At 42.7% G+C, this 71,125-nt stretch overlaps 3 protein-coding genes and 1 long non-coding RNA gene across 5 annotated transcripts in view; 2 read left to right on the forward strand and 2 right to left on the reverse strand.

The window, feature by feature from the left end:
• FBP1 (fructose-bisphosphatase 1) overlaps window positions 1-8,683 on the forward strand; it is a 9,850-nt gene extending 1,167 nt beyond the window's left edge. Inside the window, exons 2-7 of the mRNA XM_083816001.1 lie at window positions 1,416-1,578; window positions 3,149-3,241; window positions 4,297-4,440; window positions 5,652-5,789; window positions 7,132-7,251; window positions 8,265-8,683. Coding sequence (XP_083672127.1) covers window positions 1,416-1,578; window positions 3,149-3,241; window positions 4,297-4,440; window positions 5,652-5,789; window positions 7,132-7,251; window positions 8,265-8,456 — 850 coding nt within the window. The 3' untranslated portion in view covers window positions 8,457-8,683. The remainder of the gene's footprint in view (window positions 1-1,415; window positions 1,579-3,148; window positions 3,242-4,296; window positions 4,441-5,651; window positions 5,790-7,131; window positions 7,252-8,264) is intronic.
• A 5,075-nt stretch (window positions 8,684-13,758) lies between these two features.
• Window positions 13,759-36,247, forward strand: LOC310889612 (fructose-1,6-bisphosphatase isozyme 2). The gene is made up of 7 exons (XM_083817311.1): window positions 13,759-14,158; window positions 16,956-17,118; window positions 18,038-18,130; window positions 23,914-24,054; window positions 25,251-25,388; window positions 32,028-32,147; window positions 34,594-36,247. The coding sequence occupies exons 1-7, from the start codon at window positions 13,986-13,988 to the stop codon at window positions 34,786-34,788; spliced, it is 1,023 nt and encodes a 340-aa protein (XP_083673437.1). The 5' UTR covers window positions 13,759-13,985; the 3' UTR covers window positions 34,789-36,247.
• Window positions 30,221-43,756, reverse strand: LOC310889613. Of its 2 annotated transcripts, none has more exons than XR_014576638.1 (4): window positions 39,403-43,756; window positions 33,370-33,488; window positions 33,119-33,252; window positions 30,221-32,136 (listed from the first exon to the last, which is right to left on the reverse strand). It is a non-coding gene; the product is annotated as an uncharacterized lncRNA (long non-coding RNA). The 2 variants fall into 2 exon arrangements; XR_014576639.1 differs by having other exon boundaries at window positions 33,370-33,569.
• A 1,685-nt stretch (window positions 43,757-45,441) lies between these two features.
• On the reverse strand, window positions 45,442-50,879 carry CTSL (cathepsin L). The gene is made up of 8 exons (XM_083817312.1): window positions 50,742-50,879; window positions 50,123-50,258; window positions 49,637-49,759; window positions 49,400-49,555; window positions 48,833-49,057; window positions 47,105-47,273; window positions 46,665-46,782; window positions 45,442-45,854 (listed from the first exon to the last, which is right to left on the reverse strand). The coding sequence occupies exons 2-8, from the start codon at window positions 50,246-50,248 to the stop codon at window positions 45,755-45,757; spliced, it is 1,017 nt and encodes a 338-aa protein (XP_083673438.1). The 5' UTR covers window positions 50,249-50,258; window positions 50,742-50,879; the 3' UTR covers window positions 45,442-45,754.
• Between the last annotated feature and the right edge of the window lie 20,246 nt (window positions 50,880-71,125).

The following is a 71,125-nucleotide window of genomic DNA, read 5'->3' on the forward strand; positions in this document are numbered from 1 at the left end:
ACGTGAGCTGCCTCATTACCTAATGAAAAATGTGGTAGAGAGAAAATGAATTTGCATCTACGTACCATGTAGTGGAAAATATATGAAGCAAAAGGCCCCTAGCAATACAAAGCAATTTTTATTGTAAAATGTGTTATTAGCATCAGAGCTGAAAAATTTGAAGTTAATAAAATAGAAGCAACTGCAGGAGACAGTGAAAAAGTCCTGCTTTTTGTATATTTGAACTATTTTTCTCTGTTTTAACTTCAGATTTTAAACGGCTGGGATAGTTTTTTAATTGCTGTGTGCTAGCCCTTTCCCATGCCTCTTATGTCTATCAGAAGAGACCAGGTTTTCCCATCAGTGACCTGATTTGTCACACTCAAAGGTCCTGTTCCTGCTGCTTTGCTGAGCTGCACACATGTTCGATATCTGTGCCCATACCCTTGCCTTATGATCCCCCCAGGTGCAGGAAAGCATTTGAGCTGCTGTGGCAGAGATGGAGACAGACAGAGAGAGAATTATTCTGTGTCTTTTTCTTTGTCTCTTGCATCAAATCGAAGAAATGCAGTACATTGTTGTATTCCTAAGTGCAGCATTATTGCAGACGACCAGAAATATCAGTATTCAGAGTAACCGGTGCACTACAGCTGAAGTACATAAGAGTCGTCTGAATGTGTGCGGGGCCGGGTCTCGTTTTGCTCTTCTTAGAGCTACACTTCCCGTTCTCTGTTTTGTATGCTTTCAAAAGTGCCTATCGCGAAGTCTCCCAGTACTTCCTGATGCCAGATGGCTAGATTCTGATTAGCTGGCAGGACTGTATTTGTGTTTCGTGTTTGTGTTTCTCAGTTTTATTCCCAAAGAAATGCTTACTACGTAAAATCAAAACTGAAAACACTGAATCGTGAAAATGTTGATTTATGCGTGAGCGCAATATTTGTTCTGGAATCTGTATGTGATATGGCTCACCAAAAGCAAGTTACAGAGAAAAGTTATAGTGTAACTAGTGTAGTCAGGTCCATTGTTACTTTTTAAGTATAAATTTTCTAGCAAATCTTAGTTTTTGTGGTAAACTGCTGTGATTTTGGAGGCTAGGATTGAGGGACAATATTTAGGTTTTATAGTTAATATAAAGTAACATAATTATTGTAACTCAGCCTTCACAGCCTGCTCTGGCTATGTCTGCCTATATACAGTTCAGGGACTGTATAAAAATGATCCCCTTTTTTGTGTTCCTCACATTTGATGTCTTCTAGATTTGCCACAACAGACATAATGTTAGCAGGTCTCAGCAAGAATCCAATGGACAATAAATAAAACACAGTTTTAAAAAAATGAGATATCATCCAGGCTTGTTTTACCTTGCCAGAAATGGGATGCTTAGGAAGGCATAGCGCCCTGCTCTGACTAAATGCTCTCTCCTTCCTTCACTTTAGCTATGGAATTGCTGGTTCTACCAATGTGACAGGAGATCAAGTAAAGAAGCTGGATATCCTTTCCAATGATCTGGTGATTAATATGCTCAAGTCATCCTTCAGCACATGTGTCATCGTGTCAGAGGAAAACAAAGATGCTGTAATAGTGGAAGCTGACAAAAGGGTTGGTAGCTTTAAAAGTTATCTGTGCTTCATTCCAAATAAGCCTTTACAATTGTATTTCTTCAAATGTAAGAAATTGAAACTGAGCTGAAAATTTCGGAGAACATGTACTTTTCTGGAAATGCAAATATGAGCAGTTTCTTGGAATTTTATTTTATTTTGTTTTATTATAATTTACTGGTGTGTTTCTCTGCCTGAGCATTTGTTCTCTCTGTTATTTCTGTTCCCAAGATACATTTTTAAAAATTTGTTTTCTTTGTGGTTCTTCTCCACATTCTTTCTTACCCCACTTTTTCCTACTTGTGGAGGAAACTTCACGGTTATTCCTCCTGATCTCTAGAGCTATGCTCTGAGTCAATCCAGCACTTCTGTAAAGTAGAATTGTCAGTAAAAGACTGAATATCTGTTCAGTGCAGATCAGATCTTGGGTTGTTTAATTTAAGCAAATTCTCACAGAAGTCCATGAAAATAGGACTTAACAACAGTGAAACAAGAAATAATTTTGACTTTTTGGCCTAGGCATTACTTATGTGCACAAGTCCGCATACACTTGTTGAATGATCATAATTCATTTTTCCTGGCTAATATTCTGCTGTGTAAAAAATCTGATTAAAAATAAAAATAGAGAAAACAAAAATCTTAATCTAATTTAGAAGGTATAACACTTGTTTTGTCAAAACAGTTCTCGCTTTTGCTCCTTGTTGAGAAATCCTGAAAATTGATTCCATGGGCATTGGATGAGCAAAGTCTGCTTGAGATCTGAACAAATATGATTCCTTCACTGCTCTTTGAGGATCTGTAGGCTTAATTTTAATGCTTTTTTAAACTAAATGCGAGCTAATGTGTTTTTATCAGAATTTCTACGCTTATGATAGCAGAGGAAAGTAATTCTGTGCTTAAAAGGTTTTTGGTATTCAGGGTTAAATCAAATGAAGAGCAAATAGTCAAACACTGTTAATACACATGATTATTAAAATGACTGTGGGCAAGATAAGGGGAAAACAAGCTATTTAATAGGTAGAGTGGAATGAGCTATTTTCCCCGTATTGGCAATTTCCTGTACTTGCAGGAATCCATAATACAGCAATGGGCAGAGACAGTTCTTTTTTTTCTTTTCCTTTTTTTTCCTTTTTTTTTTTTGGGGGGGGGGGGGTGGTTGGGCAAGGGATGGGAAGGAAAAAACAATATAGGATAAGACCACAAACTGGCTAAGATAAGTTCTGAGCATAGGGTTTTAAAGTGGAACATGCATTAAAATGAAGTGTATAGTTTATGAATGTCAATTGTTAAAGTCATTTTTTGATATCTCTAATTTTAGCTCTTAACAGACTGATCTTCTTAAATCGTCCTTTTTTTCCTTATAATTCAGAAAGCAGTTTTACTAAGGTGAGAAAATGTAGCCTGAATAGTAAATATTACTGGAATTCCAGTCCTTCATAATCTATAACAGCATTTTAGTTAATATCAATTTGAAATTGTGTGAGAATATTTACATACTAAAGTTCTTGTATTCGGGGGAGGGAGGCAAATAATGTCACTAATCTTATTGCTCTCTATTTTGTATTTTCTAGGGTAAATACATAGTTTGCATAGACCCCCTGGATGGCTCATCTAATATTGACTGTCTTGTTTCCATTGGGACCATCTTTGGCATCTATAGAAAGGTAAAATGCTTTCATGTAAGGTAGGAAAAAATATTATTGTGCACCTTTTGATAATACATAATTGCATATGAAGACTCAATAAAATCTAACTAAACTTGTTTGTGAAAAAGGCTTTCAGGACTGGCTTTAAGTTAAATAAATCTGTTGTTTCAGACACTTGTATAAAACACATTTGTGAGGGATTTTAGATGTTAGAAGATGAGAGGTACTTCCATGTACATGGGAGCCTGGCTGATGCTTAATTAGCCAGCTAGAGGAATTAGCCCTTACAAACAAAGCAGGTATTAGATTTCATGAATACCTTTATAGAGACAAAATACCACGTGTTTGACATCTACCTGGGGAATGTGCTTTCCGGTTTTCCTGTTCTCTGTACTAATAGTCCTGCTAGCCTGAGGATAGGCTTCAAATACAAACCAGAGCTGAAACATGGCGTGTGCATTTCAAGTGTCTAATTCAGTGTGAAAGGCAGAAATCTTGTCTGAAGGAGCTTGAAATACCGGACTTACATGTCACAAGAAGGGGGAAACAGTAAGTCAGATAAAACACACCCAACTGTCCGTTTTAATCATCTTTTGTATGTTGTCACGCACCTCAAAGTATCTATTTTCCATTTCATTTTTATATGTAGCAAAGGAAAACAAAACAACCCTAGCTGCTTTTGATCAGCTGTAAACTCCATGAGTCATGTCTTGTTGCTTGCTTTTCAACTGTGCTCCGGAGTTTTGCTTCTAGCTGTGTTCATCATGACCCACGGGGAGGCACACAGCTCTATAATATCTCCTTAATCCTTTCCTGTTTCCTGCATTCCAACCAGGCTTATACAAGAGCATTTCTAGATCAATGTGTTTGTCTCCTCCATGTAATTTGTGCATTATATATAATGCATCCAGTAATATAACGCATCCAGTAGGAATCCTAGTTGTAGTTCATGGAAGCATTTGTGACACCTGTTGCATGGGTACAAAGCAGAAGGCCATCCCTATCTCAAAGAGTCCAGTTATATACCAGCTAGAAAAATGAAGTAAAGTTTGCTATGCTCCTTCTTATTCTAGGTGACTCCTGAGGAACCTTCTGGGAAAGATGCTTTACAACCAGGGCGTAATCTCGTGGCAGCTGGTTATGCTCTCTATGGGAGTGCCACGATGCTGGTACTAGCCACTTCTGCTGGAGGTGTCAACTGCTTTATGCTGGATCCGGTGAGGAAGTCTTCTGTTTGCTTGTTTGTTTGTTTGTTTGTTAGGGATAACAAGGTACTCCGTAAGAATGCCTTGTCCATCAAAAAATCAAAGAGCAATTTTCAAATTAAAGCTGACGTGGAAAAATGAAGTCAACAACCTGTCAAAAATAATGTCGAGAGATTTTTATATTCTCTCTGCCTACCAAGGTGGGTGGTTCAACAATGGGAAGACAGGGCAGTGAAGCGAGTATGTGGCATGTGTCAGATAATGTGATATTTAAAATAAGCTGTTTTCAACAATGCAGAATGCATTTGTGGATTTTTCTGTCTTTTCTGTGATGCTAGGACCTTAGTAAACCTGAAGAACCAGAAATATTTAACCTTCTTTTACATTTTCAGGGCTCACCATGATGAGTAAAAGAGTAAGTGACGTGTGTGGATGCATTAGACATTCTAGAATGCATTGACCGTAGGAATTTTAAAATCAAAGGCATATTGACCGCAGCCATGGTGAACCATCTTAGTGTCATCAGTTAATCAGCATGTGCCACCTGCGTGTATTAAATTTTTAGAAACTGCAGTGGTCAAGCAGCAGGATATAATGTGGTGCTCCCTGCTAAGTAACAGCTTAAGTAGCTGCATGTGTTTTTGTCTATATTCAGATAGCAGATATCGCTTTGTGCATGTGTGCATGTTATTTTGTTTGCTTTTAGCACTAACATCGAAAGTTACATCAGTGAAAACGAAAGAGCCCAGCTGTTGGTTACAGAGATTAGTTCTCTTCACTCCAGGCTTCTAGTTAGTGAAAGCTAAGGCAAACTGGAGTTTATTAATGTCTATAGCTATCTGAACATAACTGCACATTGCTCCAGCTGGCACTGTCAGTTTCTGAACTCCTCAGAGCCGCACTTTGATTATAAGTCTAGCAAAAGTGCAGAGAGCTAAACAAATTTGCAGGCAACAGCATTTTTTGGCATAGAAAAATGAAAGAGAGCTGGGAATGGTAGCATGAAGAACTTTGCATGACCCTGGGATTCCCGCTCTGTGTTTTATGGATAAGCAAAACACTTTGCCTCTGAACTGCAATCATCACTTTTTCATAGGTACTGAATTGTTACTGAAGACGGAAGCTGTAGTGAATTTTTCCTTAGTTGTATGTATGATTGGTTTTCGCTTTGTAAATAAATGATCAGCTAATATTAACAATTTGATTTTCTTTCTTATTGTTAGGCAATTGGAGAATTCATCTTGGTCGACAGGGATGTAAAAATCAAAAAGAAGGGAAATATCTACAGCCTCAATGAGGGCTATGCTAAATACTTTGATCCTGCAGTTACAGAGTATCTCAAGAAGAAGAAATTCCCTGAGGTAAGAGATTCAGTTTCTGGATGACAAGTTACACTTCTAATTTCCTACTTTACAATTAATGACTGTTATGAAGTACTGTTCCACAACTTCTTATTCTTTATCTATTTAAAATATATCTGCATTTATGTAGGGCTGCTGGTTAGAGCTGCAGTTGATCACAGAATCATAGAATCATGAAGGTTGGAAAAGACCTCCAATATCACCTGATCCAACCATTCCCCTACCACCAGTATGACTGATGTGACCAGATATTTCACCATTCTTCAGTATTGCACTTCACACCCCACCCCACGCCCTTTTTTTTTCTTTTCTATTTATCTATTTTGTTTGTTTATTTATTTATTTACTTATCTTCCATCCTTGCTGGGGACCCGAGTAATGGTGCTGGAGGCAAAACTGGGCATTTAGTGATAGACTGGATAGGAAGGCTCATCTGTTGTTGAAAGCATGTTTTCTACAGGTGTCAGATTGCTGCTGCATCACTGCAGTGGCTGATTAGGTGGAGAAGCTGGGCAGGGGTGGGCAATGTGCTCAGTGATAACACAAGCAGTGTTCCCAAGGGCCTCCCACCTGAAAGCCTCGTGTAGTTTCAAAGTCTGCTTAGTGGTCATGCAGTTTCCTAGTATCAGGAGGCCTGAAGCTCTCAGGAGTGCCCATAAAAATCATGTTTGTTCTCATGCCTTCCTTCTGTCATCACTGCAGTTATTATCTGGATAGCAAAGTGTAAACATTTACTATTGCTAAATGTTGATGGCCGCTCATGAGTTCCTGGCTTTGAAGGCAGAGTGGCATTTTCTTCTGGCATCTTGCCAGGCTTAAGGTGCTGTTTAAGATATTAAAATGTACTACGTGAGCTATATTGAAGAACTAATTTTAGTAGTGAACTATGAACGTTTTGTTAGCAGAAGTGTTGTAAAATCAGGAGAAAATGGGTAAAAGAAGTACTAAAGATTGCTTCCTTTCTTGTTTATATTTTATTTATTTATTTATTTATTTATTTTATTGCACTACAATAGAAAAAACTCCAATATCAGTTACTACCACTTGGTCTTTTTGCTACTAGAAATGCAGTATTTTCTAAGGGTTAGAGCACTGATGGAGAGCTGGGAAACATCTTCTGTTGTTGGCATCACCACTCATCTATCATGAAATCTTCTGTCTGTCCTTTTCCTTGGATTTTCCCATTTAGAAAATGAGGAAGAAATTGAATTTTTCTCCAAAGCTCCTTGGAATACTATGAATTACAATATGGAGGAATTAGATGTTAGGACCACACCTAGCGGGGAAAAAAGACTAACCCGATGTTCTCAAAAACTATGCTTATTTAAATGTCTTTCTGTAGGACGGCAGTTCACCATATGGTGGAAGGTATATAGGATCTATGGTGGCTGATGTGCATCGCACGCTGGTGTATGGAGGAATCTTTCTGTATCCTGCTAACTCCAAAAGTCCTAAAGGAAAGGTAAACCCACATAAAGGCAATTACAGAAGACGCCACATTAGATTGATATTTTACTGTCATGGATCAGTATTTTGATTTCAGAATGTAATTTTTTTATCTTGGTAGCTTACATCTCTGGTGTGCAGGTATGGCCACCCATTGCACGCTGTCACAAGTGAGAGCAGCCTGTTGTATAAAACACACCTATGTTAGGGTTGCTGCTAACACGTGTCATCTGTACTGATTTCTCTTTATAACCAAACACATTCACATTATGGAACATTGGCAGGAATGTACCAGGGGATGTGCTGTTTAAGCAGGCTTCTCTGTACCGTTTCATCCCAAGCCATGCCATACCCAAACAGGTGAAAAGTTACAAAGCAAAATAAACATCCCACACTGCACTGAGATTCCTGTTACAAACCGGTATATCAGAAGCCTATGTGTATTGTTCTCCATAAGACAAGCTCTGCTAAACAGAAAAACATCTGCATCTTGTACTTGGTGACACTGACTCATCTGGACAAACCATGCCTGGCTGCCTCTGCAGGACATCAGACAGTCCCTTATGGAAAAGCACACTCTTACAGGCTGACAAGGCGACTGTTTATTCAGCAAAGACCTTTAATCTGTTTTGTAATTGTCCGTAAATTATTGCTTCAGATTGCAGATAAGATGCAGTTACTCATTACAGAAACCTAATGGCACACTCAGGGGCAGTGTTTTCTTTCACACAGGCTTACATGATCTGCTGCCTTGTTAAAGATTGTGTCTTACACATGAGCTTTGTCTCTGTGTAAAGTGCACTATGCAAATATGAGATATGGAGAAAGTGCTTGAATTGAGCAAATCCAGCATTCACTGTTTTATTTAAAAGAAAAGTCTATACAATTTAACTCTGGAGTCAAGTTTATATTAAATATGGAGTACTTGGATTGTTGACTGGTTTTTAACCAAATGCCAAATATAGTTAGATTTCATGATTGTCACTATTGCCTGGACTGACCATTGCCATTTTGATTTTTATCCTACAGCTGAGACTGCTCTATGAATGCAATCCTATGGCTTTTGTTATTGAGAAAGCTGGGGGAATAGCAACAACAGGTCATCAAGCAATACTGGATATAGTGCCCGAGGATATTCACCAAAGAGTGCCTGTTGTCTTGGGATCTCCTGATGATGTGAAGGAGTACCTTGAGATTGTCAAAAAGCATTCATCTAAGTAAAGAAGGCTTACTGCAGTCATTGTGCAGATGGAAAGAAATGCCTTACAGCTGAACCAAAGAACACACTGCAGGACTGCATGACTGAACTGTAAGACCTCTGTAGCAAGAGAGCAAATGAGCCACATTTTCATAATTTTTAAAGTGAAATCTTGTGCAATTGTACTGTGCAACGAAAGGCATTAAAAGGTTGCATTAAAGGAAACATTAAGAGAAAAGCAAGTGAAAAATATGTTTACTTTTTCATTTATCATTTGTAATTAAACAAAACCAACTGTGCTACAAGAAAATACTGTACTGCATTCAGTAACTAGGAGAAGACCGAACTTTCTCACACAAACTACAGACTATCACCGGAATATCTGATTTTGTCCTCTTTTAAAACTCTTGAGGGGGAAGGCTCAGCAGCCTCATACACTGAGTGGCTGTTCCTTGACCAGTCTGTAGCTCTTTGACAATAAATGTAAAGGCTAACATGAACATCTTCACACATTCTTTCTGGGCCCCAGATGTTACTCTATGTACTTTAGTCTGGGCTTATTCTGACCAAGAGTTAACATTCGTGAAATATATACATTAGTGTATGTTAATTCTGACACATTCAATTATTATTGCCAGTTGACACTCTATCAGGTCTGGTTACACAAGGATGGAAAATATGACATATTGGAGAGGGATTTTGAATTGCACAAAGGCCACATGTAGGCAGCTTGCTACCATTCTGCTGTGTTGATATGACCATCTTTACCAGAAATTAATCTGCTGGCTTGGTGAGGAGATGAACTTACGCATTGCTAGCAACTGTCACCAGATGTTCTTTGTGTTATTTTGAGAGCATCATTTTTTACCAGTCATTTTTTTGTGTCACTTTTTACCACAGAAAATGATTGTGCTGCACCAGCTGAAGTAAGTTGCAAAGATTCCCAGAAAGCACACTGACATTTAATGCGCTGATTCAGAGCATACTGCTGGGAACACAACATTGGTGCTTGGGAGCTAGATGGGCCATCCACCTGTCTGCGTATAGTGCATGGCCACGATTCACAAGCTTTCTGGATCAGTCCAGACATGCAAATGCCTTATTGTGTCTGGAAAATCCTGAATATCTCCACTCAGATCTTGCTCTGCTCACACTCCATCTTCCAAAGCCGTGAAGGCCCAAGTCAGGCCCTGTGCAGCACCAGGCTCCTCCACAGGCCAAGCTGTGGTCTGGAAACGAGCAGGCCATTGTGTGGGAGAGGTCTTGGGGTCCGTGGGCCAGACGAGTGGGACAGCTGGGATTCCTGTGCCCTGGGCTTTTCTTCACAGGCCACTCTTGCTTGTGCTAGGACCAGAGCTGCTCCCTCTGCCTGGTCAAGTGAGACACCAGACACTGGGGTATAGCCATGCTCTCACTTTTGTAAAAGAAAAAACAAAACAAAACAAACAAAAAAAACCAATCTCCGTCCTTGCATCTATTTTATCTTCTCATTGTGATTTCAAAAGTAAAAGCAAGTCTCTGTCCATTTCTGACAATGAGTGAAGGTGCTAGGAGCAGCTGGAGGTGCCTACGTCCCATGCTGAGACACTTCCCATGAAAAAGGTGTGGCCCTGTCCCCAGCATTTCCCACTTGGCTTGCTCTAGCACATGGCCAGTAGCACTTTAAAAGGCTCCAAGATCACCACATCAGCCGCAGCAGGCATGGTGCCAGGAAGGACTCTAAACCCCTTGGGGTTCTGCATGCTACCTGTAGAGCAAAGCATGTGACTTTTTTTGAAGTTCAGAACTTCTTTATATCCTTAAGTTTCTAATTTGATCTGTCCTCAAAGCCATATCTGGACAGCTTTTTATTAATACACTAATTAGAGGAGAGTTAGAAGCCCTTTCAGTTTTCTGGCTTTCCATATCCCAGTTTGGACTGCTGTGTCTCTTCAGTCTGCAGGCCCAACTTAACAGACAGGCAGCATCTAACAGCAGACACTTTAATCTAGCTATAGTAATTCCTCAGCTGTACTCTACCCTCAGCCTCTTCAGGAATCTTTGGGCTGCATACATCTATTTTTAAGACAACATACTGGCATCACGGAAAGGTTATAGAAAGAAAGGCAATACTGCCTGCATTTGCTAGGTCGGTTACCAGTGTTTTGGTTTTGCCTGTGGGTTGACATTTCATAGATAGTGTTTTTCATGTTATGAGGGTTTTTTGTTGCTGTTGGTTTTCTTTATTTTTCTTCCTTTCTGTCTGTAATACATACACCCATGTTTAAAAGGGCTCCCTGTACAGCCACTTAGAGAGAGAACCCCTCCATCAGCTCACCTTGTAGTTCCTTTCCAGAGCTAGCCGGGATTATCACAGTTGGGCAAAAAAGTTCGCCTTGACACGGTATCCATCTTCAGCTCACGTGCTACATCTTGCCCTGCTCAGATGCTGAACTGTGGCATTTGGTGAAAGGTCACTGGCTCTAATTTCAGCCAGTGCCATCCAAGCGACTAACATTTAGAAGCAGTTAGAAGAGGTGTCACCTTTACAGCACAGGGCTAGCCTATACGCCAATGGCAACATGAATCAGCCTTGAGAGCTCGTGTAATCATTGTATTGGAGGAGAAATTTGCAGATCTGTCAAATTATTATTACTATTTTTTTTTATCCTTTCTACCATATCCCTGATATGGCTATCACTGAGGCTTATAGCCATCACACATTTTTAAAACAAACTTATTTATCCTTATTTATCTCCCTCCCACCTATAGAATAATAATATATTGAGTTTAATTGTGAGGTTTTACCACTCAATGAAACCTCCATGGTATTTATCAAATGTTTATCTTGACTGAGATCAGACAGAATAAGGAATGTTTCTGGAAAGCCTGTCTGTAGAGTCTGTTCTTTACATACTTGTGTGAGTTCATTTCTTACTGAAGGATTGTGGCTGAGAAGTAGCTTAAGGTATTGTGCTTTATACCTACTAAAAACTGTCCACTATCTGTAGAAAGCATTTGGGAGTTTTTCAGTGAAAGAAAGGAGAGAAAGAAAAGAGAGAGAGAGGGAGAGAGAGGAGGCAAATAATGGCCTTATTAGTTCTGAGAACACCCTTTGAACCACTAGCTCCAAAACAAACTTTGTGTTAGAAGTGGTTCTGAACTTTGTCATTTTGACCAGTGTAAAAGATCACTTGGAATCAATAGTAAAGAAGGTCTGCACGTGATGTTTTTGACAAATGTTAGAAACCATAGTACATCCACCCCCTCCTATTCCCCCCAATTCTTATTTGCTAAGTTGATTGGGTATTCCAACAGTATTCTAGCTACACAGCAGAGAGATTTTGAATTAAAAGCATTTTAGTACTATTCAGGCTGAGAACTACTACAATGATGAAATAATATACAGAATGTAATGTCTGTATTTTAAGCCAGCAGATCTGTTTGCATGTATAATATGGATGCTATTCCCTTCTTTTATTAATAGCTTTACCATGAGCTATCCCACAGCTCACTAAATATGTTATATTTTGGTTTGGGACAAAGTCTCTTGAAAGAAGAAAAGGCTCTTATCATGGCAAAAAGTGCTCTGGAATATTTTACCATGATAGGAATGGCATCATAGACATTTAACTAGATCACAAGAATGAGAAAAAGAAATATTAGCATGTGTTTGTTTGTTTGTTTTTCTTTCTCTGCCTTTGAGGATGGAGTAGAAAGTCTGTCTGTTAGTCCACCTGGGGAACTCTGCTCACAAGTCCTTCTCCTTACAGTGAGAGCTGAAAAACATCCTCAAAGCTAAGCACACAGGATATGAGCAGCACTGAACTGTGTCCTTCCACTTTTTGCTAGTATTCAGTGCTGTCAGCCCCTGACAGTTTTACTTGAGGCTGATTTCAAAGCAGAAAACCTTTGCGCTCAAATCTCTTTACAAATCTCCAAGTAACATCTCTTACATAGGGGAAGAGATACTTTTAGGAAAATCCAGATAAATGATAAATTACTTAAAAAAGTAATGCAAAGGGACATCAGAACTCTGCTTATAGCTGCAGTTAATACTAACAAAAAGAAAGCTCGGTGTATGTTTTGTTGCTGAATTTAGCTTTCTTTCTCCCTGGCATGATTTTAGCCCAGTTTTTGAGTTCAATGAATGATAATGATGAAACTCAGTGAAACTTTTCTGCTTTAACTCCAGATTTTCTCATTTTACTTGTGGGCTTTCCAGATCTTTATCTTAAAAACAAGAGAGTGCTGCTGATGAGTAAAATGAAGACTACAACATATGATTGTTCTTTTTGCCTCCTCTGAGTGGGAGGGTAGTGCTGCAATTTAAATCTGCAATTTCTATATTCCAGCTGATAAGATGTACTTAGTTCACTGGTATTTCTATTTGCCTTCATGTTAGTGCCATGTGATCTAAGATATAGCTTGTAAAGAAATTATGGCAGTATTACTTGTAATATAATTGCAAACTAAGACATACCCATACTTACAAAGAATCACAGACACACAGAATGGGTGAGGTCGGCGGGGACCTCCAGAGCCCACCTGGCCCAACCCCCTGCCCAAGCAGGGCCACCCAGAGCAGGCTGCCCTGGGCCACGTCCAGGCGGTTTTTGCAGATCTCCAAGGAGGAGCCTGCACTGCTGATCTGGGCAGCCTGTGCCTGTGCTCCGTCACCTGCACGGTAAGGATGTGCCTCCTGAAAGACCAAATGTTTCTTGTACAGTGTTTTCTGTACATGGTGCGCTACCATAACAACCCTGACTTAAAATTTGATTTTATGAGTTATGACACAGACATGCTAAAATAAAATAAGCTTCATTTGTAGATTATTGAAGGGTTAATTACTTTGTAAGCCGTAGCTAAATGAGTACTTTTCTATGCAAACAGTATGATATTACAAGTAGCCCAGACTGGGAATGAAGTTATTAAAATGGGTTTGCAGCAGCAATATAAAGCATCTTTAATAGATGCCTGCCTAGATGCTGAGTGCACTCATTCTGTAGGTTATCATGCAAAAAATCTTGGTGTAGACAAGGCCTAGCCCTGGCTGAACCATTTCCCATGGATGTTGAATTAACCTCCACATCACTGTATTAGGTGGTTTAATAGTCTTCTCGCTTCAGATGCAGAGCAGCTGCAAATTGTGCATCGCTTTTCTCACTTTGTGACGTTGAGACTGCTGCTGAGCAGTGGCTCTGGGAAAGCAGTTTTCAGCCACGTGGCTAAGCAAGAGCTTTGCGTTAAAAGCAGCCTAATGTACCATGAGGGTGTGTTGCTAGATCTGGGCACCAGGAATTGTAGCTGTGGGCAGGGCAGCGGAGAGGCAGCTGCTCAGCCATGCTCCCTGTCCCGGGCTCCCTTCCTGCATCCCGGAGGAGCCGCAGAGCCAGTCCGTGTGCAGCTATTCTGAGCACCCCATCACATGGTCCTGGAAGCATTTTAATAAACTCTGGCTGGCAGTGCAGCTGGTAGCTTCCCCTCAAAATAAAACAGCTGCCCGGCATCTCAACACAGCAAGAAAGCGCCCAACCCAGCCGAGAGGATAGGGACACTGGTACCCAGCAAAAATGTCCGACAAAACCCCCTTCGAAACAGATATGCTGACACTCACGCGGTTTGTCATGGAAAAGGGACGGCGAGTCAAAGGAGCCACCGGGGAGCTGACACAGCTGCTCAACTCCATGCTGACTGCCATAAAGGCCATTTCCTCCGCAGTCAGAAAGGCGGGCCTTGCCCACATGTGAGTCCTACTGAGACATACGGGGAGGATGAGGAGGTGGAGAGGCTCCTGCTTGCACTGCAAGGCTGGGAAGAGGGTAGGGATGTTTAAGTGTATTGCAAGTGGCTGCAGGCAGGAGGAGGTCAGGGCATGGGTTGCCAGGAGCGGGAAGCGGAGATCTCTCTGGAGCACTCCAGTATTGAGCACTAGATAGAAGCGTAGGCGAGCTGCTGTTCTGCAATATTTTGCTGCTAAATCATGAATCAGGACTTCAGGGCGCCATTCACCTCATTATACCTCGTAAAGGTCGATACTGATGTATTTTTAAATTTACTGTGAATTTGGAGAAAAATGTACCGTGATATTTTCTGCTAACAGCCAAGCACAGTGCTGAGTGGTGCAAACAGACCTTGGCTTGCCTTGGGAAGCTGATGTTCTGCCTGACTGCAGTGTAAGTCATGCTCTGAAGCAACAACCCTGCAAGAAATGGCATATGCTGTCATGCATGGGTACATTTACCCCTCCCTCCTCAACTGGTGTCAGCGTTGCAGATGGGGAGACTTAAAAGGTCTTATATGAAAAGCAAACAAAATAATTTGGCATGTAGTGGTTTGGAAAGTAAAAATTTACCTTAGCAAATCCTGGAATGACTTGAGCTGTTCTTCACACAGCCAGATTAAAAAAAAAAAAAAAAACCCTCACTATCAGCCTTTTAATGGTGATCTTTTAATGGTGATCTATCAGAAGCAGCTCAGGGAGCTGGAAACTCCTAATAAAATTATGTATTTAAAATATACAGTTGTTGTTTATGTAATAAAGTATATTTGTGTACACTCCTGTGCATGTATGTATGCATGCATTTGTAGAAGATAGGGAATATATCTGTGTAAAAAAGACAATGCTTGTCATTTACTCCTTTCTAATTATTATTATTATTTTTTTTTTAAATCCTGCGGAAACACTGAAATGTTTTAACACCCTGTTTTTTTTTTTTGTGTGTGTGGTTTTTTTTTTGTGCTTCTGCTGCCTATTTGGTCAAAACCCTCAATGATCTTTTCCAATCACAAATTCAATGTCTCAGTACTACCATACTGACTTTACGGGTGTGGACCGTAATTTGTAGAGAGACGTACCCGAAGTTAGCAGTGGCCTCATGTTCCTATGCCCTGACTGTTAAGTTGTACTTTGTAGTTACTAGGTGAAGCTGAGCTGTTTTTTCTTCCCATTTTAGAGGAAATGTTGCTTTTGCTTATTTTTTATCTTTCAATATACAACTTCGTATTTATTTCATAAGTGGGGAGAACTACTGCTTAATAGACTGGAGGCGGAATAGCCACCTTGCCTACAAGACACTACTACTGCCTCAGTGCTACATGAGTCTTCCCTTCAGAAGGATTATGTTATCCCATTATGTTAAGGAGTAAACATCTTTTTCTACAAACAAAAATTTTCAGGCAATGACCAAGAAATATCTAAAATATCCAAACACACAAATGAGTAACCTGTACCATTCAAACTGCTGCTGAAACCATGAAATTTTGGAGATTCCTGTGGCAAGCTTTCAACCATGGTGTCTGGCTTGCATCTGTCTGCACTTATGCCTTCTTCCCATGAGCAAGAGCTGGGACCTTATCATTAAACAGAAAAACGCAGCTAGAGAGCTCTGATTTTTCTGGTTTCTCCAAACAGGAGAATGTGAAGTAACTTCTTTGATGCTTAACAGTGCAGTGTGAATTTTTAACAAATTTGCCATTTAAAGGTGAAGAAGGTCTTTAAAAAAAAAAAAAAGAGTCTTAGATTTGGGTTGGAAACCTGCCTGGAAACATACTGACTGGAGACTGGATGTTTAGCGTGCCCTAAAAATCACATTCCTTTCCAGTATCTTAAACCTGGCACTCCAAAATGCAAATACCTGAAAAACTCAATACTTCTGAAAAGTTCAGGCAGATCTTAGCTTTAAATAAGAGAAAAGACCTGTCCCCCACGAGTCAGGCCTGCTGCTGACCAACACAATAGAGATTAATTAGTTGTCCCACTTCCCTTCCTTTCTTATTTTTCATAATGAATAAAAATGCAATATATATGCCCTGTATGTTTGCTTATACTTCTGACATGCCCTGACCACACGCATCAGGTCAAAATAGTTCTTCCTCAGCTGGAAATTTCAGAAATATATATTACTATGTACTACATAATTAATATGCTACTAAAATCAGAATATAGAATAGAAGCATCACCGTAACCCAGCTGAGGATCACCAAATAAATTAATCTGAATAAAATCCAGAGGAGCAGTTTAGCGTGTGAATCCAGAGGAGCATGTGGAAATATCAGGGGTTGTCTTCAAGGCTTCTGATTTTGGGGTGGCTGGGGACTGAGGGGACGTGGGACCCTCCCAGAGCTCTGAGCAGCCATATGAGCTGCTCCAGCAGCAGAAGGTGACGCAGACAGTACGTGTCCCTTCTCCTTCCCCAAAGCCTCCTGGGGCTGCCGGCAAAGCCTGGCACCTGCCAGCTGGGCTGCAGGCTCTGCTCCTGGGAGGAGGCTTGGAGAACGTCCAAGCAGGAGCCAAAGGACCCTGATGGAGCCCCCAAAAAGATGCCACTGCTCTTTCCCTTGCTCCCGGACGCTTTTATTTTCTAGCAGCAGCAAACACCTCCTAATGCATCCCAGTGGTTTAATCCAAGGTTAAAGGTGTGGGAAGATGAGAGGAAGGAATACCTGGCTTGTATTTTTCTAAAAGGTCCCCTCACTACCGCAGGTTTCTTGATTTTTTTTTTTTTAATTATTATTAATTTTTTTTAATATATTTTCCCCAGGTTTGGCATAGCTGGCACCGTGAACGTGACGGGCGACGAAGTGAAGAAGCTGGACGTCCTCTCCAACGCCCTGGTGATTAACATGCTGCAGTCCTCCTACAGCACCTGCGTCCTGGTCACGGAGGAGAACAAGGAGGCGCTCATCACCCCGAAGGACAAGCGGGTCGGTGCGGCTCCTGCCTCCGCGGGGTGTCGGCTCGGGCAGCAGCAGGGGGCACTCGTGTTTCAGGCATGAAACCCGGCCCCGGTCCCCAAATCAGCGCTTCCCGGGGGAGCTCGGAAAATTTGCGCCATTGCTGAATTGTTTTGATTAATAACTGAGGTGGATGGCGTGATTGCAGCAGCTAAAGGAGATGTGGAGGGCAAAAATTAGTATTAAAGTCTGGCGAAAGGGGAAAATAATTATTTCGGAGCTTGTTAGCACACCCCAGCTCCCAGATGTAAGTGTACTGTTACACTCCTTGGCTGCTGGGGTTCGGGGTTCGGATTACATTAATATTTAGGCAAGATAAAATGAGCTGAGAGGCCAGCAGAGCTGGGTTTTGCATTACACGGCCGGAGGAAACACCTGACTGCTTCATCAGGGTTCCCCAGGAGGGGATCCTGTTGCAGTGACACTACTCGCACCGATGTAACCTACCCTTTCCCCACGATGTTTTTCTTCTGCCCTCAAACTCACAGTACCAGTAAGTCCTGGTTCTGAGTGTAACAAAACAAAACACATTTACTCGAGCAAGATGCTGGCCTCCAGAACGGCTGAACCCTTTCCTTTCAAATGTCTTACACCGCTTGGACGCAGAGGACTTCTCCTTTCTGCCATCAGCTTTAGTGCTGTCAGCAGGAACGTGCCCTCTCCTGTTTCTCTGGCGGGGAAACATGCTGTACTGCAGGGCCAGGGGAAACATGTTTTTATTGCAGGGCCAGCTGGGTCAGCAGCGCAGCCTCCTCCGGCGAGCTGCGCCACGTGCGCTCGGGGGGCTACACACAGCCACAAAAACACGGGGCTCACCAGGTAGAAGGAAACAGTACTGCAAGACAACACTATCATTTAACGTTTCCACTTCTTGCCACTTCTGTTTTAGGGTAAATACGTGGTATGCTTCGACCCCCTTGATGGCTCATCCAACATAGACTGCTTGGCACCAATAGGAACCATATTTGCTATCTACAAAAAGGTAAGAGGACAAACAAAGCACACGTGGCAAAGTTCACTTGGCGAAAGCAAAATGGCTTGGGTGTATCAGCTTGCTTAGTTTCTTTTGCAGGTCCTCCAAGTGTCTTTGGGCTCAGCAGAGCCTTAGAAAGAGTAGAAGAGGTAACACTTGAGATTTACCTGTGCTAAAGAGCTTCCCGAAGTCCCAGGGAGTGTGCATTTGGTCCTTGCTAGGTGGCATCATTTCCTTCCGCCAGACACCCAAGCATTTAGATAAAACCACCGTCAGGCAGCTAGTCAGCTACTTCAGTGCGGTTTTCCTCGCTGCAGGAGAGCCGAGGTGTGTCGTGGTGTCACTGCTGGGCTTCCCAGAAGCTGACCAGACCCTATCATGACTAGCGTTGTGGCAGCCTCCTGGTATGAGTTTCTATGCCTGTTGCAGACGGGAGTTTAAACACACGCTAACGATGGAGGCCACCTGAAGCTGGAGGAAGCAGTCACCTACAGCCACCAGGGCCAGCAGGTCTCCCCCTGTGGGGTTGCACAGAGCAGCAACTGTGCAGCGAATTAACAAACGTTAATAGCTAGAGTCATGCCAAGTCTTGTGATTTGATTGCTAATCTCCCAGCAGTTGGTGTTTTTCTTATGTCTGAGCTCACAGTCAGATGACTATGGGAGACCCTCAGCCATCATTATTTTGAAGCAACATTTAGATTTCTCATGACTGCAATGAAATACTTGCAGACTCAGATACTACACTTCAAACGCATGAAGATACACTTTTAAAATCCTCTCTCATCTTTTAACTCATGATTTTCCAGACAGTTCTTATCTTTGCATTTCTCATAGATGAAACACTCATCGTCAAGCATATGCATTTACTGGTAAACCAAACAGCCACAGCTCAGTCTGAATGGAGTCACAGCACAAAAGAAGTGCTGGTGTATGGCTGTCCATGGTGTCTGTGGTTAGTGACACCTGGATTCAGCCCAGGCCAAACCACACTGTCTGAAACAATGCCTGTGTATGGCTTGAGGGACTGCTGCTGGTGTATCTAACATCCTGATTTTCTCAGGGAAGAGAGCTTAGCTGTACAGAGGCAACCCATGCCATATGCCTTTATGGTAAGCAAAGGGACCCTCAGCCCTTCCATTTATCCCTGTAAAGACAGCCAAAAATACTACAGCACCTCCCTACTTTTAAGATGGGCAATAGCTGTGTTGTCTGCTATTAGTAGAGACAGTAGGCACAGTGTCACAAACATTTGCTTTCTGTTTAGAAGTGCGTTTAGGTTACACTGCATAAGGTTACACTAATATAAGGGCAAATGCTCAGTGTGATTCATATAGCATAACAGGTTGAAGTACAGCACAGATTTCTCTATCATCTTTAGCTTGCCTGTTAAGACATGTAATGACTATGGACTACCCAGCCTTCCCTAGGATTCTGCTTCAGAATAGAAACATTTCCCAAAGAACTCAAGTCCTTTCAAAGCACTCAAGTTTTCAATTCATTTTCTGATCTCTCTATAGTTGGTGTTGTTCTATTATGTATTAATATATTTGTTGTGAATACTGTTTTTAAGTTCCTGTTTTTCATGTGGGTGGGTATACTTCAGCACTTCAGAAAGAGAAAATTATGTTCCTTGGTACAAATTCTTCATATCCAAATAAAAACACTGCTGCTAGGATGAAATGCAGTTCTTCAATTACAAGAATAACTTATCAATTTTGCTTGGAATGTTAGAAACAATGTGGCATTCACAGACTTTCACTGGGATAATTCTTGACATAAAAATGTTAATTCTAATGTAGATGGTAATTAATGTGCCTTTCTTTCAAATAAGACAATTTCTTAGCAACATTGTTAACTCCAAACACTATAAACTTAAAACCCTTCAAAATAACTAAATAATTATAAGGGCTTTATTAATTATTGCTCTAGGATAGTGTCAAGGGAATACAAGTGAGATGTTTATCCCAATGAATGAGAATCACTTAAGAACTGTGCACTTAGTCACATGGTCTAAAATTTTGGGTAGACCTGTGTGGTGCCAGGAGTTGGACTCGATGATCCTTATGGGTCCCTTCCAACTCGGGATATCCTATGATTCTGTGATTCTAAGAAAGAAAATATAAGTTTATTTCAAACCATACAAAATACGTGAACCTTGTTTTGGAAAAGCTAGAACAATTCAAATTCCAATGGATGATCCTTGGCATCTGTCTGATATTTGGTACCTTCAAGTTCTCAGCTGATTGTATGACTGATTTTGCCACTATGTCAGCACCTTAACCCCATTTTCAAAGGCACGCACTGCAGAACTGAAACATTAGCTTGAGGATACTCAGCACTTTTCCACCAAGGCCAGACTTGGACAATGCATTTCAAACCTGAAAATGATCGTCTATTGTTGCTCCTGATCGAGGGCCACCATTACAGCCCCAGGTAATATCACCTCCTGCCAAAAAACACTAAATTTGTTTCTTAGAAAAAACACCAGGAAATAAATTCCACCTTAGGTTTATTTCATTTCATGTTCAACCTGGCTTTTATTTTCTGAAGCATGTGTGTTATTGTTAAAAAGACCAGAAAAGCCAGAAAAATTGGGCTGAGGGACTGAATCAGCAGAAGCCAGGGCAAGGGATAGGACCTAGACAATCACTGCCACTGAGGTGCTCTTAGCTGGTGGAGTGTCAGTATTGTGGGGATAATAAGAATTTTTCCCTGGATTCCTCTTTATTTTTCATGCCACTGAGCTTACTCAACAACCGTCAATTCGCTGCCAACATACATGCTATGAAACTCTGCTGCTTTGTTGAATTCTGTTTTAAATTTGTAACATTACCCAGTGCGTCAGATGGATTTTCTTCCCCTCCTCCTCCATTGTCATGAGGACAATAGTCAGCTCACACACACACACACACACATGCAGATACATACACTTCATGTTGTCCCCCATGGAGAAGGTATAAAAATTCAGAGCAAAAGTAATGGATATTCATGAAACACGTGGTATGAATGGAGACCCGGAAACCCAGACTTTCTAGAGCTGCTCAAAGGGCTGATGTGGGCAAATCACGTCATGTGGTAAATCTTACATGCAAAAAATTTCAGACTCAGGTATCACCTGAGGGTTCCCCTATAGCTAGACTCTGTGGAGCATCTTTCATCTGCTTCATGAGAACAAAGGGCTAAAGTGGCTGTCTCAGAGCTGACAGAACCTTTTTGCAGTCCCCCGATTTGAAAGACAATGCCTATTTCAGTCATTTGCATGAAGACTTCCAAAGAGATTTCACTACCTCCATCTCATAGTCAAAATATAATAGAAAGGAAATCCATCTGTGCACCAGAAAGAAGTGAAAATATTCAGCAGTTAACAGAGTCAGCTTAAATCCCTGGTTTGTCCCACAGTACATGGCACTTGGCAAAACTCCTGCAGTGTTAACAATGAAATGCCGGCTGATCAGTAGCTTTTTTACATTCCAATGAGCTCTGCAAAACGTTTGTTAGAAACTGAACTTTCTTCCTTCCTTTTGGAAGTTGGCTCTTGGAAACATCGTTGTGAATGAAGATGGAAAAACAAGTGATTTCTGCCCAACTGCCCATCTTCCAAGGGAGTTTTGTTTGTTTGTTTGGCTGGTTGGTTGGTTGGTTTGTTTTTCAAAGTGGTCAACAAACGTATGGCTGCTGAGCCATATAAACCTAGAAAATGCATTTAAGTGATAGGCCTGAAAAGCTCACCTTAGAAAAATGTATTTTAAATCAACTTCATCTGTAACCTGCAGCTACACATACTGTATACACAATATGTTTGGTAAAACACATTTCTTTTGTATTTATACAAAATTAAATTGTTTTCATGAGGAAAACATACAAAAAGCTAGAAAAAAAACGTAGTATGTTTGCAACTCGTTGTCTAAATATATACTTATTTCTGTATTTAATGTTACAAACAATTAGTTTACTATAGACAACCATTGCTTTTGGTGGTGACATCTATGTGCCATGGGGATATAGTTTTGAAAGAGAAGATGCTATGGAATATATAATAATTTTTTCTTTAAAAAATTGTTTAGCAGAGGATTAATAACTAGTCAACTGGCAAATAATCAGTATTCATAGCTCTGATGTACACAGACAGGCATTTTAATGACTTTTCCTTCATTACACGCTCATAATCTTTCTGAATAAACACTTGGAGATAGAATGATTAATTTTAAGGGACTGCATACCAGGTACCTTTGTCCATGTCATATTTCAGCTCCCATGAAGAGCTGGTTAGCAATTCTTTTTTTTTTCCAAGGAAGAATTTGACAAAATAATATTTAACAAATATTGTGAGCAAAACATAGCTAAAAGCTCTGTGAACTAAAGTAGCAAATACTTTCAGCCAAAATCTTTCAGCTGAAAATGAAAACATTTTGTTGTGAAATTACTGTCCTCCTGTGTCTTAAAAGAACTTCTGTTGTCCCATGTGTCTGCTTTCCTCTAGATGTTGGCATCCTATGATGAACAGGATCCTCAGCTTGCCCTTACCCCTTCCACCTTGCTGGATCCTGTTGGACACCCTGAAGGCTTCTTGCCAGAGCAGAGAATTTTTCTATTTTTTTTGGGGGGTGGTTTCCTTTGGAAATATCTCTGGAAGGCATTCTTGATCTTTTAAAGAATTTACTCAAAGTTCATGAAATATTTTATTTGCTACACACAACAGTCTCTGCTGACTTTTATTTATTTACTCATTTTTGGAACAGATACTCTGGGCTAGACCTGCTATTTCTATTTACATGTTACTCAATCTCTTTAAACCCATGCAACTACTGAGAAACTGGATGAATTTGAAATAATAAGGTGTTAAACGAGGGCCCCAAGAAAGTGTCTGAGGGAGATTCTCACTTTAATTGCCAGAGAACCAGCTTCAAAACATCCACAGAATCTCCACCACAAATGGCAAACTTTTTAAGAAGCATTAATATTCCCTACCCGTTTTATAGTCCCAAGAAGTGCAGGTTGGAGCCAGCTTTCCCAAGTACTCTCACAAATCTCTCGTAAGCTATGGCTGAAACACACCCCCAGAGCTGGCTGGAAATATTTGTACCACGTCTGCCTGGGCTATTCTTGTTCCGTGATAACTGCAATGCTGAAAGGAAATGTGATACCAGATCAGATGCCTGAAGTAAAATGGCATGTGAAAGTTCTGTGCAGAGCTGTATGTGCATACCTACACATGCACATGCATTACATACACAAAGGCATTTATTATATGCATATGAACACTTATATCACTTCAGTTGCCCATCTCTTCATCAGCACAGACCAATGCACAATTCTGGTTCTGCCGCGTCACACCCTCTGCCCTTTTATTCTGCTTTACTGGAAGCAATTTGTTTGCAAGCTATGCAGTGTTAATTATTGCATTCCCCTTGCAGTTATTCCCTCAGAGTGGTATCAGTGTGATAGCTTATGTTTGAATTTACAGAAAACCAGTAGCGCTGTTCTGTCTCAGATTTCTGATGATCTTGACTTAATACAGTAGGCTGCAATGCTAAGGTATCAGTTTTGTGGCAGGTATCATACTGATCACATGAGATGTATGAAATGACAAACTCCCCATGTCCTGTCACAGCATGCACATTTGCTTGCACCAAATTTGCCCTGAACTAACGAGAGCAGTCTCTATTTTGATAGTTTTAAAGGCCTGGGTAAGACACCAAAGGGAGATCTGCCCCAAGTTATTATTTAGATGTTGTTTTTACTGTTTCTCATAAGTATTTAACCCTCAGTCCAATGGTAATTTTTCCATAGGAAACGGATGACGAGCCCTCTGAAAAAGACGCTTTGCAGCCCGGACGCAATATTGTTGCTGCAGGCTATGCCTTGTATGGCAGCGCTACACTGGTCGCCCTCTCCACAGGGCAAGGAGTGGACTGCTTCATGCTTGATCCGGTACGGTTGTAGTGTTGGAAACATTGCCACTGTCTTTTAGAGCTTCCCATGCTTGGGTCTACTTGCTTTTGGTTCCTTCTTGTCTCTGCAATCTAGGTGATCTATGCCATTCTCTTTTCACTCTCATAGCATCCCACAGCTATCTTACTTGCACTTAATCATGTATGTTGGTTGCACTGCCTCTGTTCATTTTTTTTTTTGTCCATTCAGTGAGTGAGAGTTTAAGTTAAACCAGTGTTTGAGACCTTATTCATTCAAGTCAGGCTGCTGGTTTGCACAGAAAAACACTTAAAAAAAAATACTGCAACCAGTGTCTTTGCTTCCACTTGGAGGATTCCTGTTTTTTTGTGGTTTTTTTTGGGTTTTTTTTTGGTTGTTGTTGTTGTTTTTGCTTCTCTGCAAAAGGACTCCACCATGTTCAGTGTTTAGCCTGGGGCAAGAATCATTCCCGAGTTCGTTTTAGTTTTATGGTGAAGTCCTTTAATCTGCATACCCAACAAGTTGCAAAAGCAGAACTGTACCCACACAACCAGACTTTTGCTGCCCATTAAATCTCAGCCCAGGAGCCTGACAAATGTTACTGGAGGAATGTGAGAAGGAAGCTGCTTGTTTTAGAAACCGGCATGAGATTTAGCCAATACTATAAGTTGTTTTTAATAAAAGGGTGCATTATTGCCCAAACGCCTTTTAATCTTTGTAAATAAGCTTTCTCCAGGCAGGAAGAACTGTGATCCGAACTGATCTGGTCAGAGACAGAGGGGGAAAGGTGGATATCACACTCCAACTGCTTACAGCAGTGCATGCGAGGATATGATCGTATTCACTTTAAGTCAAGACAGTCAAGAAGAGTTTAAAAAAAATAAAAAGTAATTTCTTCCTTTATAACCTCATGATTTGTGGACACAAAGATCTACAATCCATCTGCTTTCAGGGTTGACTGGTGTTCATCTGATATGCTAACTGTTGAAGGCAAACTTCTTTTTGTTTATGCTACTGATGTAACAAGTTTTCATGAAGTTAACACAGATTCTGTGCTTTCTGCTCTGTTTGAATACTGTGAAGTTATGCACAAGACTGGTGCTGAAAAGACCAAGCTGTGCTAGCATTTCTGCCATCTCTGGTCTGACAACTGTTACGGGAAGTCAACAAAGCGTTCTGGTGCCTGCTAATAACTGGTCTCCTCTGTCCTTCTGTAGGGTCTCGGTGAGTTTATTTTGGTGGATAGAGATGTTAAAATCAAGAAGAAAGGGAAGGTTTACAGTCTCAATGAAGGTTATGCAAAGTATTTTGATCCTGCAATGACAGAATACTTACAAAAGAAGAAATTCCCCGAGGTAAGAGAATATTAGCACTGTATCCAGTGTTCACTGGTAAGCATTACCTTCTACACTGTCCAGGCTAGTGGGAAGGGTTTTGAAGACATCTCCGAATCCAGTTCTATGTAACACTTCGGTGCTGTGGGTATGCCTCTCATGCGCTGGCTTCCAGTGCATGATATCTTTTATAACTTAGACTTTGCTAAATAAATTCATAGCTTTGTTCACCACTATGTGGAGGAAATAAATACTCTGAAACCATGCAAGCAGAATGTGGGTATATAGAGAGAAGTATAACCCTGTTTTCTAGCATATTTGAATATGAAGCTCAGTCATTTGTGCAGCTGGGCATTTGGGGCTAGATTCCACTTACTGCCCCATAGGTGCTTCCAGGGATCTGGGTGGCACCTCCATCATATTCCTGTACATGCTCACAGCTGAGAAATATGGCATAACTCTTGCATGGTCTGTTTGCATCACATGGACCATGAAACCACCCAGAGGATGAAAAAAATAAAAGGGTGTGAGGCACAATTTCACCACCTTCTATTGTTAAGAGGATTATACAGTTTCCTCCAGAGAGACAGAGCTGGGAACATCCTGTGTCTGATGAATTTTCTTGTGAGAATAAGCAGCTCTGTATGGCCTGCAGTCAGGGCTAGGAGGACACAACACAAGCTCTCAGTGTGGAAATATAAAAGCTCCCTGGAAAGTGTAGTTGTGTGACCAGTAAGTCATAACAAAATATGGAGAAGTGTAACTGCTCAGGACTGAACTTGGCCTGGAAGATGGTTTTCATGCTTTCCTGCTAGAAAAGCCCATGAGATTATTTCTTAAAGCTATTACCTGTCAAAAATTCTTGCACAGCACTTATGTAAAAACCAATGTATCCAGTAGAAAACTTCAGAGTGCTGTAGAATGGAAATGTAATGAGTAAGATTCCAAGCTATCGTTCTGTGAGAAGCTCCTGCTGAGCTGAAAATCAGAGTTCACCACATTGGCTGTAGTGGCAATGCCGATCTCTTACCAAAGCCTCTTTCTTGTATTACTCACATTGCTGCTACAGACAGGATCACTTCACGGCATCCTGTAAATGCTTATTGAGATTATCTTGAAACTTCAATGCGTACTTTCAGACCAGCTATGAGAGAAGTGGAAGCCCACTACACGCCTTTCATACTTCCTGAAAGCTGGCCCAGCTGGGAAAGAGATCTGTGCTTCTCATTCTGCTCACATTATGCTGAGCTATGTATTTGGTGTAATGCACTGACAACAGGTTTTTTGTGTTTTTGCAAACCACTCAAGTGTTTTAAAAATAAAAAAGCAAAACCTTAAACAAATAATCAACCTCAGGCAGAAATGATAAGGCTGAAGAGATTTCATACACTCTGTAGAAAGACCAGACAGAGATGTTTCACCACAGGCTCTGTGAGGACAGCTCTACCATGTGATTCATAAATCCTTAGCTCAGGCATACAGGAAAAAAAAAAAAAAAGAAAAAAAAAGATTGCAAACACTATTTAATTTCAAATCTGTGCTGTATTTGGGGAAAAACTATTGGAAGTGTTGTTGCACTACTGCTTCCAGTCAGCAGAAGATATTTTTGTTACTTTAAAGCAAGTAGCACAGTATTGCATAGGCTGTTTGGAACAGGCGAAGACTTCACAAGGGTATCAAGCCAAGCAGTGCTTTGCTGCTCCAAGTCATAGTGCTGTCTGCGTGAGAAGAGCCAATGCACTGATGTTATGGCCACAGTGCAGAAGGAAATCTGCCCATCTGAAAGCTTGCCCTGAGCTTGAGCTCCAGAAATAGTATAAATAGGTTCCTTGGTTTAAAAAGGACACTATATTCACATTGTGAGAGTACAGAGAGAGGTGTTGCACTCTTCCGTAGCATAAAACCTGCTTCCTAGCATCATCTATAAGACATATTTATCAAACTTTCAGCTCCTGCTACAGCCCAGCTACAGCTCCATTGCTGGTGCTCCCACCTTCCTGCAGCCCCAGGCAGAGCATTGCACAGCTGTGGTCTGTGTCTCCTGCTCTTCAGCACGCAAAAGGGCAGTGGGGAGTACCTGCTGGGTGCCCACCATGTGGGTAGCTGTGACCTGAGGGAGCACTGACTCCATCTCCTGCTGTGTGGGGCGTGGGAGGCCCCTTCTCAACCAGGAGGACCACTCTTACCCTATGGCCTTCTGGCCACTGTAAGCCAAGAGACAAGGCACCAAATTCAGCTTCTTGTCACTTTATCATATTCTCCTTTTTCCTTTGATCCAAACTCTGTTTCCCCTTTTCTGAGGTTCTTGGTCAACATGCTGTTCAGATGACTCTCTTAACATTGCCAAACAGAATTGAAAAGTTAAACATTAAACAGGAAAACCAAGTGGAGTGTTGCTCACAGCGTATCCCATGATCTGTATCACTGTCACTGATGACCAAACATTAAAAATTGGCCTTTTATAAGGAGAGGAGAGATTTTCCCTTACTATCTAACAGCAGTGTCCCAGACTAGATAGTCTGGACCACAGAGCCATGTTGACTCTCAAAGTTTCTTGTGGAACACCACTAAAAAAGCATCAGATCTGAATTAAAAGCACTAAAGAAATGCTACTGTTCTGCAGATCAGCTGTAAGCCCCTTACCATTGTCATGCAGATCTTGGTGGGAAATATTTTTCTAGTCGAATCTCTTCTGGAATGACAGTCCAGTGTAAAGGTATTTTTTTTTAAGCATCCCAAAATCTCTTATTGCTTCAACAGATGAAGAGCAAGCTGCTATTTGTAAGGCTTCCTGTAAAACAACATTTACTTCAGCCTGCACTATATAATGGCACTATTGTGCCAGAAATTGTTTCTGCAAAAATTTTAGTCTAAACATTTCCTCCAGTAATCCTCTTAGGTCTCTAGCACCCAGCTGGAACTGGTTCACTGACAGTAGAACTCTGAAACATGCTGTGGCCATCTCTATACTTTGCTATTCCATTTCATTTTTATCTTGACTTAGAATCATAGAATCACAGAATGGCTTGGGTAGGAAGGGACCTTAAAGATCACCCAGTTCCAACCCCCTGCCATGGGCAGGGACACCTCCCACCAGACCAGGCTGCCCAAAGCCCCATCCAGCCTGGCCTTGGGCACTGCCAGGGATGGGGCATCCACAGCTTCTCTGGGCAGCCTGTGCCAGTGCTCGCCCTGTCTGAGTAAGAATTTCTTCCTTACATCTAACTTTAATCTACTCTCTTTTAGTTTAAAGCCATTACCCCTTGTCCTATCACTACACCCCCTGACAGAGTCCCCCCCCCCCCCGTGCTGTAGGCCCCCTTTAGGTACTGGAAGGCTGCAATGAGGTCTCCCCAGAGCCTTCTCTTCTCTAGGCTGAACAACCCCAAATCCCTCAGCCTGTCTTCACAGGAGAAGAGCTCCAGACCCTCCTGCAGCTTTGTGAGAAGCTGAGTCCTATCGCAGCTTGTTGGCTGAGAGCCATGCAGTGGAGACTTCTCTTAGCAATGACATCAAAAACTTGCCATCAAGAGCAGGAAACTTTCTTCTGCCAGTCAGCCCAGCTGTGCCCAAGTGACATTAAAATGTTAAGAAAAGCGTTGTGGTTTTTTGTCACCATAACTGTACAGAGAGGGAGGGATGCAGATTGTTGCCATAGTCTGTAGAAAAGACTTCTTTCCCCTCACTCTCCTAGTCATCATAGTTATGCAAGAAAAACAAGGTCTCATTCTGCTGCAGAAGAACATAGCTTTCAGAAATTAGTAGAATAAGTAGGGGAGAAAATGACTTCCATCACATTGTGAAGAGAAAAAAATCAGAGGACCTGTCTGTTATGAGCCACTTTTGTTTCCCTGGGTTAAGAAAAGCAATGCAAAGGGTGAAACCAAGAGCAATCACAAGCTTCTTCAAACACTATGGATGCAGGTGAAGGGAACATCGAGGTTCTCCAACTCTTTCATTAACATCAAAACACTACAAAATGCTCACTGGGCAAGCACACTATTTAGCACTCTTCAGAACTTGGGTTGAATTTCCCTAGCTCTGCACTTTTGTTTGAGATGAAAGCCTGGGCAATATACCAATAAACATGCAACACCTATTAACTTTCTCATCTGTAAGAAAAATGTCTGACTGACCAAACTGGGGAAACAAGAACATTTCTAGTAACTAAAAGGATTATTTATCCCTCCTAAGCAGGTAGCTGGATACTAAGGGAAGTGAAAATTCTACTTCAGTCAGTGGTTGAAGTGACAAATCTATAGGAATGGAGAAATTTCTCTTCTTTCTTAGCACAGTCTCAGTAACGCAGTTGCAGTTCCTAGCAGATTGAATTTATGTCAGGGTAAGAAGCAACTAAAATTCTCAGTGGCCTCTCATTATCTTCAATTTACACCACCCAAACACACACAAATTGTGCAAATCATCTGCTTGTGAACAGGAAATCCAGCACATCCCAGTGTCTGATGGTTTGTACACAGGTGGCTCAGCTGTGCAGCTCATGGTCAGTAAGTAGTATACTCGTGTGCTGCAGGTTCTTTATCTGATAATGTCCTAAAAGCAGTGCTTAGCACTCTGTTTCATGGTCTGCTTGTGACCAATATCCTATGACTTTTCCTAAAGTATAAAGAACTTTTCTTAGAGTCCCCTTCTGAAACTGGAAGAAATAACTCTTTCTTTGTCTGTATTTTTAAAGATAGCTTTAGACTATAATCATAGTTTTGCCTGAAAATTTTCTTTTCCAAAACTGCAAAAGTACTTTTCGTCTCTCTTTAACAGCTCTAAAGGTGCTTTTTTTCTGACCTCAGATTTTTACAGCTGCAAAGTCACAAATGCAAACAGCTGTGGGGTCAATAAGCTGTCATTGGAAGTCTAAATAATTATTTAGGCAAAAACCATGGAAATTTAGGGAGCAAGTACTTGACGGTATTATTCAGTTGTGTCTGGAAGTAATAAGACCAAGAGCTAGGTTTAAACTAAACAAAAGCTAAGAGTTCTGGGCTGTGTATTATCCATCAAGTCTTTTATACTTTGTAGTGTCTTCCTGTGAATTTTCAATAGTTCTCCTCATCTGTACAGGCAAGAATTATAGAAAATAGCAGAAATACAGTTGAACAAGGAATATCACACTGTCTGGAACAATTCTGTAGTCCAGTTTTACTACCACCTGTAACAAAAATCTAAGTCTCATATGTAGTGGCTTAGGACTCGAGTTCCTAGTGTTTTATTGCATTATGCTGTGTAACTTGAAGAGAATCTGTTCCCATTTTAAATGACAGTAAATATCAAAACTTCACAGCTGCATAAAACAGTTAGTTAGATAAAGTGATTTCAAAATAGAAAAATGCTTTTCTTTATCTGTGGTTTTCCCTCCCACTTGTGGTTTTCCCTCCCACTTGTGTGTTGTTTGTTTTTTTTTATTTTTTTTCTCCCAGCTAACCTCAGGATTTTGCTGGGAAGGGTGGCTGACTTGTGACGTGTTCTTGGAGCTGGCATTGTTACACAAGTTCTCTCTTTATATGTCTCTCTATACCTAGTACTTGCACAAGGCAAGCCTTGTAGAAAGCACTGAGATATTCTGAGATATTTTATTAGACAATGGATTCAGCCAGACAAAAAACAAATAAACAAACAAACAAAAAAAAAACCACTTGCAAAAACATGCAGAGGTCTTTTCAAACTTTTAGCATTGCAATACACAAATATGTATGCACATTAAATTTGCATGAAGCCTTAGTCGTTGTCAATTTCTAGGGGAAACCAAAATTCCACTCCTGCTTTATTGAAGACAGAGTGAGAGATATCAGTAGACCACTAGACATCTTGGCATATTAGCTCTCAGAAAGCTTTCCTTCAGTTTACATCTGTATTGTGTATCTCCCCTTCTTAAAAGTATAGTGATGCATCACTTTTCTCACGGTGGAGCTAATTTGGTGTATATCACTTCTATTTGTGCAAGTCACCCGTTTTTGTGTGTGTGTGTGTTTTCTTTTGTGTGTGTTTTTTTTTTTTTCTCTATCTTCTATCTTACCATTTTTATCACTAGCAAACCTGAAACTGGTTGCCTAATAAACCTCCCTAATTGCTCTCACCAAAATGACCTCTCCTTTAGCAATATGAATTTCTAATCTGAGAGCAACTACATGATTAAATTCCTATTATCTCCCAAACTAAACTCCAGAATGAATGCTACAACCAGCTTCAAAACTTGAAAACAAGCCAGAGGGAAAAATCTGAGAGTCCTCTGGGAACTGCCTGGATGTGTAGTGAAAAGTGATATGCTTCCTTGTGCCCCAGCTTAGGGACCTGTGGAGGATCAGAAATCAAACGGGTACTTTGTTCTGATAACAGGAAGAAGATTTCACTCACTTTTTCACTACTTGCTTTTTCACAGGTGAGCAGTTGATACAATATTGTTGTGCACTCAAATTACAGGCAAAGCGGTTTCCACATTGTGAGTGTTTGTCTTTAAAGCCCTTATTTTAGAACTTCATGATGATCACCAAGTCTTACAAAAGTAAGGCTGGTTTAGGCATTTACAGTGTCCATATGCAAAAATTGATTTAAGTAGCTTAGATACCTGGCTTATAACAAAATGATATTTTCCTGTGCTAACAATTGTCTAGCCTGGTAGATGTAATGCTCCATTTCTATGTCTTTCAGGATGGCAGCTCCCCATATGGTGCCAGGTACGTGGGCTCCATGGTTGCTGATGTTCACCGTACGTTGATGTATGGTGGGATCTTCATGTATCCTGCTAATCAGAAGAGTCCTAAAGGAAAGGTAAATCGTTTGACTTCTCTGGTAAACTTAGTCAGCTTAATACCTCTGATTTTCATGTAAAGAAAATAGTAGCAGATATACAGGAATAGTTTAGATATATAAAGAGATAATGATTTTCCCATCTCTGGAGAGTATTGTTAATGGATATGATGGTCAGCAATCTAATTTAATCAAGAAAATTAGGCAGTTGCCAGCTTAAGCAAGAAATGTTCCTGTGTGTTTTTATGTTAAAAAATTCCCAAATATTTTTCACTAAACCCAAGGGCTTTATTCATTTTTCTGAAGAAAATCATTGCTGTATCATAGAAGCCCACTGAGATACCTGTGCACAGCTAGCAGATAAAACACTGGTCTAAGAAAGACCTTCACCCTTTTTACTGGCAGCTAGAGTCCAGAAGGGATATGCTTAACTACAGTCAGGGTTTTGTTCAGTGCTAGACATCTGAGTTTGCCTGTCTACTCTTTCCAAAGTGTACTGAGCTTACTATCACCAGCCCTGAAAACACAGGTTTCTACTAACTGACCAAACCACTGTCAGTGGAAGGTGAGTTTTATGCATACTGAGACCAATATTCTGGGAAAATATGATTTCCCATTTGGGCACCTGTACAAAACATGCCATGGCTTAATGCAGTTCAGTGGAATGCAGTGACTCCACAGTGCAATGTTGTGACTCCATGAACATGCTGAACCATGGGCCGTAGTCAACCTCAACTTTTCTCCTGTGGCATCAGATGCCCTTACTATCGAATTTCTCAACAAAGATGTTTTAAAAGCAGTCTGAGTATACAGCTGACTTGTGGACTACAACTAACCTGCAGGTCATGCTTAGGAAATGAGTAGCTCAATGTGTAATATATTAGTCATAGTGTTCTGACTCCAAGACCTTCTTCCTTCCTGACCAACACCATGGTTGAAACCTTCTGTTCAATTGTTTTTATATGCTTGGTTGGATATGTACAGGAATTTACCTTCTTAAAACTACTTGTCCCATCTCTCCCGCTGGAGTCAGAACACGCTGCTGTCTACAGTTCTTTAAGGATGGAGGACTACTGGTTACAGCCTGGTGAACATGTATTTATCAGAAGAACAGCAGATCCAAGAGCTGTGGAAAATGGGGAGAACAGAAAAACAACTCTTTTCAGAATACACACCAAAAATGTCTTAATGTCTGTCCAGGCAAATTTGATTTCAATATTTGATACAGCAATTGAACTATTACCTGAAGAAAAACTGCTTTATTTCAGTCTTGTAGTCACAGTGAAGGAAGAAGAAACTCAACACATGGTTCCATAGTGGTGCCACTGCTGTTTTCTGGCTCCTTCAAAAGTTGGCCGTACACTACAGAAAACAATGAGGGCTAATGGTCCCACTTTGCCTGTCAGGTAGAGGCTTTGTAGCAGAAACAGCATTTTGGTGGGCCTTAAAGATAAGAACGATGTCAATATGTGCTGTTTATGTTTGTGGTGTATCATGGATTTTTTACAAACACAGTGATAAGAGAACTATGGATAGGAAAGTCCTGTGTCCACCCCTTTTCTTAATAATTGCATTCTGTTGTGCTTCCTTTTACCCAGAAAACATTCTGTATCTTGCACACATGAAAAGACTTTTAAGCATAACATGAAGTAACATTATAATACACGAGTATGTTTTAGAATGCCAGCAAAATATTCAGCTAAATCTACAGAGGTAATGTCCATTAAAAAATAACTAGCTGTCATCTATATTCTTTTAAACACAGAATATTTTGGCACGTATCCTAAATAAGTTTGCATTCAGCTGGAACACAGGCACAACAGAGGCAACATTTTTAAAGCCATGAACAGGGATCAACAGACTCCATACTAAAAGTGAAAACTTTCTTTTAATAATTACTGCAGTTACTTTCAAAACTAGAGTCTCTATCTGCATGAGTTCAAGCCACTGATATCTATTCACATTTCTGAAAATCTTCAATCAAAACCTGAAATTTGAAACTGGGAGCTTCAAGTTTCAAACTCCAAAATATCCTGACCAAACACAACGTGATTACCCCAAGCTTTGAGATAACAAATAAAGCCTATACATAGGAAGACGTTTTGACTTTTCTTTGCCGGTATGGTTGTCTTGCTTAGCTGGCTTTAGTGCTTTGCTAATGTCTGTGGGCCCAACAGCTTCTTTTGACACTTTTGACAAAATACAGCTTCACTGATGATACACGTCAGTATGTCAGCTTGGAAACTATGGCACTGATGCTTGAGAGCAGGGTCAGTGCATTTGTCCTCAAACAGAAAGTGTGAAGGGAGGTGAAAGGAGGAAAGAAGGGACTGATGAGAGATACATTGCTACTTAGGTTAATTTTGTACTTAGGTCCAAAATTTGCCCAAATCACAGGCTACGTTCTGGTAAGACCTCTGATGTAATTACCCTCAAGTACAGTTTCTTGTTCCCTCTTCCTTTCTAGCTCCGACTTCTCTACGAGTGCAACCCTATGGCTTTCATCATCGAGCAGGCAGGTGGGATGGCGACTACTGGGACTGAGGCGGTGCTGGATGTGAAACCTGAGGGTATTCACCAGAGGGTTCCTCTCATTCTCGGTTCTCCGGACGATGTGAAAGAGTACCTCGCTTGTGTACAGAAACACCAGAAGAGCAGCTAAAGGCTTTTCTACTTCAGACCTTGCTCATCTGTCTTCAGTGTACAGTAAAAACAATACCTTTCAGGATGGTGGAGTCTAGCATTTTAACACCCACCTCTCGGTGAAAATCCCACTTAATGAGGGCAAGAGAAATAGCGAGAATGGCTGATGGGAAAAACAAAAGTTTCATTTCTCCTTGCAGACAAATGTAAAAATCCTCTAACTCTGATTTATGTGACGCAAATGTAGAAACAAAGGCCTAATTAGTAAACAGAAGCTACTTACTTTACATAGTACTAACAGAAAGAAGGGAATGGTATCGGTACCCCTATCTGATCTGACATTACATTTTGGTATTGTTTGAGACAGGGTTTTCATATAAACCTTTGCAATGCCACTATCTGGATTTTCTTTTCTTCAGAGGTTTTGTTGCAGGTGCTTTTTATCTTGTCAGCCCTGAGAAGACCAAAAGTCTTGTGCTGTGTAATTAATAAAGATGAAAAAGCAGTTACATTGCAACAGAATTTCAGTCTACATGTGAACAGGAAAATGCCTGATGTTCTTTACAGACCTGGAACTCTCAATGGCACAATTTGTAATAAACAGTTGCTGCAAATGTGACACTCAAATCATACACACTCCCGTTTTATCTGTAATCTGCTGCAACAGAAGATCAGTTATTACCACAAAGCCATTGATACACCTCCATTTTCCTTTGCTTTGAAAGGTTATAATTTCAGATTTACATTTGCCCTTTTACACACATTATTTTACTGCTCCTAGACAACTCCTACTAGTGCCCTGCTGCCATGACTGACACTGCCTAAGGAGATATGGAATTAGCTGTGAAACCAGCAAGCATTCATTGAGCAATAAAAGTAAAAAATATTAATTAAAAGAAATGTGTAACTATGCTAAGCAATAGGAGAGTGAAAATGGCGGTTTAGGTCACTTAAAGCACAAGGCATACTGATTTCTTTATAACCCTTCTGTCTCTTACTGGTGTCATCACCTGGACATTTATTCGACTGTCTTGTCTTAACCAATTCCTGCCCCATCTGCTCATTTCCACCCCTGCTCCACTTCCCCAGCTATACTTGGACAAGACTTAAGAACTTAAGAACTCACCATGAACTATATTAGTACATGGACAGGAGTTAAAAATACTCCTGCCAAGAAACCCCAGTGGCTATTGCGAAGCTTACAACTATGTTCTATTATTCATAAAGCCACAGGTTGAATAAAGGCAGGCATAAATTTATACAGAATGGGTATTAGCTCATAGGCATTGTTATCACAGGGGTTGTGGATGTGATTTCAGTACTGCTTCAGGTATCAAAGCACTCTTTCTACAGGTGTTTATCTGGTACTCTTTAAAGTTGTAATAGTGACATCCGCCTAGGATCAGCAAGTACACCATGTACTTGTTTGTTCTGTTCTTTGTCATGTGCTTCCCGAATCTCTGCTTTCAACAGCAAAACAGGCAACACTTAAATCTCAGAGAATGAAGAGGAAGCTGGGAAGAGAAAAGGCTGGGAGGGTCTAGGTAATAGACAAGGCAACCTTACCACAGAAAATGTAATGGTACACTCTGACTGTGAAGCTAGTGCACTAGTTTTCTTTTCTGGCAAACAAAATGTGTGCACACTGCATGTATATATTTATACTCATATATAGTCACTCACCCCCCCCCCCATCCCCATCTCAAACACAGGTAGTCGTTGGGTTCACCAGTTTATCAAGAAATTCTATCACATTTCTCAAACAGGAAACTTAAAACCAAGCATAGTTTGGGGCTCATGTAGGAAACAGCAACACCTGAACTGTATCAGAAAAGAGACCACTTGTAAGCCTGCCTTGTTTCCAAGGGGCCAGGAGAGAGTGCAGGGACTTGGTACTCCCCAGAGTAACCACAGGGTCTCTAACAACTGTTGTTAGACACCTGCTGAAAGAAAGTTTGTGTTGTGGTGGGCACACACACTGTAGTGACTAAGATCTGTGTTTCTTTGTGGACAGTTACACCATTATATGAATAATGTGATGTTTCAGTGGCTTACAGTCAGCACAAACACACCGTAGATGCCCTTATTTCAGCATGGTTTAATAGCAGAATCTGTGTATAATCCCAGCTGGTAGCCTTTCCATGGCTTGTCTTTTTTTTTTTATCCCCCCCCTCAGTATGCACCACAAGCACCTGTTGGCGCAGGACCTAGTGCTGGGTAGCCGATCTTACAAACAATTGCAGTTCTGGTAGCTGTTGATGCTCAAACGATAAAGCTCACAGTTTGTGGGCTGCTGGGTGGCTGGTATGCAAAAAGAGATCAGTATCTTCTCCGAAAGGAGAATAATCTCATTTCAATTGGCAACCCATGCAAACCCCAAACACAGATTAAGCAAGCAGCAACTTTCTCTGGTGTGCACCGTGGTTTTTCTTCACCAGTGTCCCATCTGACCTACAGCACCCGCATGGTTCTCCTAAATATTTATATAGCTGCTGTCACATCTAGCATAACCCTGCCACTGGATGACCCCGTGGCAGGACAAGGGGTTACCATGACCCAGAGCAGGGCAGGAGGGACCGGGAAGGAGCAGAGCACCACCGGGAGGCAGCGGGCATCGCTCCGGGCTGGAGTTAGCATCTCTCACTGCTGGATCTGGAGGCAGCCCTCCTCACACCGCCAGGACGGGGTTTAAAGTTTCCCTTCCCAGTGCAATACCCGTTCAGGACATTTCTTCAGAGCTATCTGGCACAAACCGCAGGATGCCTGTGGTACAGGGTCACTACCTACGAAGCCCTTGCATTACTAGGCCGCAACTTCCCCTCATGGTCAGCTGTCAGGATGTGGGAGGCATCCAGACAGCTGAGAGAATGAGAGACAGAATTTATTTTTTAAGAAGCTAGAAGCGATATTTAGTGATGTGAGAGGTGAGAAAGGGGACACACCACCAGCTGCCTTCAAAGCTGATGGAGAACTAGGGAACAGAGCAGCCACCAGTGCTGACCACTGCTCAAGGCAAAGACACTTTGCCTCCACTTACAGGAGCAGCTGATGCTTTATATTACACCTCAGGCTGGCACCAGCATGACACACAACCGAAAATCCACAAAAAATCAAATATACGAAGAAACAGAACCGCATTTAAATATTAGTTTACACATGTTCCATTATACCATTTTTTAACTTGGAGCATTTTTTTTTTGGTACAAAATTATACATAAACCAACTCCAGCTTGATTCCCTGATACTTTTGGAGAAGGATGTGGAAAGCAAAGTATAGAAGTTGTGTTGTACCAAGTTGACAAACATGATTTTCTTAAAGCGCTGTTTTCCTACTCGCTGCCAAACCAAATTTGTATTTCCAATGTCAGGACGAATTTTCATCTATTTCAGAAGTAAAATGAAAGTGAACCACCTACACCTGGTTGTATCCAATAACAGAAGAAAACACAGCAACCCCCGCCACTAAAAAATGAGCAGTGGTTTTGCCAGTTACTTTGATTAGAAATTAAGTTAGCCTGAACAACCAGCCACAGAGAAGAACAGCAGGCCTTGTGACTGAAATCACAAGACCGGGGATTAGAAGGCAGGTTGGGGCTGGCAGGGTTCCCAGCAGGCTGCTGCCCCACAAACCCAGCGTGGCAGGGAGGTGGCTGCGGGCCTGCAGCAGGAGATCGCCGCTGCTCCAAGTCTCTAAGGGTACCAAACTATTCCCTGGTAGCAGCAAAATCTTCCCTGAGAAAGCAAGACAGCTGGCGTGGGGTTGCTCTTTGAAATACTGGATCAGATGCAGCTTTGAGCATTTACATCGAAAGTCTGTATTATTTTCTTTTGCTCTGCACAAAACATACGTGCCGGGAGTTCTGTTGCTTTCTAGTAAGTCCAAGTGATATTTCTGGCAAAATCAGGCAGACTTTTTGTCATGTATAAAGTGGAAGCAGTATACCACAGGATGATTAAAAAGAACAAGAAAGAGCTCTTTGTTTAACTTAATTGCATTACCCAGGTTCATAGTGAGAAAAGGGTGATCAGTACATATGGAACAGAAGAGAGAGATAAACAAGAGGAAAGATGGTAAGATTGTTAACTCCTGCAAGACTTCAAAGACAGAACTGCATATTTTCCAGAGATATCCAAGCTTTTAATGTGAGTAACACAGGAAGAAAAATTAACACAAAGACAGGGTCTTCATACAGACAGCTACTCAGAGGTACAGAAGCTCACACATTTTAAGGAGACAGTGCCTGCTGCTCCTTGTCATCATGGACAATGCTCAGAAATTCCATGCATTTCTACCAGAAAGAGGTTTTGTTCCTGCAAATACAGATTTTCTGATTTTTTTTTTCTGATTCCAGAAAACATAAAGACCTCAGACCAAGCCTGGGTTTGGATTACGCGACTCCACTGAACTCAATACTTGATGGAACATGATAAATCATTTTTCACTATGAGACCCATCCTGCAGAGTTGCTCCCACTCAGTGCAATGATTTGCCTCACGGTTTTGCAGGATCTTGGTCGTCAGAGGCCCAGCGATTTTATGGAAGCAGCTTTTACAGTTCTGCTCACAGCTATCGATTAAGGGAGTTTGGGGAGCCCGCTGCAGGGGGTGTTGGCCACAAGAGCTAAGGACTCACTTGTCGATAAATGGAGTTTGGCCTGAACGCTGTTGTCAGCTGCCGTGCAGATCACCCGGTGAGTATTTTATCACTTCTGAAGAGAGGCCTCCCTGGAGGAGATAATTCGCCCTCTCATTACGCACTCAGCTGTGGGCTGTGCTGGGGCTGAACCTGCGGGCCAGCCTAATCCCAGCCCGGGGCACGAGGGTTCCCGAGGCCCTGTTGATCCAGCCCTGCGCTGTCAGCACATGCCCAGGAAAGGAAAGAGTCAGCTCGTCCCCACACCCAGCCAAACTGCAGCACTGCTCTCACCGTCACGTGCTCTAAAAGCGTAACTCTCAGACACAGACGTGCCCGGCGCTCGCGGGGTGACGCGCTGTGTTTTGCCCTTCTGGTGGTCTGGCTTCCTGTTTTGTCCCTAAATGGGAAAATTTCTCCCTCTTTCAACAACCTGGCATGATTTATTACTCCAGCATGGGGAGAGGAAAAGGAGACTGACTGCTCAAATGAGAAGAAAGCAGGGGAGATACGTGGAAGAGAAAGGGCCAGGCAGACAAAAGATCTTAAATTTAAACCTAGTAAAAGAAAAAAAGAAAACTTGGATGTTTACTTTTGGCTCTGCTGAAGTTATGCTCGGAAAAAAAGCCAAATGAGGACACCAGCATTCTCTCACATGTACATGCACAGCTGCTAATCAGCTACACAACCTCTGGCAGGCGGCTTCATCGCTCTCGGCCTTTTGCCTCTCCCACCCTTCAGCTGTGTGTCAGTTTAGATTAAAACCTTGGTGGGAAGAGAGATTTTCTTGCTTTTTGGTTTACAGGACAACCAGCAAAATGGGACTACAGTTTGTTCAAATACCTGGAGATACTGCAATTGAAATAACATTTCGTAATGATTCCTAATGGGCTTCCAATGACCACAGGCTTCCTTCTGAAATTCACTGTTATAATATGAGGGAGATGTGATCAAACCTTGCAACAGCGCAGGTCCTCTCCGCTTCTTCCTGTGACAATCAAATTACAGCAGAAGGGCAGCAGTATGTTTTCAAACATTGCACGAAGGCATTTAACTTCTATATAAACACAAACAGAAGTTTCTTTCAACTACAAGAGTTTTATTATAAAAGTCTCCAAAAGCCAATGCAATTTCATATAACAGCTGATGTTTTCAGTATGTATTTTCTATTAAAAAATAAAAGCCTCAAAACAACCAACCAACCAACAACAACAAAAAAAACCTGTCAGCCAGTGCTTCGTGCTTGAATGGAGGAAAGCAAACTGCAATGTTAGTAAACATGGCTGAACAGAAGGAACGTTAAAAGGGCTGTTGAGAAAAAACTTGCATTCACATTTCTTGCATTGCTGTGATATTATGGCAAAAGATTTTGGTAGGCAATTGGACATAAGCATACCTAGCAAAACTAGACACCTATGTATGCAGCAATAAAGTATTCAAAGAGCCGCATGGGCAGACACTTCTGGGATTTTCCATGACTTATCAGACTCACACATTGATATATTACAGAGAGAAGCAGCAGCATTCCTTCATAAGTTTGAAAAAACACCTATGACTCAGCTGCTTTGAAGCCACTTTTATTTCACTTGACTTTTGGATTTTAAGCAAAACCAAATGTGTTCCAAGAAATATACTACAGCCTAATGACCAGCTGCAAGGAGTTCTCGACATCTCATCTCAGCATGAAGTTCCCAGACACGCTAAGCTGCTTTGAGGATCTAACCCAGGATGTATTTTAAACATGGTTATATCACTGCATGCATGCTATGCAGGAAGCTTTCATTAGTAGCTGAAAGAAATCAACTTAATCATTAAAATCAGAACTTAGAATAGTTCCACTGCAGTTCCTGAGACTGCTACTGATGGTAGACACGTAAAATACTAGCCGCAACAGCTTCAGAGGGCCAAAGTGTATCAGACATCATTAAGCATATGGACAACTTTTACCAGGCTGGAAAACACACTCTTCCTTGCTCAGATCTCAGCCTAACCACAGCCTTTCCTCTGAGGCCCTCGCAAAGCCAGCCTCCCCAGGAAACATCTTCTGACTGTGGCTGGGGAAGGCAACAGCTCACTCTTTGACTTTGCTCCATCTTTAAACACTTCTTCCCAAGTGAGAAAGGCTGCAGAGGGTGAGGAGGCAGGAATCAGAGCTGCAGCACCACATCTGACAACACGCTTGTGTTTTTAAGACATCTGCTTCCCAGCATCACTCTACTGGGAAAGGTTTCACTGAGAAGTATGTTTTGGGTCTCCTGGAGGAGGTGAGAATTGTAAGTGAACAAAACAAAGAAGCAGCACTTTAAAAAGAAGCCGGTATGTGATTTATTTAAATGTCTGCCTTCATGGTTTCTTTGGCCCTTGACTCAGAAAGATTGGTGGCATCTCTTCAACAGACACTAGCATGGTGAAAACAAGAATTACTGTAGAAATCAAGTTTCAAGACCACACAAAACAAAGTTATTCAAATTAGCATGAAAAAAAGGAAGTAAAAGTACTGTCATGTTCCCTGTGAACACAAGTGAAGATGCATCCTCCGAGGCCCCTAAAATAACAAAATTAACCCATCCATGGATCTCCAACAAGCGGCCAACACTTCTCCTCCCTAAAGGTTGTGTTCCTAGTCTGTATTCAGAGGAGACTCATTGAAGGTTATCTAGGTTCAATTTTGTGAATAAAACCGTTGGGAAGTGAATTTTGTGTCTGATTATTTCCTTCCTTCCACATGCTTTATGTACCCCTTCACTTACCTGAAATGTGACTCATGATTTCAACTTTCAACAGAGGGAGATGAAAAATATTTTGTTATCACAGTCCTTCAAAATATTTTGAAAATTGCTTTCCTGCATGAATTGGTTAGGGCGTTAATAGGCTTATTTAATTAACACTATGAATGTTTGGAAATGGATTAAACATTAGCAAAAATTAAAACCAACACATATTAAAGATAAATGAAGCTCCATTTTGCTTAGCATTCACAGATAGGATGAGAAAATGACTGTTTTTAAAGAGAAAAGGAATAGCTTCCCGCATGACAGTTAATTTCACATTGGAATTCAAAGAATGACCACTTCATATATAAGTGGAATAATTTCTTTTCATGGCTCTCCTTGCTTCAGGAGTCTTTCTGTTTATAATCCTATCACCAGCTACAAAGAAATACAGTCATTGACCAGACTGGAGAAACTGTTATTCTTACAAGACATTTAGAACAGGCCCAGTCTCCGAAGCAGCAGCACACAGAAACCCAATGCAAAACCTTGTTTCTTCCTAAGTATAACTAAAACAGTTCATGTGCACAACAAGATGAAAGCAAGCAACAATTGCAGAGCTTAATCACTGTATATAATGGCATGCCACCAAGCAGATAACATAGTGCCCAAATCACATATTTAGATGTGAGTGAATATAAGACCCCATTAGCAACATCAGTAACTCTAATTTAGATAGGACCTAAATAGGACAGTCTAGGCAGAGCATTTTATTACTAAGATGTGCACATTAGGATCTTTTAAAATAATACATCTTGTGGTAAATGTAACTATTGCTATCAGAAGGAATATAAAACCAAAGAAAATCCTCAAAAAGTCTTGGAAACAAATATATAGGAACATAGTCACACAGAGCTTTAATTACCCACAGTCTTCTGGAAACAACTCAGAAGCTTTGTGTGTGCATACGTATCAGGTACATTTGTTTTGTCTTTAGAAAGGAACAATTCTGAAGAGATACAACACTTTCCCCAACAGGGTACATACCCATTGACTACTTTATAATAATGCTTTTAGAGAAAACAGAACAAAAATCTTCAGAAGATAGAGCAAATGGAATAGAATCACCAAAAATGGATTTAGAGCAAGTATTGAAGAATAACGGGTTTTAAATTTCTACCAGTGTGCTTAAATGCAACTTACAAAAAGTTTAATGTTTAGTGTCATGTAAGGCAACCTTGGGTGAAGCTGTTACTTAAGATGATTGTGTAAATATTAGTTATCTGCACGACCCGATTTACCCGATCCCCTTCTCAATTATTCCCCTCAGAAGAGAAGACATTCAGCCAACACAGTCAGCAAGTTTTAATGCATACAGATAGCTGTATTATCACATTTTATTTCTAAAAAAGTCACAGGGTGTTGCCTCTTTTGTAAGCTATGTTCCCATTCATGTGCCTACATCCTTAGAAAGTTATTTCCTTTTCATTTCCTATCTGTTCATAAACAATATCATGTTTTCCCAGCAACTTTTAGTAACCTTGGCCTTTGGAACCAAATACCTTTCTTCACTGCCCATTTTTTTGCAGCAGTTCAAGTACTAGCAGGCTTCATTTTGGGTATCACCGGATATTTTGTCTTCTTATTTGTCTTCTTCTTATTTGCACAACAATAGAAAACCAGTAACACCTTACAACCCACCTTACAAATTGCTGGGAGAGACAGGTTTCTGTCCACTCCCAGTTCTGGGGTAGCAAGAATGAAAATCACCTAGTGCGTATGGAGCTTACACAGTCACTTCCCTGGCAGCAGTTTGATCTTGCCTCCCAAACACACAGACCACTGACATTTCCTTCTAAACTTAATCCTTATGGGGACCACCAGTTGATTTCCTTCTTCCTTTGTTTCCTCCATAGCTCCCACCAAGCAGCGTGGATGCTCTCCATAACAGGCATAGCAAGTCAGCCTAATAGCTCCGTTCTAACCGGTATTTCTGCTCTGTGGCTTGCTAGGTAGCCACTGGGCTATGGGAGGCTCTTCCTTTTAAAAAAATTGTTTGCAGGGAGATTCAGATCGAAAGAATTCATCTTTAGGAAGTACATAGGCACACTCACAGCCAAACAGTAGTTAAGCTTTGGTTATTCTAGATTTTCTGAAATTCTTTTTTTTTTCTTTCAAGAAGGGTTTAGGAACTGCTAGTTTCAGACTTATTGTCTCCACAGTAAGAAAATTCAGCTTCCATAACTTGTAGTTCAAGTGTTCCCTTGTGTGCGTGGCTATCAAACTCAGGAGAAATACTGTACATGAAAATCTATGGCTTCATAAACCACAAACCTGTGCTGGCTGTGCCAGTACCCTTCCCCTCCTGCCTAAATACAACAGGGAGTAAGTCAACACCCAAAATCCAAGGCAAGACTTCCCCCAGCAGATGATTTTGGTATTGCTAATTTATCTTGTCAGTACAGGAACTACCAGTACCCAACACATATCTAAACAACGCTATCTAACAACAGCTGGTAGCCATGTTTCAACATCACATATTTGCACCGGGAAGAAACCCTCTGAGGGGAGGTACAGGGCATAATTTAAGTCACAGTGCCATCAAGCATACCCAAGGTCTAAATAGGAGTGGCTAACTCCAGTTTCCACAGGATAAGAGTTATTCCCTTCCCTGCAACCCCTTTCCCTAACTGAAGCTGTGCTAGAGGTAGGAGAAAAAAAATAGTGAACACACCACAAGCCAGCAACAAGCTCTCTCTTTGAGCAGGGTGTTAGCTTTGAGTCTTCTTGCTGTACCCTGTAATGCTCCGGAGACCACTGCCCTAGACGAGCCAGTGTGGTACTTCAGGGCAGGGTGAGAAAACACTGGGGCTAGAACTTGCTTAGCTGCAATACCATAACCAGATGCCACATGCAGGACATGAAAATACTCAAGATCTTTGCTATAAAGTATTGAAAGCCACAGAGACAGTATTGCCCCTAGGTCACAGGACTGAACCACCATTCACTCACAATCAAATTGCAGGAGAGCAAGCAGTTTCAAGGAATGAGGATCAAATTTTTCAGTCACTTTTTTACTTTTTTTAGTAAAAAGTTTTTTACTTTTTAGTAAAAAGTTTTTACTAAAAAAGCTTTTTACTTTTTTAGTACTTTTTTTCTGCTGTCCCTTGCAAATTCGCATCACAAATACTACATTCCATTTTATAACTGCTTTTAGCCATTCCCAAACAGTTACAAAAATGCAACTGATGAAAAGATAGACTTCCATTATGATTAAGGATGCCTAACAGATGAGATCCAAGTGGAAAAAACAGACCAAAAAGCCAAGTCACCTGTACACACTAGCTTAAGTGTTTATTTAAAAAGTAAACTGTTGGGCACATTGAAATTACAAAAAAAGAAAAATACATAAAAGAATCTATTAGATTAAGCAGTTGAAAGGCAGCAATATTACACGCTGTTTACATACCAACATATACATTAATTTAAAACAAGTGGCATGTCACCAACATGTAAAACAGACTTCAAAAGTTAAAAAAATCAAGTTGACTTTTTGAAGAATATGAGTCTACCACATGTGAACATGGGTTTGGTCATTCAGTTTTAAATCCCCTTTTGCACTGAAATGTTCAGTCTTCAAATTATACAAGTGGATAACTAGCAGCTGTTGCTATTCCACAGTGGTTCTTCCTGTCTTTGGCCATGTAGATATATCCTTTGTCACCCCACTTCTCACCCCAGCTGAAAATCAGAAGTAAAAGGTTTATTTTCATATCCCGAAAGACTTATTTATCATTCTCCCCCTGCCCTCCCGAAGTGTTTATACTGAAAACTGCTGCCTTCTGCCTTCAGGTAAAATTGAAAAAGCTAGAACAAAATTGCTTTCCAGAAAAAAAAAAGCATGTTACAGAAGAATCACCCCAAGCTCACAGAAACAGTGCAGCTGTCCTCTTGCTGCGTGGAGAACTCAAGAGTGCAAACCTGGATTACAGGTACTTGAAGCTTAGACACTGCTCCCAGACAACTATAAGGGAGGACAAAGACTGCAAGCAGCATGAGGGCGGTGCCCCAGTAATATGGAGAGCATGAGACAAGCTCATGTGACGTGCCCTTCAGCATTAATATGTTGTTTTCCCTCCAGACTAGGAGGGTAACTCCATTTTTAAAGTTCAAATGTTAACCTATTTCACACAAGCGAGCAGTCCCACTGCTTCTGAAATTCCATTACCTCTGCCACTGACACAACCTGTTTTTCCTCCTGCTCCCCATGCAACTCCAACATCTACTAGCTCTATGAGCTGCTCCAGTACCAAGCTCTCTCAAATTAACTAAAAATGCAGAAGAATGAGATTACTGCTTGGGACTTGCTGTTAGACAGCCAGCAGCCTGAGCTGGCTTTTTAACTTTTGCCATGCAGTGCCCTGAGAACAATCTCCAGACTTTCTCTATGCAGATTTCAACTGTTGTTGCTTCCCCCTCATCCCAAGAGAGGAACTACTCTCCCTCCTCTGCCACCCCCAAAAACCACCAGGCACAAAGAAAAAATCTTACCTGTTCTTCACAATCCAGTATTTCTTCCCATCTACATCTTCACCCTCAAAACCATAACCTACAACGAGAACGCCATGGTCCAAGTCTTCACTGCTACAGTCTGGTTCATAGTAGATACCTGAGGGGGTGTAAGTTCACATGTAAGCAAGCTCTCCCCTGCAGGAAACCCTTCTTCCCCACCAGGATAGTTGTGTTTCAAACTGTGTTGCACAGCTTCTTGAGATAGTCAGAACAGAGTGACAAGTGAAATGTATCACTGGGAGAAACTACGGACAAGTACAAACATATGCAAGAGAAGTACCAAGTGTGGGAACCTGGACTAGAATTAAAAGGACTCTTGATTGTGTCCTACATCAGTTTTCTCTGCTCATTAAACTGAGGGTAATGAATAATAAGTATTCAAAAAGTTCTCTGCATGCAAATTGCTAACAAATTCCCACCTGATTGATAGAACTGGAATGAAGAGTGGCCTGCATCAATAGCAACGGACACTGGACCCACAGCTGCTACTGCTTTCATGAGAGCTCTTTCATGTCCTTGGGGGATGTCAACAAAGCCAGTGTCATTAGCAGCATTGTACTCTGCCTTGTAGCGACAGTCTTCATCATCCTGAATAAAAAAAAGTCATAGTTATTACATAGTTCTCTAGTTTACACACAGGTGAACACAGGAACTACCAGACATTCCAGAAATCCACTGCCTTGAAAGCAAAAGACTGAAAAGGATCTGGTTGTTCCAGCAGTGCTCTGAAAGGAGAAGACCAGAAGGAAAACAGAGAAGCTGCTTCTGAGTTTCTCAAAGATACAGAAAAAGTAAAATGCAAAGGGCAGTAGGGCCCATAAGGAAAGCTTTACTGGGATGCAGAGGACCATCACATCCTGGAACACTGCATTCTTTGGTAGGCAGGACAAATCTCTTTTCAGAGAGGATGAAGCCCAGAATGCATTAATAGGCAATGGAAGAGAGCCAAGTATTCATTAATTACAAAGCAGTCCAGAAACTGCTCATTGAGCAAGCACTTAAATCCACAATTTTAGTCTGTCAGAGTTTGGAAAACCGTACAGAATGACTTGGAAGTTACTCAATATTATACGGACTTACAGCACTCCTGTATTTTCGGCTGCTTCGCTTTTTTTTTTTTAAACACACACAGACTGAACCCGTGTGTACCACAGGCACTTACTTCAGAAGAGAGGCTTAATTTGCAAGTTTGGGCATTTGACATCAGAATAAAAGAGTTTGTGTCCCTGCTCTACCTGTGTGATAAGTTAGAACTCTCTAGAGCTCTTTAGTAGCCTCTCCAACTAAAGGAACATGGACACATGCCTCAGATATTTACTTTTTGTACTCAGCAAGTTAAGCACTTCCTACGATCAACTGGAATCTCTGGAAGACCCAAGTTTGCCAAAGGACAGTTACAAGGATACAGGTAGACAGGAATTCAAATCCAATGGCTTCTGTGTTATTCACAGCAAATGGCATTGCTACTGCACATTCAGTCAACAAAAAACCTCAAGTCAAGACACTCTCTAGGGAGCACTACTCCAAGTGTTTTGTAAAAGCCCAAAGCTTAGACTCACATGACACCATTTATTACTGCTCTTTGGTCCTCTCATGCCTGTTGAGTTTTTGGTAGATCATTAGAGGTGTTTTAGAAGTCTGCACATTATCTGCATTTATGCACATGCAGTCCAGAAGTATAACATAAGGCACTGCCAACAACCACCTGAGAAGACTCGCACCGGCTCAAGAATTACTTGGTCTACAGGTAGCAATCCTGTAATAGCTTAGTTATGAGAAGTAGAATCGCACCCCTAAGATTAAGCAGCAGTTTTGACAGGAGCCAGGTCTTGGTTTTGTGTGTCAACCAAGATAAAGCGTAACATCTGATAGGAGGGCAGCAACGAGTGGGAGGAATAAAATTATTTGCTCTAGTTTTTCCAACTGGTCTGGTAAGATTGTGACCTCAAAGAACAACGTAGTATGTGATTCTGACTGAACCTGGGGCTAACAGACATTCTAGTTTTCTTTGGGAAGATGCAAGAGGAAAAGCAGATGCACTGATGGCTACTTAAGCACCTTCCTTTCTAGGGATGAGTTTCCCAACACATACAGTTTGTTCATACAAAAGATGCAACACATGCAGCAAGTTCAGCCATTACATTTACCTTCGCAGTGTATGGGTAGGATTCCTCTGAATCAATTCCCCCATTATCCTGCACATACTGGAAAGCCTGGTCCATGAGACCACCATTGCAACCTTGATTTCCTTCAGGGCGGGAGCAGTCCACCAGATTCTGTTCACTCAGTGAAACAAGCTTGCCAGTTTTTCTGAAGTGCTGTCCTTCGAGAGCTCCTGTAGTGCTGAAAGCCCAGCAAGAGCCACACTGACCCTGAAGCAAGAAGTGAAATCACAAGTTACAACTTTGACGGATTAGGCAATTACAGTTCCCATGTCACCAATCTAAACTTAAAAAAAGGCAAAAGCCGCAAGTCCAACTTCTGTTTCAAGCTCTCACTACGTTCAAGCAAAGACATTAAATTTCAGTTCTTAGACATTTAGTACAGAAGGACATCTAAATAGTTCCCAGTTCCAACGGGGTACAGAAATTTTACTGAGATGAAGCTCAATTCAGTGTGCTTGCACTAGACTTCACAAGTCAACAGCATTTTTCCTGTAGGGAAATGAAGGCAGCATTCAGAAAACTGGTTAAAAATCAACCATCATAGAATACCTGGTCTTTAACTGGAGTTACATATCCTTTCTCCCTCCAGTCTACAGACCGTGGTGCTTCAAGGAAGCTGGGCTCAAGAAACTGGGATCCTCTGTACTTCCTTCCTGACTTCTTGTGTATATAGCCATTCATCAGCTGTCTGAACTCCTCAGTCGTCTGAAGAAAATTCAAGATATGCAGTCACCACCTATTACACACTGTTGTTTAGGAGTGGATGTTTCATATCTCAGTACATACCATGTCACCAAACTGATTCATTCCCAACTTGTAGCTGTGTTTTCCTAATGAGTGATCCAGATTATGGAGTTCAATCATTTTCAGATTCTTCTCCCACACCACTCTTCTCCAGCTTTCCTCTCTCTGAGGGACAAGAGAACAACGTATTTCAAGGAGAAGGTTCAAACAGAATTTCACTTAAGTGACAGCTTTCTTTCTTATGTCCTGTATACTCAGGCAAACGTAGACTCCTCCAGCGAAGAGCTGGAACACTGTTTCAGAGATGGTCATTTCACCACCCTCACACTAAAAGAGGTACAGTATAGCTGGGTGTTTATGTAAGTGAAGCAAAAGGACCTACGAAGAGGGGGATTACCTTTCACAAATGCAGACCGTAGCCAGTATTAAAACAAAGCAGTCATGACTCAGCTGATGGGGCCCGGCTGAGTGTGCTCAGTGTTTGCTGAGCTGAACACACATCCCAGCGGCTGTCCGCCAGGCACTCACCTCATGATAGTCCTTACTGTGCCATGACTTCCACAGCTGCCAGTGGCCATCCAAGTCGCGATCTATTCTCGGCGCACCGAAGGCCAGCCCCAAGCACAGGGACAGCAGGGCGAGACATACATTCATGTTGGCAAACCTACCGGGAATTAAGCAACACCGGTCGGACGAAAACAACACGCACACGGGACCTGTTTTGCTTCACAGCCTCTACTGCCGAGATACGAGGCTGGGAAAGGATGTGCTGGCCGACCACTGACTCTCCTCCTTTATAAACAGGCGGGGATAAACAAGATGAGCGCGGAGCCCGGTGCCGAGCCCTTCCACGCAGGGTCCCGGGGGCCGGCCGGGCTGCACACCCCGGGCCCGGGAGCGGTCTCGGCGGCGGGGCCCTTCCGTTCCTTTCCCTTCCCTTCCTTCCCTCCCTTCCCAGCCTTCCCTTTCTCTCCCAGCCCCGCCGGGCGGTCCCCGGGAGCCTGCGGAATGGCGGCTCCGTGCCGCGGGCCCGCCCCGCCGCGGGATGGGAGCGGGGCCATGCGGGACCCCCGCCGCTCGCAGCGCCGCCTCCGGGGCTCCCCCTCTCCCCCCCTCTCCTTCCCTTCCTCCCTCCGTCCCCGCTCACCTCGCTCGGCCCCGGCGCTTCCCTCCCCAGCTCCCGGCCCAGCAGTACCCAGTGGGGGGCGGCCCCGCGGCCCCTCTTATAACCGCCGAGGCCGTGCCCGCCCCGCCGCCACGATTGGAGGCCGGGCCAAGACGGGCCGGGCCGGGCCGGGCCGCTCAGCTCCGCACCGCCCGCCGGGGCACGGGCAGAGACCGAGGGGCCGAGCCGGCGCCTTGAGGGGGGGCCTCCGGGTAGGATCAGGGCGACCCCGCGGCTCACATGCTGGGCCTGCCGCGGAGGCTCAGCTCGGGCTGCCCGAGGCGAAGCGGGCGGCACGGCTTCGTCTGCTCGCCCTGTGTCCCCGGGTGGGTGACCGACCCTGCCCCGGGCAGGTCCCGCGTGGGGAGGCTGCTCCTAGGGCTCCTGGAGTGCCTTTTCTTGTCCCTGGTCCTGATACTAAACATTCGGGTATTGGCACCGCAATATGGTTTTGTGTACATCCAGCTGTGTCCGCTGGAAAACACAGTGACGCTGAGGGTCGGGGCACAGGTGAGATGTTAAATCCAGTACACGTGGACGTAGTGCATGTCAGATCACGAGTAGGCAGGCTTTAATTTTTACCAGGGCGCTTGCCGCAAGTAGTAGAATGGCTGCAAGAGCTATGCAAGGTTCCCCCCATAAGCTCTTGTAAAGCCAGCATTTCTGATTGCTTTCGCGTGCAAACTGAAGAGTAAAAAGCCAAGGGTTTGTAAACTGTTGCACAACGGCAAAAAGACAGAAATCACGTGATGCGTGCTTCTCCCTTTTTTTGATGTCTTAAGACACAAATTGTGTCATAACACATTAAAAAAAACAATACGTGTTTCCTTGCACAGATGATCACAGGAGCAGTCTTTGGCCTGGAGAAGCCCCACAGAGCCAAACACACACTGAGAAGCTGGAGAGGCTGTCTTTTCTTTTCAGTGTCCCCATGCAAGTCTCCTGTCGCTGAACTAGTGTACTGATTCCACAAAAAAATGTGAAGTGTAAATACACCTAAAAATGCTGCTCCTTAATGAGTCAGCAGTCATGAGCCAGCCTTGCAAAACTTTGGAGAAAACAAGGTATTTTAAAGCTGAGCTGTTTGCTGAAGTCAAAGCTTGTGTACAAACACTCAGGACTGACCTATCAGTATGGTTTCCACACATATAGCAATGTCGCTTTGAGCAGGAAAATGGGACATCTGTGTAAAAGAAACGTTAAAAAGACTTCCTCAGAACTGGACTGCAGCAAATGCATGTTGGAGGCATTATAATTTTTAGTAATTACCTACTTATAATTTTTAATAGTTGCTTTGCAAAGATGTGTTATCTTTCTAGTGGTCTTTATGGCTAAAATTTCTAAAAGCTCCTGTTTTGCCTTCAATTGCTATAGTTTGTTACAGCTACTAGCTGACTGACCATACAACCACTGTAGAAACATTTTCTGAAGGAACAAAAAAAGTGTGACATAAGCTGCAACAGTCAGTAGTGCACATTTGCACAAGATATAGTAATTAAGTGTATAAAGATCTGAAAAATTAAGCCACATGTCCTTATGCTTTTTATTGAACAAAACATATGCATTTCTACATGTCAGTCAACAGTTTCAAGACCAGCCTTTTCAAAGGAAAATGACTTATTTCCTTACTTGTAAAGGGAAATTAAAATGCATACCCTGAGTAAGAATATGCATTTGTTTCTTTCCAGCACGAAACTTTTCACTACCTAACAAATTCACATGCAAATACTTCATGACAGTAAAATGATTTTCATAGTTTGACTAACTTATAGATGGAGTTTGGGGGTGGGTGGGATTTGAGTTGTGGGATTTGAAACGTTTTTGTTCACATCTTTTTGCTGATATTTTCTGTGCAGCGGGAATTCTTCAGTCCTGTTTATGCTGGCTTTGTTTCTGCAGCTGTATCTGATACCAACTGAGCATTGAAAGGCTACTATTAAGTTCCCAGTGAACTATGGACAAGGACTGCTTTCTTAAAAGGGCAAGAAGTTTAGCTGGCATGACAGAAGGTAAGGTCAAAATTACAGAAAGTCTTGCACCATGAATCACATGTCTGCTGCTCTGTAACCACACTGGGATACACCAAGAGAAACCAATGCTTTTGCAGATGATAAGAGGTCCTGTCGCTTTGGGAAGTTACCGTGCCATCAGCTAGCATGAGATCCCACAGCCTACGTGCTGTACTGTGCTGCCTGTCCTTGTGAATACTCCCAGTGCATGTACACACACACACACACACACAAATGCCAGATACCATTTTCTCTTTGGAGATAAGTTCACACACTGAGTTTATTTAACTACCTTATATAGGGAAATATCAACAGAGAATTTCTTGAAATTCTTGAAGGTAATAGGAATACTTTCACCTTCAGTGCATGAAATTTCAGCTTGCTCTGAGTCATTACTATTGTGTGGACATATCAATTCCCCAGGTATTTTCATAGGTCCTCCAGCTACTTTCCCCTGGGGGGGGTTCCTATTTCCTCAACAGCCAAACTCTTTATCTGTATGATTTCTGCTCCTCCCCAATCTGTCATTACTTTCATTATTGTACATTGGTGAAAATTCTGCCTCTGTACCATCAGTACTCCCCAGGCCATCTTGCCTAAACTATTTATTCAACCCAGCAGCACACTTACTCATTGTGGCTACTCATTAGACGAATCTTGAGGTACCAAATCTCTCCGACCTGTGCTGAGTAGCAAAGATCCAGGAAGCCTGGGAGCCCAGGTACAGAAGCATAAGCATTTGCAAGGGAAATCAGAGTGGCAATGGTTGTGATCACACACAACCTGGCCATCACAAGAGTGCCATTTAGAAACTTGTGATAGGAAGCTGGCCTTGGACCGTCTCCAACTCCTGTGCAAACAACTCCTGTCTGAGAGTTGTCCTCAATGTGAGGACTGACTGCTGCACTAGCCACACTGCAGAGACTGTTGACAACCTAAATGAAAGTAAAAATGCCTCATTATACAGTTCATACATAGTCTTATTGCCAGCACTGCTTTCTACTAGGCAGTAGAAGGTGCTGTCCCAATGCTGTCCCTCTGCTCTTTTCTGTACCCCATGATGTGTTCACATACCAAATGGCAGCATTGTGGTGTTCTGGTGAAGTGACCAGAGGGCCAGTGGCAGCATTCAGAGGTAATGAGTGGACAGATGTCCCTAGAAATCATTTCCATCAAACTCTGCTACTTTCTGACACCCTGCTGCAGTCACACCAGCCACAGCAGTCTTTGCTTTATTGAAAACACCTCTGTGGGGACTACTAACCATGTGGGGGTCTTGTGTGCAAAGCACTCCTTTCAGGCTGGCAGAGAGAAGGGCTGAAGGTGGGACCTCCTTCTGTTTGTCTCCTTAAAACTTCAAGGGAAGCCATGCCATTCTGGTCTATAAATAGCCGTGCTAATCGCAGTAGTCACGCTGCTTTCCGCAATAACCTAACAATCAAAACTTTGAAGCAAGAGGACCCTTGTTCATAAATTTAAATCTCTCCTTTCTGGAAGGTAACTTTCTAAATTACTTTGAAAATAACAGCTTTTGAGGAACTCTATATATGCAAAACTCCAACTATTTTGCCAAAGACCTGCCACTCCTCTAAAAGACAAGAATAACACTTTGTGATAACTGGTCATGCTTCCATTGTGACAGCCTCAGGATTGCCACCCACCCTGTAGCTATCTGGCTCCATGAGTTATCAGATGACAGAGGCTATATATTTCTTAATGGACACAAGAACTTGCATAGTGGGGTATTAGCTCTGCAGTTGGAAGGGTGGACTGAGCACTGATCTCTGGGGAAACATCAACATGAAACTCAGCTGCCCCTGTACATCCCAGGCATGCAGCACAACCCTCTCCCTCTGGAGACACTGAGGTTATTTGAACTCAGAATTTCTGAGAATTGTTTTGCGCTTTTAAGCCCTTTCTCATCTTCATTCTCTTGGTACAAATGTGAAGAGGTGTGGGCCAACCTCTATCTGCCAGAAGAAAAGATCCAGAAATCCAAAAAGAAAAACTCCTTGGTAATGGTAGCTGACTTGCACAGCTGCAGCAGGTTGACAATGTGTCAAAAACATCTGTGCAATGCAAATATAATAAGCTATGTTGTGCTTAACCGTGGCAAGAGTGTGCACTCAAGCAGCTCCATGGAGCAGCTATCTCAAGGTGTGCCATGATCCTTACTGAAGTAAGAAAATGAGTGGTTTGTTTGGATATCATTTATCCAAACTGCAAAAAAGGACATTTATTTTAGACAAACATTGATTTTTTATTTTTATTTTTGTGTGTGTGTGTGTTAACGTGAAGACTAGATTTGGATCTTTATTCCTAGAATACACAAAGCTGAATTGGCTTACTTAAAAAGCTATGACCGTGAATGTGTTTATTTGTACCAGATTAAATCCCTCTGGCAAATGCAGATTACTGTATTTCCCTGCAAGCTTTCGCTGTCCAACTTCTGTTAGATGATACCGAGAACGGGGGAGGGGGAAACAAACCCTAATGATTTTCCAGTCACATATATACTTCTGTTCAACAAAATATTGATCCAGTTTAAACAAACACAAGAACATTTCAAAGAACACTGCACTGATTTTAAATGCCAGTGGCCAGTCGCTGGTTTATGTGTAAGAAATGCCAGAGATGCATTTGTGTGAAAGAAAACAAAACATAAAAAAAAAAATAAAACGTTCAAGTTTCTTTTCAGCAACGTAATCAAGTTTTGCTTGCGTTTTACAGTAAAGATTCTTCTTGCAGAAAACAAGTACAGTAAGTTTCCAACACCACAGCGATTGTTTCAGAAAGTTAGGAGGATGTCAAAAGAGTATTATGGAACAGATATATTTCTGTGCCATCTTAAGAATTGCTTCAGAGTTCAGTATGTATTTTTAATGCCAGTTTCAGAAAAGTTTTAGAAACTGCAGGTTGGTGGGGTTTTGTCTGTTTGGTGTTTTTTATTTTTATTTTTTATTGGAACATGACTGCTAAAAAGACTACCAAAAAAGCCTGGATAGTTTCTCTTCTTCCTTGCAGCTCCAGGAAAATTAACCAACCTTTCTCCCTAGCAAGGGCATTCCTCAACAAAGATCTGAGGTCGCTTTGGAGCTTATAATGACCCTTTGGCATTAAATGCGCTTGTAAGCATTCACTTAACCTTTGTTTTGGGTTACTTACACCCAGGTAAGAAATCAGAATCAAACTGTGCTTCAGCCGGAGCACCCGTAATGAAGTTAGTTGCGTCATTACTAGGCCAGAAAAGGAAGCAGCGTCTGCTTCAAGGCCACACAGACAGGGTTCTGCCAGCTTTCTGACGACCTCGGAGATGGCTGGGGAGCAGCGACACAGTCCTTCTGGAACACCTTTTTGTTTTCAGCGGTCTTGTGATCTCGCAAGAGCCATCGTTTCCTCACCCCAGCGGCAGATAAACTGCATTCCAGCTTCCCCGCTGGCCCACAAGGCAAAGGCGGCTTCATTTACATCTCAATATCTCACCTGGTCACAGGAATTGGGGGCTGATGCAAGGGATTGCTTGCCTTGCAAGAAGGACGGGGGACGAGGGGGAAGGAGAAAAGGGGGGTGTCTATTTCGTTTTGGTTTCTTTTTTTTTTTTTTTTCTTCTACCTTAACTTGTATGTTTTTAGAGAGCCTAAATATTGAATCATCCGCGAATTCAGCTCTGAGTCTTTGACCATGGTGTAACTCATGCACTTTAAAGTGCAGGCGTCAGTTAGACTGATTCCTCAGTCTACACTCAACATCTCTTTATTTCTGGCAGATAGTCATTTCTGAGCTTTGGGAGGTTTACGATTCTAAAAGCTAACGGGGAAATAGTAGGAGGATGTGAGGAAGTATCATATTAAATCGCTGATGTTGAACTTCACAGATAGAGAATAATTTCCACACTGTATTGATGTTTCTCTAAAATTTAAAGGACATTGGTGTTCTTTCTGACTCATGCTAAGAAGAATATTTCTTTTCAAATTTCACACGAGAGGAAGACCTTCTTAATTTATTTTTTTTTATTGTAACAGTCTGGAAGTTGCAAATCCAGTCTGTGTTGTTAATTTCCTTTGACCAAGACCAATTTTTTACTCCCATCTCTACTCTAGAGATCACAGTGAGGGGCATTTTAACAGAATTCCAGGAGGGCTTTGGGGAGTATTTCATATACTGCTTGCTATCTGAAATCACATTTGAATTTAAACAAGAAAAGAGCCAATGTTTCTGTTTTGAAACGGAAGCAGTAATAAAGTTCAGAGAAGTATAAATCTTTAAGTGCTTGAGTGCAATGTTTGTGCTTCTGCAAGCTGTTGCAAACAGTTGCAGAGCATGAAAGAAAATCTGTTTGTCTGTCTCCTGTTGTTCTTGGAGAAGTGGTGTCTAAAGGGCAAGTTGACATGCTGGAAAGCATTTCCCGTGATAAGGATAGAGACTGTGAGTGATGTGAGGAATTATTTTTAAACTTAAAAGTTACAGGTTGGATTTCATTAACAGATCATGTGAGGGAAGGTTAAACAAAACCTGCTTACAGAAGAGGAGAGAGGCAACTAAAACAATCAAATGCTGGCTTAAAGTTTGTTTTCCTCACAATCAGGTGAGAGGAAAAAGAAATGCATACATGTGCTTTTTGGGTAAGAACAGAGGTGACTCACAAGTGCTGTTATTTCCCACTTACAAATGGGAGGATTGAGGCAAAACCAAGCAGTGCCTCTCTGTTGTGGCCAGAGTAATCAAATGAATGACCCATGGATAGTTCACTGTAGGCTTTTCAGTATAGAGTTTTGCCATGGTGATCAATAATATTTTCCCTCTTCTGGTAATAAAAATAGATGCACAGACTAGCTCATTTAAGGATTGCAAACATGGCAGTATAAATCAGTGCAACATGCATTGCCTTGCCTGTCACTGAGGTCCAGTTGAAGCAAGCTCAGCCCATTGAACACCAGGATGCTGATAATTGCTGTCAAATTTACATAATCATTTCAAATATTTTAATCACTGTTTTTGTAATCAGTCTTTAATCACTGTGCCAGATGCACTATACGAGGTCTTTTATAGGACCTTTCTGATCACCAAGTACCTGCTGGACTGGAATCCTCTCACTATCAGTTAAGCAGAATCTCTTCTGACCTCTCCCTCTTTGATCATTCTCAACCAGTGGAGCATCCTACATGTACACCCTGAAGCTTCAGGACAGCACAGCCGAAGGACTTCTTCACTGGTTCCTCATGGAGCTCTGGAAGTGAGTGTGCTCAGGGGAACATTCACCTGGATGCGAGATGAAGCTGGAAGGGTTTTAAAATAGTTTAGTTAGTGGCCAGCATGAAACAAGATTTTTTACAAAACTGTTCGACGTTACAGTAATGTCTTGATGATTCCATGAGAAGGCCATAGCACGGCCTCCGCAGAGCTGAGAGCTGAATGCTGCTCCTCTGACTCGTCTCATGAGCAGCTATTAGTTTGTGCAATTTCCTCTTGCTCCATATGGGAACATCCACAGGGATTTTACTAGACATTACCCTCAGGCTTGCAGAAGAGCACAGTGAATGGCTGACATAATATTCATACGATCACATCTCATCCCTGTCACCATTGTCCTCCTCTTCTCTCAAAGGAGGTGATCCCCTGGTTTGTGGTCACACAGTGCTAGAAAAGTGGGCTGCCACGGGGTTATTGCTGTGACGCCTCTGGCCACATACATCTGTGCTGTACTGTTACCCAGCTGCCTAAAACCTGGTCTTGCTCAAATCTGCATTTCACCATTCGCATGCCAGTGTCTTTTACTAGTGGATCTCTCCCTCCCCAGGCAGTACAGCTGGAAGTCAGGGACTTGGGTATCAGCCAAGTAGGCTGTTTGACACACTGGCTTGCAGCAAACTCATTACCCAAAATACCCATGATACGATGCAAAAACCTGACCTTTGCCCATCGCTGGTAAGAGGGTTTGTCCCGATGCCACGTGCCTGGGGTGGGTCCTGCCCCCCTGCCCCTGACAGCAGTCCTGAACATTAGCATGCCGCGCAGACAGCTGAGCACACACCGCAATCCAAACACAGCGCTGGCCCTTTCCTCTCCCCCAGTTAATTTTGTTAAGGATTTTGTGTTTGACTAAACAAATGACTGTTCAAAACACAGGCTGCGTATAAGGGACACCGGTCTGGGCTCCTCCGTTTGGCCAGCCTTGCTGCAGGGTCACAGGAGCCACCGTGTGATGCGTGTCCCCTCTGTGCCGTGGGAATTAGTTTTCCCGGCTGCTCCAGCCACCACCTCCCGGCTCACAGGCTTCCTCTGCTGCAGATTTCTGTGCAAGTGTACACAGGCCCTTAGCCCTGGCACTCACATCGTGATCCCGGTGCTCTCACAGCCTGGCTGAAAAATGTTCTCCTAGATGGAGACGGACAGGAAGGAAGGAAGGAATGAACAAAAGGACAGTTCAAAATACTCAGCACACTAGAAATCCGGAGTTTACTTATAAAACCTTATTTTGTGACTATTTTTATTATATGTACCGTCGTAAATATTAATGTAAATGCTGAACTTATTAATCATTGTTTTTTTCCTAGCAAGAAGAGTGTTTCTTTAATTTTTTGTTTGTTCATTGTGTTTTTTGGCATGAAAGTGTATCGTTATATATAGCAAAGCACATGTTGTTTTGCATAGTGTTCAATGCACTGAATTTGTAGCATCCTAAACCAGTCACAGAATATACATGAAAATTATGAAAAAGAAAGGTAGACTATTAACATAGAAGCACATTTTAGCAATGTTCTGCATTTAGTTTACTAATGATAATTTAAATTAAAATGGTCCTCTACAACAGCATTGACATTTTCTCCCCTCAAAATAGTCATTGAAACTAAACCTACGGGGTCCTCTAATCAAGTACCGGGGTTAGACTTGTTTGATCTGACTAGAAAGATTTCTCATTCCGTGCTTTTTTTTTTTTTTTTTTTCCTTCCTCTCCTTTACTGCTCACTGACAGGCAACCCAAGCAGGGGTGGCAAAATGGGGCTGCGACGGACCCACGCTTCCTTCTGTGTCCGGCTACATTCGAAAACTGCACATGAAGCGCTGCCTGTCACCCAACGTTCATGCCTTCAGCACCACACCGACTTACAAAAAGCTACCAGACGACACCTGGCCAGCACAGACGTTCATTAAAGAGCAGCGGAGGCAGTTCAGGCCCAGGCGAATGGCTAGCTGTCCGCGCCTGTTTGCCAGTTTGCGGGGCGCTGGCTGGGCTGCGAGGGCAGGCCTGTGTGCCCAGGCTGCAGCCGGCCCTGCTGTCCTTCTGCCCCCCAAGAAGCCGGTGTCCTCAGCTGTGCCCCTTCTGCCACCGTCCGTCTGTCCGTGACCTCGCCTGGAGTGGCAGAGGTGGTGTGCTGACCGCTTCTCGGGCCGCGGAAGGACAGTGAAAGACAAGCAAAGGCAGGATTGCCAGAATCGGCTGACAGCTGGCAGAAGCAGTGTACGTGGGATTTCTTAACGTGGCCCTGGCTTTTTGTCTTCCACCCATCAGGCCGATTCAGATTCCTTTATGTTGCTCCTTTATGCCTCAACTCCTACAAAGCAAAAATGAGCAGGAATAAGCTTTTCCTCCCTCCTGCCCCCAACCCTTATCAGCATGACCACTCACTGTGAAGCTGGGTTTCGCTGAGCACAGGCCTGGCCTTATCACCATCCTTTGAGAGAAGCAGAGGCTAACAGCCACCCTAGATACTGTGTTAACACACACATTGTGTGTTTGCAGCTCAACCTTGATTGAAAATAATCAGAACAAAATAAGGAGATGATAAAATACCTCGCTGTGATGATATCATGCCTAAATATTTTGCATTGATTGAATGCTTTCCTCTCCTGGGAGTGTTAACTAATGATTCTTTGTTAATTAAGTAGGGAGAAGGGGATCAATCCTGAAAATAATTTGGTACTGGTGTCTATATAAGATCTCCACACATCTGTTAAGATGCCTTCCTATAAATTTTCCTACCTAAAGCCTCACTGCAGAGTCAGAGACAAATTGGTTGGGCTGATGAATTGGCATATGTGTCACTGCAGGGCTGCCTAAACTTTAGGGATGAAGATGAAAGGCAATTCTCAAGCTGTTTTTTTTTTTATTTTTTTATTTTTTTTAAGGTAAAATGTTAATACTTTCTTTGAAGAAGGTCTGGAGCCATTTGTTTCATGCAAAACACTGGAAAGATAACAAGAATTCTTCAGCTCAGTTCAGAATTCATCAGCCCAGATGTAATTCTGCATCCTGAATTCAATACAGACCTGGAGGAGGAAACAGCAGAAAGAATATATCCAGGTCTACTGAGGTCTTGGCTGAGGTGCTGCTGTTCTCTTCCTCAAGCAGAGAGGCTGTGGAGGATGCTGGCTGCATGCTCTCCTGTACTATAGCAAAGGAACGTTCATAGCAACCCACTTGCAGGATGCAGTGCTCTGTTTTCCTGGTAAGACTCTGCAGATAGAGGGATTTGGGTGGCTCTTTATAAATACTTAATAGGTAAGATGTATAGATGTATAATAAAAGCACAGGTTTGTCCTCAAGTCCCTGGACAACCTTCTTCTCACTTTCAGTTGTGTACTTGTAGTCACATACCTGCATAAATAGCTTGCTTTCCTGCTGTTTTCCCCCTGTTTCAGTTGTTCCTTCCTCCCACCTGGTCTGGGAACAACCAGGGTTACCTCACCTTACTCAAACAGTTTTGAAGTTACTAATCCAACTGTTTTTCTCACTAAGTTGAGAAAGGGCATACCACAAAGCAGGGGATTCTTATAAATAGAGAGCACGAGCAGAAATTCAGCATAACCATCTTTTTCCATTTTCCTGTTTTGGAAGGACGAGAGAATACTCAGTTTCATGTGAATCATAGCGAAGTGCATAGCACCTTAATCCTGCATCTTTGTGTAGGCTGAGCTCAAAGAGCGTCAGAAAGAGTTTCATAGGTAGTCAATGCAAAATAAGCCAAATAAACCGTGAGATTCACATGTGCCCTGCTTGTGCTTGATCCATCAGTAAATTCTGATATTTTTAACCCTGTTTTCCTAAGAATGTGAGAGACCTAGGGGATCTTGTCACCCGTGTGTTGTTTTCCCTCCTCCTGCATCTGCTGAGCACATTGGCTGTTGTGAATCAGGTGTGAAAGGGAGCAGAAATCTCCAACTTGTCCCAAGGGTGAGAAGAAAACCGAAAGAGAGCCTCAGCTGAGGGAATGCCAGGCAGCGTGTAGCTGTCACAAAACAGTGCTCGGCAGCTGCCAGTGCTCACTGTTCCAGCACCTACAGCTCCTGTAGCACAGCTCCTCGTTGCCCAGTGCAGCTGGAAAGAGCCACAGAGAGGAAAGGATTGCAATGTCTGGGAGGAACAGGAGACAAAAAAAAGAACCAAAGATAACAAGAACTGATCAGTTCTGCCTTGCCACCTCTCATTATACAGAATCACTTTTTTTCTTCCATCCATGTTGTCCAGCTGTCTCCACAGCTGGTTTTCTCATTTACTTGCACAAGATCTTATAGCTACCTCTTTACCACTACTGCAGACAGACAGACTCCTGAAAAAGAGCCATAACTATGAAGAGCAAGAGGGAGCATGACTACCTGAACTCCTTCTGTAAAGAAACTGGAGTCCATCAGAGCAAAAGAGCAATGCAGTATCGATGGCTCGGAAGATCAAGCCTTTGCAGTGCAAGCAGGCAGCCTGCAGACAAAGGAGGAGGCAAAAGCAGCCTGAGTTTTGCTTTTGTGTTTAGCTGATTTTGATTATGTGAAGTCTTCTGGGGCATGTGAAATTACTGTGAAGATTGAGCTCTCTGTGACTGCCAAGTATGATGTGTCAATGTACTTATCAGTAGCAGAAACCAATAAATGATAATGATATCAATGATTTTTTTTTTTTTAACCAAACATCTTAGAAAAGCAGTTAGACTGAAGTAGTCAGCACTAAAGACCATCATATTGGATGAGGAATCCATTATTTAATAGAAGTTTTAAAAATAGGGCACTTTCCTGTTTCTATAGATGCCACTTCTAAAACACTTGGCAGGAACCTCCAGCCATCCCAGCTTTGAAGGCAGTGAAAACCATGCCCTGTAAGGTTATCCACAGAGCTGACTTCCTATAATTCTTCAAAGTCACTCACACAAATAAACTATATACAAGCCTTTAAATGTTTGCAAGGTCGAGCCGTAAACACCTAAGCTATCTGCTTCAGCGGGATGGAGGAATTAGTCCTTTCTGGTCAGGAAATAGCTGATAACACTAAGTCTTTTATCCACTCATAATGCAGTGTCTCAATATTTTCCAGCACTGCTGCACTAAATTTTGTGAAGTCTGTAAAATAAAAAAATGATTACAGCCAGGTTATGGGCACACATATGCAGTCCTACAGAAGAATTTTTTTTTTTTTTCACAGTGTATAAAGTAAGACAGTATTTATCAGAGGTCTAAACGGAGAGTAACCTGACATTTCTGTTGTCGAAACACCTAACAGGAGAAATTAACAACTTTCTAAGTGTTGTGTAAGTACATTGTATGCTATGGAGGCCCAGTGGGATTGCTGAGAAGAAATTTTTGCCCTAACACAAAGCTGCCATTAAGCTCATGCAGCAATTTTTGCAGGTGCTATACTCCTTGCAGAGTATGAGGATCATTATGTTTTGTATGAACCTGCACAGGTGTTGCAGCAATATATCATAGTTATATACAACCTCTGTCCAAAGAGCACAAACTGAAGGCTTGAATAAAATGAATCGGTGGTGGTGGTGCTGCTCTTTGTGCACAACTTGTTTCATGCTGGGGGCATGCTCTTCATACTTTTCCAGGCCCTCCTGGTTTTCTTTCCTCAGAGGTTATTAACACTCACACATGGGGAAGAGAAGGCTCTGAGGATCATTAGCTAAGCATTTTCTTTGGGCAGAGGTGATGAAGTAATGCCAGCCACAGATGAGTTAAGCGGTTGCTCACTTGTACATGGAAACTGGAAGGTTGAGGGCAGAGGATCAATACTTCTGTTTTACGTAGCCCTTGTTATGGCCTTTTTTTACTTGTCTTTAAGCTTTGCCCTACATGCTTTCTTCTCTTATAGCCTCTGTAAAGTTTTCTGTGGTCACTTGAAGAACTTAATTTCTTCTGAGCTTCCTCAGGCTGGAATAATTTTATTTATTTATTTATTTATCATTTATTTATTTATTTCCTCTTTGACTAAATAAGTCATCCCCAGTGCTGTAAACATGCCTGCAAACTCTTGCTATCCTCTTCCTCAGGTTGTCTCTTCTGTTAGAAAAGCTCAGCTCTCTATCTGTATGGAGAAGGCAACAGGAAGGACAGCATAAGCCAGGAGATGGTGGGCAGGACAGCTTCCTCTACAGGGCTTCCTGCAGTACAAAGCCTGAGCAGGAAGAGGTGAATTCACATTTCCGCACATGGATGGAGGCAGCAGCAAGAGTGCTGGATACAGGAAGACATCATGCTTTCTCTTTGAAGTACAAAACAGCTTTGAGGCTCTGCTTGCAGAAATGGCAAGTGCTTAGAGACGCTCTTGTCCAGCCAAGCATTTGCGGAGATGTGTGAGCACGTTGAGTAGGGCCCTGCTAGTGCGGCGACTTCAGATGGTCGTGTCCACACATGACATGTTTAGCTTGCAGCTAGCTTGCAGCAGTGAAATAAGTTTTGCCAGTAGCTTGGGTCGACGTAGTCCTTTTCCCATTAAATAGGTCACAACATAGTTTTTTGATTTGTGCTCCTGTTTACTACATTCTTACCCTGGCTGACAGATAGCCTGAAGGCATGATGTTGCAAAGGGGCAGTGGGGTGGCCACCGGCCCTCTGATGACAGATACTTCCCTCTTCTTCTGGCACAGAGGTACGGCTACAATGCCCTCCGTACTTCCACGGTGGACAGGAGATGGGAGGAGAGGGGCCAGGGCATGCTGTGCTCTGCAGTGTGGTGACTGCAGGGCCGTGCCCCCAGGAAGAGGCTGCAGCCCCTGCAGTGGTGTGCTCCACACCTCTGGAGGCCTCCCCTTGTTTTGCCAGGATGCATACCGGCCGCACAGGAAATCGGATGTAATAGATATGTGGTTGCGTTGCGAAAAAAACGAGACCACATGAAATCACCACATTTGTTTATCCTGTAAAATGGTCAGGAGAGAGGCCCCTCAACCCTTTTCAGAGGTGGATTGAACAGACTGTCCGTCCAAGGGTGACAGGGGCCAAATGAGACCGTCCCTCTCACCTCCCAAAGGCAAGTGTGCTGATCGGAGCTGAGGAAGGGCTGTAAAGCAGCCAAACAAAGGAGGAGTGTTGCAACAGTCATTTTGAAATAAACCTGTTTGCGACGAGCGGTGACTCTGGTGATATTTATGCAATGATTCATACCAAAGTGCAGCACCTGCAATTTTAGTCCGGATGACTTTTAGGACAGAAGCAGCAGCAAATGCTCTTCTAACATTCAGGAACAAGAAGATAAACGTCGGGGTGGCCCCGGGTCTGCTGTTAACTTACTGCAGGGCGCGTGAGTGGTGGCAGGGCCATCCCTCCATGGCAAGGTGCAGCTGGCTCATGACTGGTGACAAAGAGGGGTCCGAGCGGCTGTGTCTCTCTCAGTATCTCCTCTCTCTTTCATGTGGTAATTGCAATTGCAAGGAACTCCTACCTGGCATGCATTATACCACGTGAGGGCACTTGGATGTTGCCCTCAGAGAGTCCCTTGCACCACCTCCTGCTTCCCCTGGGTGACAAGGCATTTCTTATCTCTGTCTGTGCTGGGACAGCGTCTGCTGCTGTCTGAGGGCCCCGGGCACTCCTCGGCAGCCTCCTGACTGCAGTCTGTGCTGGCAGACATGCACATTATTCCCCCAGTGCTGCTGATAAGCAAACTTGCAGCCAGGAGGTCAGCAGTGGTCGCTGCTGTGCCCCGGGGACATCTCGGGGGTCTGCTCCCAGAAACCCACCCGGTTCCAGCGGGCAGCCAGGGCAGCAGCAGGCGGTAACAGGGGGAAACTCACCGCTCCTCTGGGGCAGGATGACTGCAGGAACCTGACAGAAACGCAGCGCGGAGGCTTCAGGCTATGGGATCTGCGGAGTCCAGGAGGCCTTCACTCCCACTCCCGTGCTAAGTACCTGCTTTACCGCCTGTCTTACCCAGTGAAATTGAGGTCAGGAAAGGAAGCATCTGCAGGCTGTTTCCTCCAGGAAGATCTTTGCTTCCAACAAAATGTTTAATACAGAGACTTCTGCATTCAGTCTTCAAGGGTGTTTAGTGCTTATTTATTAATTTATTTTCCTACAAATGCTTGAAATACTTTAAAGTACAATCACGATCTTTACATGGCCTGTTTGGGTGACTGCTTTGCTTAGCACCACATGTTCTTTTTTTTTTTTTTTTTTTTTTTTCCTGTACTTAGCTACTGGAGCTAGTTTTAAATAGCCTAAACAAAACACCATTAAACACTCGGGGAAAAAGTACAAAAGAGAAAAAACAACAACAACAACAAAAAAAAACCAAAACAATAACAACAACAAAAAAAAAAACAGCAGTTTGTTCAGATTCCAAATGCCTGCAAGAACTGCTTGCTGTGGGGAACTGCCTTCCTGAGATTTTGCACTTCTCACCTGACTAAGTTTTCTCTAGAAGGACTTTTTGTTTCTTTTCATTTCCATGTCAGATAAGGAAGATAATCTTCTATCATCTAAGCCAATGCAGCATGTATCTCAGACCCTATCCAGTACTTTTTCTCTCTTTCTTTCCTTTTTTTTTTTTTTTTTTAAACCACTGGAAATGTAAAGGCTGTACATCTGCGCTTTGGAAATGGCTGTGAAAATTGGTGTTACCTGCACCTGAAGCAATGCAAGTTCCCATGTCTGTCTCAAACTTAACAGCTTTACCCCACAGCACAGCCCAATGCTTCCTCCTTATTTATTTTGATGCTACATTTGCCTTATAAGTGAAGAAGAAAATAATTTGCAAGTACAGACTCCCAAAGCTATACTCATTTTTTGTGTGTTTGTTTATTTCTTTTCCCCCCATACAGTAGAGTAAATAAAAGACAGAATCTAAAGGTGAATAAAAATCACAACCATCTTTGTGTACTCCCTAGTACTACGTGTATTGACTACCTAAGGACACTGTGACTCTGGAAATTGTGCATCGCCTCCCATTCATGTGCAGTGTGACCAACCCAATCTTCAAAGCCAGTGCCCATGCAGAGAGCATCGTGGGGTGAGGGGAGTCTGCTGCATCAGCAGCGTGTCTGCAGCAGATGCTGTTACACAAGAAACATTTTCTTCCCTGCAAGCGGGACCAGTGGCAAAAGGAGAGGTACTGCATCGTTAGAGAGTCAACATGGTCCATTCAGAGAATAGCTCACCTTCACTTGCAGTTACAGTTTAGCTCTGATACTGGGAGTCTGGCACCCAGTTGCAATACCTGAAGAACCTACTGTCCAAAACCCACCCTGACGCGTGGCCACAGAAGACCTGGTGATGGGCGCCAAGTTGTCTTCTGCTCCAGCTCTTGGGGTGGTGTCTTCTTGAGAAGGCAAATCCTGGAGCACAGCCCCTGGACACAGCCCGTGCTGTGTATCTGCCTCCTCTTGGCAGCCCCAGACACTATGAGGGTAAACAATGGAGGCATTAAATGAACACATCTTCTGAAGCAGGGTCCTAGAGCTTCCTTAAAATACCAGACAAAGAGCTTTCCAATTCACTTGCAAAACCAGTAAGTTTTTATTTTAAATTAATGCTTTCCTAGGCTGAGCGATCTAGACTTAGGTCACAAGCACAGTGGTGGCATTTGGTATGCAAGAAATGGAAGATTGATACTTGCTTTGTAGCAGTTCTCTGACCTTTAATTCAATTTGCTCATTATGTAGGCTTAAGAAGAATCATTTGTACATCTGCTGCATATCTGTAAAATCATGTTTCCTCCTTCTTTTCTGACCGAGAGGAAGGCAACAAGTCCAAATGCCAACAAACTAAGTATGGCTGCTGGGGATGATAAAAGAGATGAAAGGATTCAGATGGCCAGACAGGTTTTACTCAGAAACATTTAGTGGCACAGTAGCACCATATTTCTTCTCTGTGTTCTGCATCTCCATCTACACTTCCAGGTAGCCTCCCTCACCCTTGCATTTGCTTCGTTGCAGCATTTAAAGGCCAGGCGCTGTTGACCTAGGATGGGTTGCCCAGGGAAGTGTTGGAGTCACCATCCCTGAGGGTGTTTAAGAAAAGGTTGGATGTGGTGCTTAGGGCCATGGTTTAGTGGGTGACATTGGTGGTAGGGGGATGGTTGGACCAGATGATCTTGGAGGTCTTTTCCAACCTTAATGATTACATGTTTCTGTGACGGTTCAGCCCATATCTCCATGACTTGGATGGTCCTGTAGGACTGTAGCACGCCCTGTGCTGCTCCAAGGCGCTGAGCAGAAGCGATGGCCCTCCTAAGGCATACAGTTCCGGCTGCCCCGAGACTTCAGCTGGCTGTAGGAATACGGCAGGGTGGTGCTGCCATCACCTCGACCACCAGGGAGGGCAGGGCCAGGGACATGCTCTGCCATGTTAGAGATCCTGTGTGTTCAGAGGTCTGCGTTATGTGTCCTTCTCTGCCAGGGGGTGCTGACATCTGGCCAGGGTTTTATCAGAGCCTGTGGAAACGCTGCTAGGTTAAACAACGTTGACATCCAACCCTAGCGGGGCTGTTCTAGTTTTGGCAGTGATGCGGGTAAAATTTTCTTTTGAGGCAGAACAGGAACTGATTGTGGGTGTGGTTTCCCAAGGAGCTCGGCTTGATTTGAACCGGCATGGCTGCTGAAAACAGGCGGCCTGGCCCTTCCCCTCACCTGCGGCTCCTTCCTGCTCCGTCAGGCCAAAGCCTGCAGAGCCAGCTGCCGGCCCTCAGCGCGGCCTGGCCGGGCACCAGCCCCTGGGCACTAGTGCAGGCCCCACAGATGGCACCACAGTGGCAGGCAGAGAGGACAGGGCTTTGCCCTCCGCGAAACAGCTTTGGGTTAGCTCAAGGTACTTGGGAGAACGTGCCTTCAAATCTTACCGTGTCCAGACCCGAGCGCTGACCTGAGGTATGGAGGAGCTTGGCTAAAGTCTCCTCTGTGTCAAGTGGAGCAGGAGTTCAGAGCAGCTGGCACCAAATTCTCCCACCCTGCATGTACAAATTCTCCGTTTCTCTCTCTGCGTTGCTTCACAAATATTCTGGGTCAGAGTAAAGATAGAAACAAGAAAAAAACAAAAGTCAGAAACACCGGCATTGCTGCAATAGGGCAGCTGACCCCCGTCGCCTGTCCTGAGTGTGGTTGCAACAACTCACGCACCTGCGTGCACAAACTACCCTGCAAACAACAGGCGCCAGCCTCGGACAGATTTGCTGGTCAGTTGCCAGCAGTCTCCTGACCAAAAAGCAAGAACCGAGGCTTCAAACTGTGGCTGTTGGCCAGCAGAGCACCTGCTTCTTTCTCTCTGCCCCACACACGTAGCCAGGCCAGCTGCTGAATGCTTGGCGCTGCGTACTGTTTCCCCCCTGCCCTCCTTCTTTTCCTGGAGCGCCTGGGTGCAGCGCGGCGGGACGCTGGCCGGGCTGGCGCAATAGGGATCCCTCTTGCAGCCCTCGTGGCCAGGACTGGGTGTATGGGGCTCTCCAGGAACCCGCACGAGAGCACGGGTTGTGCTTAGAGAGTGCCCTGTCTTATCGGGTGCACACACCTCGTGCTTCCCAGTGCTGCCTTTCCAAGCCCCTGGCTGCGTTGCAGCCTCTCAGTGGGTAATGCAGAGGGTTTGCCCCTGCTGCCATCCAAAACTGCCTCTGCTCCCTACAGAAAGCAGTGTAGACATTTCACAAAGGTGAGTGCCATCAATGTGCTTTCTAATTTGGCTATTCCAGCACTTAATTATTATTGTATTCCTGCTCCTCACAGTGTTTTATTTACTCAGCTTCTCAGAGCTGGTCATCACAGAGAGGCTTCAGGCAGCAGAGGTTAGGAGGAGCATTAGCTGGCTTCCTGGATTTGAAACAGTCCCTGAAGGTGGTGCCCCAGTGGACTAACATTTGGAAGGAAGGACTACACCTATTTGTGATACAGCTGAAGCCAGACAGCTTGTGAAATCTGTTCCTCTTGCAAGAACACCAACCTTTTTGTGACCCTAGGCTCTAATTTCAGTCCTCAGTGTCTGAACACTGCACCTTTGATCAGCAGCTACTAGTACTTAACATTTCCAATCATTTGGCAAGGCAGAGAAGCCACTGTTTCCCTTATTTTTCATGTTCCCATTCTAATTCCATCATCAGCCCCCTTTGATATCATCAACAGAAATAACCTGAGATGAGAGAGAGTGCTCATTACGGTCCCTCTCCCTCACAGGAGGCTTACACCGCAGCTCTTGCCTCTCCACTGGGATGCTCAGGACAGTCCTGTGGCCAGGCCAGCTACTGTGCCTCTGCCCAGAAGGGGTAAGACAGTGCTGCTTCCACCATGGTGTTGGGGAGCAGGAGGAGAGGACATGGCAAGAGTCTGAGCCTGGCTCTATCATTGCACGGCAGCTGTAACATGATTTGGACAACATCCCTCATCAACAGTTTGATTCAAACACCAACAAGAGGAAGGACATCCTCACAATTAAGCATGTGTCAGCTGAAAACTAAGTGGCAAAGGCAGCTTAATAATCGAGCACCACACCCTGCCTGATGGAAACAGAGAGAGTCAAGAAATCGTGGTTGTTGGCAGTGCTAATGAAGGCTTTGTCTGAAATAGAGAAACGTGGGCCTACACGGCATGTCTCCTGCTGGGGCTTGTCAAGCACTGATGGTGACCCAGAGCCACAAATGATAACTATGCCTGTGGGGAGACGCAAGTGCCTTCCGGTTACTCCGTCGACCTAGCAGCGGTCCAACACAGAGATGCTTTTGCTGGGCAAACGCAGGAAACATATTGCTACCAAGCAGAGGAGAGGGAAGTCAGGCTTGTGCTTGGAGAGACAGTGCTCTTGGATAGTGTTTCCAATGAGCAGTTCCAGCCCAGTTTTTTAATAGTCACATTTCATTGTACAACACTGACCACTTCTACCATAAACTTTTTAGACTTCGTTACATTTCCTAGGATCAAAAAGACAAATGACTTTACATGGCAGATTTTTTGAAACTGGAATTTGCAGAAAGAGAATGAAAACAGCCTGTTGCTGAAACTGAAAGGCCTTACTTGTACCTGATTTTACAGCTTCTCAAAATTGTCATTAGTACTGTTTGCACACCTTACTTTTTGAGGCCCAGCTCAGCTGGATAAACACGTGGAGCTGCAGGCAGATAACAGGAGTAAAAAATAGCCAGAGAAACATAGGCCCTTGGATAAGACTGAGGCT

Source organism: Anser anser, assembly GCF_964211835.1.
Source record: "Anser anser genome assembly, chromosome: Z".
NCBI lineage: Eukaryota > Metazoa > Chordata > Aves > Anseriformes > Anatidae > Anser > Anser anser.

What these genes read in the sequence shown, in the direction of transcription:
- LOC310889612 (XM_083817311.1), top strand. Translation starts at nt 13,986, where the DNA reads ATGTCCGACAAAACCCCCTTCGAAACAGATATGCTGACACTCACGCGG. An exon ending in TATTTGCTATCTACAAAAAG is followed by an intron (nt 18,131 to 23,913) that starts GTAAGAGGACAA and finishes ATTTTTCCATAG; the next exon opens with GAAACGGATGACGAGCCCTC. An exon ending in AGAAGAGTCCTAAAGGAAAG is followed by an intron (nt 32,148 to 34,593) that starts GTAAATCGTTTG and finishes CTTCCTTTCTAG; the next exon opens with CTCCGACTTCTCTACGAGTG.
- CTSL (XM_083817312.1), bottom strand. Translation starts at nt 50,248, where the DNA reads ATGAATGTATGTCTCGCCCTGCTGTCCCTGTGCTTGGGGCTGGCCTTC. An exon ending in TGAATCAGTTTGGTGACATG is followed by an intron (nt 49,556 to 49,636) that starts GTATGTACTGAG and finishes AATTTTCTTCAG; the next exon opens with ACGACTGAGGAGTTCAGACA. An exon ending in TACTGGATTGTGAAGAACAG is followed by an intron (nt 45,855 to 46,664) that starts GTAAGATTTTTT and finishes TCTGATTTTCAG; the next exon opens with CTGGGGTGAGAAGTGGGGTG.